Raw genomic sequence first — 72089 nt, forward strand, 5'->3', positions numbered from 1 at the left:
GAGGGAGTGTGTGTGTGAGAGAGAGGGGGGGGAATGGGAATGTGTATAAGAGAGATAGAGTAGGGGATGGGAGAGAGTGTGAGAGTTTGAGAGAGAGTAGGGGGTGGTAGAGAGAGCTTGTACAGGATGGGGGTGAGAGAGAGAGAGAGAGAGAGATAGAGAGAGAGAGAGAGAGAGAGAGAGTAGGGGATGGGAGAGAGTGTGTGAGAGAGTAGGGGATGGAAGAGAGAGAGTGAGAGTAGGGGATGGGAGAGAGAAAGTAAAGAGGGAAAGAGAGTACTTGAGAGAGAGAGAGATAGTAGGTGGTGCAAGAGGGAGTGGGAGAGGGAGAGAGAGGGGGGATGGGAGTGTGTGTGACAAATCTAGAGAGTAGGGGATGGGAGAGGAGAGAGAGAGGGGGGGATGGGAGTGTGTGTCTATGAAAGAGAGAGAGTAGGGGATGGGGGAGAGAAAGTAGGCAGTGGGAGAGGGAGAGAGAGAGAGGGGGAATGGGAATGTGTGTAAGAGAGACAGAGTAGGGGATGGGAGAGAGTGTGAGAGTGTGAGAGAGAGTAGGTGGTGGCAGAGAGAGCTCGTACGGGATGGGAGAGAGAATGAGATTAGCAGATGGGAGTGTGAGAGAGAGTAGGGGATGGGAGAGAGAGAGAGAGAGAGTGAGAGTAAGGGGTGGGATGGGAGAGAGAGAGAGTAGAGAGGGAGAGAGAGAACTAGAGAGAGAGAGAGAGAGATCTAGTAGGTAGTAGGAGAGGGAGAGGGAGAGATATAGGGGGGATGGGAGTGTGCGTGATAGATGTAGAGAGTAGGGGATGGGAGAGAAGAGAGTGGGGGGATAAGAGAGTGTGTCTATGAAAGAGAGAGAGCAGGGGATGGGAGAGAGTGCGAGAGTGTGAGAGAGAGTAGGGGGTGGCAGAGAGAGAGTACGGGATGGGAGAGACAGAGTGAAAGGATGGGAGAGATAGAGTGAAAGGATGGGAGAGAGTGAGAGAGAGAGTAGGGGGTGGCAGAGAGAGAGAGAGAGAGTACGGGATGGGAGAGACAGAGTGAAAGGATGGGAGAGAGTGTGAGAGAGAGTAGGGGATGGGAGAGAGTGTGAGAGAGAGTTGGGAATGGGAGAGAGAGAGAGTAAGAGTAGGGGATGGGAGAGAGAGAGTAGAGAGGGAGAGAGAGAACTTGAGAGAGAGAAATAGTAGGTGACGTGGGAGAGGGAGTGGGAGAGGAGGAGAGAGAGGGATGGGAGTGCATGTGGCAAATCTAGAGAGTAGGGGATGGGAGAGAAGAGAGAGGGGGGATGGGAGTGTGTGTGTGTGTGTGTGTGTGTGTGTGTGTGTGTGTGTGTGTGTCTGTGAAAGAGAGAGAGTAGGGGATAAGAGAGAGTGTGAGAGAGAGTAGGGGGTGGCAAAGAGAGAGTATGAGATGGGAGAGACAGAGTGAAAGGATGGGAAAGAGTGTGAGAGAGAGTAGGAGGTGGCAGAGAGAGAGAGAGTACGAGATGAGAGAGATAGAGTGAAAGGATGAGAGAGAGTGTCAGAGAGAGTAGGGGATGGGAGAGAGTGAGAGAGAGAGTTGGGGATTGGAGAGAGAGAGAGAGTAAGAGTAGGGGATGGGGGGGAGAGAGAGAGAGAGAGAGAGAGAGAGAGAGAGAGAGAGAGAGAGAGAGAGAGAGAGAGAGAGAGTAGAGAGGGAGAGAGAGAACTTGAGAGAGAGAGAGATAGTAGGTGGTGGGAGAGGGAGTGGGAGAGGAGGAGAGATAGGGATGGGAGTGCATGTGAGCGATCTAGAGAGTAAGGGATGGGAGAGGGGAGAGAGAGAGGGGGATGGGAGTGTGTATCTGCAAAAGAGAGAGTTTAGGGGATGGGAGAGGGGAGAGAGAGAGAGTAGCCCAAGAGAGAGAGAGAGAGTAGCGGTTAGGAGAGAGGGGCGGATGGGAGTGTGTGTAAGAGAGAGTAGGGGATGGGAGAGAGTGTGAGAGAGAGTAGGAGGTGGTAGAGAGAGAGAGAGTAAGAAGTGGGAGAGGGTGGATGGGAGTGTGTGTGAGAGATCTAAAGAGTAGGGGATGGGAGAGGAGAGAGGGTGAGAGAGATAGAGAGAGTAGGCGGTGGGAGAGGGAGAGCGAGAGAGAGTAAAGGATGGGAGAGGGGAGAGAGAAAGTGTAGGGGATGGGAGAGGGGAGAGAGAGTAGGAAGAGAGAGAGAGAGTAGGGAGGGTGGAGAGTGATGTGTTCTCATATAGCGCGTACGCACTGTGTGAAATCACGTAAAAATGGTCAAAAAGAAACTTTGGGGCCCGTTTCATTCATTCTCTACTTTTGTTCTATTCTGCACTCTGTTATCCCGACAGAAATTGCGGGTTTCAACATAGCAAACACTCTTTCAAGGTGGAAAACACTATTTCAAGCTAACAAACACTATTTCAAGGTGGCAAACACTTTTGGAAGCTATCAAACACCAAATTCAATCATTGGATACACGATTTGAAGACTTTTTGAATATTCCTTGTATAGAAAAGGTTAGTGCAATCTATTTTAAATATTGTTTGTTGATATATAGATACAAATTTGATTATAATTTGACATGTTGTTTAATATATAGTGAATTCATTGAAATTTGTATGTTTCAATGAAATGTTATTTTGAAATGGTTAGAAATTTGACAAGTCATTTTATATATATATATTGTGTATTTATTCAAATAATTATAATTTTTATATGTATTTGAATAATTTGTAATTTACACATTTTAAGTAATTCAAATGTTTCAATAATTTGACATGTAGAAATCATCATCATGCCAAGGAAGAAACCAAAAAATCAAACAAATGAAGATAGGGAGAGAGATTTGGCAATTAAAAGAGATAAAATGAAATTACTACGTGAGAAAAGAAAATTGCAAAGCAATAATGAAGAATTGACTTTTGAAGAGGATCAAGAACCACCGGTACCAAGAAACAAAGAGGAAGAATTGGAAAGACAAAGAGAACAAATGAGACTGTTATGCTCAAGAAGACAATTGAATTGTGAAGTTACACCATCTTCTAATGTTGGAGTCATATCGTCCGCTACACCATCTTTCAATGTTGAAGTCATATCGTCCTCTCATGTTGAAGAGACACCGATTTGTAGATCCAACAATATACACACTCCATCATGTCATGTTGAAGGCACAACATCAACACATCAAGTAGGTGATATTCCATCTTTTGCATCTTATTGCTAAGGCACATCATCTTTGGTTCAAGGTACGCAATACACTCAACCTTATGTTGATGTTCAAAATGTTGAGAAAATTGAAGAGATTATAACACCTTCTAAAATTCATTTTAGAAGACCAAAATATTTGATTGATATTGGTAGTAACATTTTGAAATCAATGCCTGACAAGATTAGCAAGTGTACTTGTCAAAGAAAAGTTAATCGTATGTGGAGATTATTTTTTGATGAATTAAATATTACAGGTCAATGCCAATTATTTATTGAAATGATGAGGAATTTAAAATTTAGGCGTATCATGAAGATTCTTGGGCTAAGAACGATGGATGATTCAAATGAAAAAAGCATTGTAAAGAATCTAATGAATGCTTATAACAAAGTGGGTTCTAAATCATGCACCAAAGATAGTCAGACCACGAGGCAATACTTGAGACATTAAAATGTCGAGCAAATCCAATTGGCTCATTAGATTGAATATAGAGAGAGGGAGAGAGAGAAAGAGTGATCAACTGGATCCAAATACATTGTTGCAACCTCTTCCCCAAGACTGTCCACATGACTAAGGTGGACCGTATTGTTATGATGCGTAAGTGATGAGATTTAGTTTAAATCATAGATTTTATGTTTTGATTTGTTTAGAATCTAGATTTTATGTTTTGATGTCTCCAATTTTTTTAAAGCTAGAACAATATTTTTCATATTTTCTTATTGTGACGATATTTTTCTTTCATCGCATGTTCTCTTGGATGACAAGAGGGGGAGAAGAAAAATAAGTAGATTTCCAAACAGCCAGCCACCCTTCTTCATGTAATTTATTCATTTAAGGTAAAAGTCCCATTTCCTTTGTTTGGCTTTGGTATTTGGTTATTTAAAGTCATTATTCTAGTTGGACCTTCGTATGTTTGAATTTGGGATTTTTTAGTGTCTATTTGTTATGATTATACTGAATTATTAATTCTACGATGTTTCTATTATTTAATTATTTAAAATAAATTAAAATTTTTTGTATAAAATTATTATTTTTTATTTCTATCTATTTGTTATGATTATTTCTATTATTTAAAATAAATAAATTATATAATATCTCTATGATGAACTATTAATATTTCTAAACTTTACATATTTTACACCATGACCAACAATCAAACTATTATAACAATACAAATACATTTAAATAGTAATGTAAGAATGGTTTAGTTAACATAAAAAATAAGTCTATCTTAGATATTCTAAATACATCACAAAACTTTATCGCTTCAAAAAAATTGGAATTTCTCCCATCTACTTGAGTTCCCATCAATTGTCCATAAAATTGGAAAAGGGAATAGGTGCTATGCTCCCAATCCCAACATCCTCCTGTCCACTACTAGGAGATGTGTGTAATGTAGGATTTAGCTCCATCAACTTAGTCATTTCTTTCACTAGTTGATTGGGACTCTCACCATTTGTTGCTAACTATGGTGACAATGCTTGGGGTTACACTTATTAAGTAAGAATATTTCCTAATCTAGGGATTAGAGCATTGAACATATCAGAATGTGATTTATACTATGGGAGAAGAGTATGTTGGGCATACTAATTGATTCTAGGGCTAGTGCAATTACATCTCCTTCTACTAGTGTTGTAAATATAATTTCTATAGTTGTTGAAGGTGCACCTCCAATATTTGGTCTATATCTCTTTCAAACATTTAGATTATCCTCTCTTTCTTTCCTCTTCTATTCCTTTAGTGCAACCTTCTCCGCAACTCATTTTCCCCTCTCTATAGCATCTAAGATCTCATTTCTTGCAATCTTTTCCTCTCTCCCATCTTTCCTATCCCTGATCTTCTCCTTCATGTAAAGTGAATTAGCCTCAAATAACTTCTTAGTCTCTCTTGTTCCTTAGAATTTTGTATCCTTTTCTTTGGTAGCTATAGGAATCTACTGGGTAAACCACTATGTTGTTTTCTGTCTAGTGGCATGTAACGTATAAAATCAACATCTCCATCATAGTCATTTTGGGCCTGGGTATCAAAAAATTGTTAACTATTTATTTCATCATGGTTGCCACCATTTTCAAAGCATTAGATGATGTCCTTGGGGTCAATATGTTGTGGGGATGGAATTAAAAGGGAAACATTTTCATCCCCACAAGTATTTGGTTACCCAAGGTTTGTGACAACCTCCTACAACCAATCTGGTTGTGAATCTTACATTAGCAAGCTTAATCTAATATCATAATTGAAAATGTAGTTTTTTATATGTCTCTTAGCCTTGAACAAATAAAAATTGGAATTCTCTAACCAACAATAATGTAAGGAGACCCACCCTGCTAGTTTAGGCCACTATGCCCAAACTAACCAATGACTTCTTTTGATGCTATAGGGTTTCTTCTTGACCCTATTCCCAAGAGGATATCTCCCAACTATCCCCTCCCCTAGGATCTATGCACACCAATTGACTATGTGACTAAGAACTCATGGTGGATAAATCTAAAGGAATTTCGTACGAATACCTTTCTTTCCAAAATCACTCTCATCTATCCATGTTACTTCAAATTCTGGTTGATCCTTCCATTTGATAAGATGCTCCATATAGGTGCCATGACAAGTCTTCTTCTTAATTCTTGAATCCATTACCTTTTCAGCTTTTGGCTGAGATTATAATGGGATAGTGACTTCTTCAACCTTTGATTTTGTTTGTCCTTCTATGAATGTAGGCCCTTTATATTGAACTTAGTCCTTGACATTAAAGATAAGGTAAATTTCCAAGTTTGGTGGGAGTTCTATTTTTTTGGCATTAGAACCATAATTTGCAAGTACCTTACAAGGTCCTATCCTATGCATTTGTAGCTTGGTTGGAACACCCTATGCAAGTACCAAAACTCATCCTTGGCATCATATCATGGCCTCAACACCTTGGATCATCTCAAAACATCTCATATAACATGTTCCAACTCCTTGCACACTCTTAGCAACTCATCTCTTACACTTTCTCAATTTTGCCTCTTCTAGGCTTGTTCCAACTAGCCCTTGCCAGTCACTAATTTGTTGTTTTCTCCAAAATTTTCCACAGAACATCCTAAACTATTAGGTGATTAAAATACCCTTTTCCTCACTCTAAAATATACTCCAAAACCAACTACACTTGTTTTGTAAAATATCACTCAAAACTAGCTATTTCAGTCTACCAACTAGGCCTAGTTTGAGGCCATTTACAAAGCAACTCACAATCCCTTGACTTTTGGAACTCCCATGAACCAAAAAATTCTTAAGACATGACTCAAATGCAAGGATTATTCTATTTTTTTGGTCTCATGATCAACTTTACAATGGTTTTTACAAAACCCTCCTTTCTAGCCCCTTTACCCTAGGGCTTTCTAGAACTCTTACTTTGCAACATCTCTAGAACCAAAAAATGGTTCAAACACCTTCAATTTGGTTATATTAGATGACTTCAAACATAAAATGAAACTCTTGTTTGGAGAAAACACTAAATCCACCTTGGGAGCAATCACATACCCCTTTTTATGCACTCAAATTTTAGGGAAAACTATGCAAATACTTCTTAAATGATTTCAACACTCAGATTTTCAGATGGAAATGGTTATTATAGACTCAAAAAAACAAGAAAAATCCCAAACTTGACATTTCTCAACACTCAACAATCAAATTTCAAAACTGTTACCAGCACTTACTACTAGGACAATTTCTAGTTTTAATGGTCAAACTCCCAAACCATACAAAGGACCCCCCACTATTTTTGCATTTTTAAAAACTCTTTTTGGAGACCTACAATAAACTCTCTCACTTTTTGGAGATCACACTCCATTTTAATTTTACGATGCCATCTTGGGTGATGCTGAAACTCGCAATGTCGGCTAGTACAAAGTTGCCAACTGCCAAATCTCTCTCACCTTTCCTCGTGGGATCAAACTGTCTACTTTTTTAGCTCCGTGTGGTCAGGTAAACCCTATCCCCAACCTTTTCCTATCCCCTTCAGTGTTCGAACGTTCTCAGGCACGCCAATCCAGAATGTCCCCAAGGGTCACTAAATGCCATAGGGCTGTGATCTTTTATGGGGCATATCTCGCAGCTCGTGCAAGGTATGGATGCAATTCTAGTTCCTATAGGACTGTGTTGTGGAGATCTACAATAACCTCTCTCACTTTTTGGAGATCACACTCCATTTTTGTTTTACAATGCCATCTCGGGTGATGCTGAAACTTGCAGTGTGGGCCAGTACAAAGTTGCCAACTGCCAAATCTCTCTCACCTTTCGTCGTGGGATCGAACTGTCTAATCTGTTAGCTTTAGGTGGCTAGGTAAACCCTATCCCCAACCTTTTCCTATCCCCTTCAGTGCTTGAACGTTCTCAGGCATGCCAATCCGGAATGTCCCCAAGGATCACTAAATGCCATAGGGCTGCGATCTTTGATGGGGCATATCTCAGAGCTCATGCGAGGTATGGATGTAATTCTAGTTCCTACAGGACCATGTTGCGGAGATCTACAATAACCTCTCTCACTTTTTGGAGATCACATTCCATTTTAATTCTACAATGCCATCTCGGGTGATGCTGAAACTTGTAGTGTTGGCCAGTACAAAGTTGCAAACTGCCAAATCTCTCTCATCTTTCATCGTGGGATCAAATTGTCTGCTCCATTAGCTCCGGGTGGTCAGGTAAACCCTATCCCCAACCTCTTCCTATCCCCTTCAGTGCTTGAACGTTCTCAGGCACACTGAACTAGAATGTTCCTAAGGGTCACTAAATGCCATAGGGCTGCAATCTTTTATGGGGTATATCTCAAAGCTCGTGCAAGGTATGGATGCAATTCTAGTTCCTATAGGACCATGTTGTAGAGACCTACAATAACCTCTCTCACTTTTTGGAGATCACATTCCATTTTCATTTTACAATGCCATCTTGGGTGATGCTAAAACTTGTAGTGTTGGCCAGTACAAAGTTGCCAACTGCCAAATCTCTCTCATCTTTCATCGTGGGATCAAACTGTCTGCTCCATTAGCTCCGGGTGGCTAGGTAAACTCTATCCCCAACCTCTCCCTATCCCCTTCAGTGCTTAAACATTCTCAGGCACGCCGAACCAGAATGTCCCTAAGGGTCACTAAATGCCACAGGGCTACGATCTTTGACGGGGCATATCTCGGAGCTCGTGTGAGATATGGATGAGATTCTAATTCCTACAGGACTGTGTTGTAGAGACATAAAATAAACTCTCACTTTTTGGAGATCACATTTTATTTTCATTCTACAATGCCATCTCAGGTGATGCTGAAGCTTGTAGTGTTGGCCAGTACAAAGTTGTCAACTGCCAAATCTCTTTGATCTTTCATCGTGGGATCAAACTATCTGTTCCATTAGCTTCGAGTGGCTAGGTAAACCCTATCCCCAACCTTGTCTTGTCCCCTTCAGTGCTCAAACGTTCTCAGGCACGCCGAACCAAAATGTCCCTAAGGGTCACTAAATGCCACAGGGCTGCGATCTTTGATGGGGCATATCTCGGAGCTCGTGTGAGATATGGATGAGATTCCAATTCCTATAGGACTGTGTTGTAGAGACCTACAATAACCTCTCTCACTTTTTGGAGATCACATTCTATTTTCATTCTAAAATGCCATCTCGGGTGATGCTAAAACTTGTAGTGTTGGCCAGTACAAAGTTGCCAACTGCCAAATCTCTCTCATCTTTCGTCGTGGGATCAAACTGTCTGCTCCATTAGCTCCAGGTGGCTGGGTAAACCCTATCCCCAACCTTTTCTTGTCCCCTTCAGTTCTCAAACATTCTCAGGCACGCGGAACCAGAATGTCCCTAAGGGTCACTAAATGCCATAGGGCTGCAATCTTTGACGGGGCATATCTCAGAGCTCGTGCGAGATATGGATGAGATTCCAATTCCTACAGGACTGTGTTGTAGAGACCTACAATAACCTCTCTCTCTTTTTGGAGATCACATTCCATTTTCATTCTACAATGCCATCTCGGGTGATGCTGAAACTTGTAGTGTTGGCCAGTACAAAGTTGCCAACTGCCAAATCTCTCTCATCTTTCATCGTGGGATCAAATTGTCTGCTCCACTAGCTCCAATTGGACGGGTAAAATCTATCCCCAATCTCTTCCTATCCCCTTAAGTGTTTGAACGTTCTCAGGCACGCCGAACCAGAATGTCCCTAAGGGTCACTAAATGCCACTGGGCTGTGATCTTTGATGAGGCATATCTCAGAGCTTGTGTGAGATATGGATGAGATTCCAATTCCTACAGGACTGTGTTGTAGAGACCTACAATAAATTCTCTCACTTTTTGGAGATCACATTCCATTTTCATTCTACAATTCCATCTCGGGTGATGCTGAAACTTGTAGTGTTGGCCAGTACAAAGTTGCCAACTACCAAATCTCTCTCATCTTTTATCGTGGGATCAAACTGTCTACTCCATTAGCTCCAGGTGGCCGGGTAAACCCTATCCCCAACCTCTTCTTGTCCCCTTCAGTGCTCAAACGTTCTCAGGCACGGTAAACCAAAATGTCCCTAAGGGTCACTAAATGCCACAGGGCTGCGATCTTTGACGGGGCATATCTATGGGTTGTCAATACTTCAACTATACTTTAAGTCAACGATTATCAATATGTGAAAAAATGGGAATCGTTGTATTTTGAAGTACTAAGAAGATGGCCTTGCCCTTCCCCAGGAGTTTCAAAAATGGGAGACATTAGGTAAGAGAGTGAAAATGTTACTATCGCTTCAACGTACATGACGCAATTGGAAATGCAAATTTTGATGGTAATCATTTTGTGATAAGGGAGAGACTAGGGATGATCATTGTTACTATCTCTTTAGTAGTGGAATTTTGTTTTCTCTTGAATTTGGTGGTGGGGGATCAGTGGTAAGACTCCTTGGATATTCCTTCTTATGATGTTAGTGAAAAGTGTTGCTCTTTGAAAACACTTGTACAATCTTTTTTAAATTATTAGATAAAAACAGAGAATTGTAAGTATTAAACATGATTAGCCTTTAGTTCCTAGAAGATCTTTATTTCCCCATCAATGCATTTAGAAAGTTAAGTTTTAAGAAGATCATAAATAGAAAAAATTAGAGAAGCGATTTAAACATTTATATTGATTGGAAACATGTGAGTCTTGAGTTTCCTCTACCTTTTAAAGAACGTTCCTTAGCTAGTAGACCTAATTCCACATTCCATAAGACTGTCATTGCGCTAAAGATTTAGGAAACCAACTGCTCTAAGATAAAGCTTCCCGGTCAATAATAATCTAGCCTATTGAGGTACATAATACTTCTCAATTAAACTTGTGTTAATTCAGTATTAATTTTGTAATTAACTACAATTTCAGTATCTGTGTATAGGGGGTGACTAAGAAAACTATTTGAGGTCCAATTTGAAAATATATTTGTAAGGATCTCGACCAAGGTTCACAACTTCGATGATTAATACATTCATTCAGGCCAGAACCTCACTACAAAAAAAAATATATATAAAAAAGGTAGTGAATAACATCATCTCTAGACCCAAATCAACCAATGAAAGTCAAATTAGCATAATGTGGAACAACAATATATGCATTGAGTGGGTTTTCATAAAAAAGATTCATAATAAAATTCATGTCTAGAATTAAAAGACCTTAAAGAACATTTATGCTTGTAACACAAATGGCCATTCAAAATTGAATATGATTACAATATGTGAAATAGCATTACAAGAACTTGTAATGCTCTTGTGAACATCGTGTTAATTCTTGTAAGAATCCCTAAGATGCTTGTTATACTCAAAATTTTGTTGAAATTGAATTAATTTTTATCCTGTTGGTTAATTGGCTTAGGGTGATATATGCTTCTTGGATGGAATAATGAGTTCGTGATTAACTCTGTATTAAGATTCATAGCATCTTCTAGTTATTTGCAAAGGAAATTTATAAATTACTTGCTAATGTCATATGGCTTGCTTAAGAAAGATGTTTGTGTTCTTATTGATGGGTACTAATGACTATCCACATTTAGTTCTTCAATATCCTATTTGACAAGCTTTCCATAGACATTTCTTTGCCATACTAAGTATTTTTGAAAACATATTTGAGTAGAAGTACTACAGTAGATACTACATGATGTTTTAACAAATAAAGTAATGGGTTAAAGACTATTATTTCCAAGGTATTATGTCATAGTATTTTAATTGTAATGATCTTAGACTAATGATATTCTTGAAGGTAAATTCGACATGCAGCAAGAAAGACAACCTACAGCCAAGGCTATATTGTGCCTACAACCAAAGCCATAAATGCTCACAGCCAAAGCCACTAGTGCACATAGCCAAAGCCATGGATGCTTATAGCCAAACTTACAAGTGTTCACAGCCAAAGCCATGAGTAGATGAAGTCGATGATCACAATTGTTTACAACTATTCACCAGAGCTTCTTTGCAGTTTTTGAGAAATACTAATAAAGCAAAAAAGAACATCTACTAGTTGGTAGACATAATGGCAACTCTCTAGCAATTGAATTTAATTTCATACATGCACATATCTAATTTAATGTCATACACGAACATATCTAATTTAATGTCATACATGAACAAACATATAATATAAAATGATAACCAATAATGTCATATACATTAACAAACACATAATATATTATGATAACCAATAATGTCGTATATGAACAAAAATATCATATATTAACCAATAATGTCATACATCAAATATAGAATGTCATATGTACATCAAATGTGTATTGAATATGTCTCCCAGATGCCTAAATATATACATGGGGAAGGAAACAAGTCTCTATATATATGTATCAAATATCTCAACTACATCTTTTCCTTCCCACAAGGGGAAGGAAACAAGTCTCTCGACATCCTCTATCGTCATGTGGAGGGAGACAGTAGAGATGACAGGGCCCTCTTGACACGCTCACTTGACCTCTTGTTGAGGCTCTTCTCCAGGTCCAACTAATACAAAGAAAGTAGATATGAATCAATATTTATTATACGTTGAAATCAAATATATGTATTCACAAAATCAATTATTTTCTTAACCCCAACAAATAGTCACTCTGTAAGTCCACCTCAAATGCTCGTAGATGATCAGGCGTGACAAGACCCTACAAAAATTCAATAAATATAATCACTTATAAATAAAATTAGAAATTTTGAGATTAACTATTATAAACAACAACTAAAATGAAGAAAATTCTTTCATACCTCCATCAGTGGTTGTGAGCTAGCCACAACTGCAACCACTCCACTATCAACAGACTGTTGCAGATGAGGAGGTGTGTCCGACATCATGAGCTGCATGTCATACAATAGATGTTATATCTAACATGAAACATGGAATAAATATAATCAAATGAATTAAATTAACATGAAACAACTGTACTTGTGTGAAGCTCGTATGATATCTCTGCTCTGCGTCTGTGGTAAAGGTTGAGGGTCCTGTGGAGAACTGATGCACATGCATATTTTTTTGGTCAATCCTTAATATGATTACATAATAAATATATGTATTAATTAAAATGATTAAATTGATACATACCCCAGGACTCGTCGAAGGGACAAAAAATGGGCCTGGAGGATCGCTGCTAGGCCCAACAAAACTTTGACCCTAAATTTTGAACAATGTCAATAAATCCTAATTAATTAATCATTCACTATATGTATGAAATGTGATCAAATTAGTAATTTACTTGTGTTTCAATTCCAAATGTCTCGTTTAGGAATTGATCGGTGACAAGCCCATCATCTGCACCATCTCTGACATGAGTGCCAAATGTGCATAGGGATCCGCATGAAGTGCACATGTGACCACAATGTATAGAAGGCTCCCCCTCAACTAATTGTCTCGTAGAATGGATGAGGGTCTACGTCAAAGCATTAATGGTCCCTAGAGTGTTGGCCTCTACATGTTCCTTCACAACTGAAGGAATAATCACATGCTCACGCTGTGGATGGACCACGGGTGCCCTAACTACATTAGGGTTACGACGTGCTCTGGGCCTCTCAAATGATGACCCCCCAACTCTACCTTGGGAGTCTAACATATCAAAATAGTTTGGGATCTCCCTAAGGACAAACTCACAATATAATTTCTTCAAAAAATACATGGGGACCTCGTGATTGTTGCAAGGAGGGGCATCAAAAATCATCCACCATCTATCCCAAAAATTATTTCTAATAGCATCATGTATGCACCAATGGATGGGGAATCATTTAGTACCCTCTCTAATAGTATTTTTCTCACTGGGTTTTCTAAATAATGAACATATACTACCTTTTGGTATTTCCTTTTTTCTAACATCTTCATATGACAATTTATTTTCATAAAATCATTTTTGTTCATCCGTCTTAGCCCACCAAATATCTAACTAACCACTAACTAAGGCTATCTGAGTGTTAATGGATTCAAGGGATAATGCCAATTGAGCCCTCATTGGATTGGTTTGTCCGGATTCTTTCAACCGAGCAATGATTCCTTCTAATTGAGTTTTTCCTCTCTCTATTTCATTTCTTATATTTTCTTGTGTGCCTGGTGGAGGTCTTGCAATTGGTTCGGGTTATGGAATTTGTTCTTCTTCTTGAGGAGGGTTTTGGTTTTGGGGTTCTTGAGGGTTTTGATGTTCTTGTGGATTTTCTGGTTGATTATGAACATTTCCTGATAAAAAATCAATTGAAATTCAAATAAATAAACAAATCTAAATGAAATTTGTAAAAACCCTACAAAAGAATATAAAAAACTTACAAAACAATATGAAAAATATATCAAACAATGAAAAGTTAGGTTTATATCACTTATAGCATCGTCATGGCGCGCTTGTGATCTTGGATTTCGTCGACGAGGAGGCATTTTGGCAAATGGTGGTGGAAATGTTGAGTCTTCAACTCACGTACGCGCTACTCGTTGTAGGAGTAGAAGAAAATGCTGATGAAAATGATGGGCAGCGGGTTTGCAGCCCATCATATATACTTTTTATTTTTTTTAAAGCGTGTACGCGCTATAGCATGTACACACTATAGCACGCACGCGCTATGGCTTGGGTTGCCCAAGCCATAGCACGTGCGTTCTATAGCGTGTGCGTGCTATAGCGCTTACGTGCTTTTTAAAATAGGAAAATAAAATTTCCTTGTCACCTTTTTGGCACCACAACTCGGTGCATATGCCCTAGTAGAGGTACATCTGATTAAAAAGGATCAAGTACACATCAATATAGAGATGATCTTACATCAAGCAATAGAGTGCTAATTAAGGGATCATTGCTGATACATTTTAACAAGTGAATCAATTAAATCTCTTAATAGAGTAGTCCTAATAGGCTCTTGTAAATCCTTTAATAGGGTGCTTACTTTATTGTAATTTAAAATCCTCTTATGAAGCACACTTTTAGCAGGGTGTTTTAAATCCTTTAATAGGGTAAGATCTAACAATCTTGTAAACCTTTAATAGGGTAGACCTTTCAAAGGGTAGATCATGTTTCATGGTCAAACATTGTAACCTTCCTTCGATACACTTTATTATTGCAGTAGTGAAGATTTGTGGGTGTCATCTCCACCCTAGTTTTTCCTTCTCCCTGGAGGGGTTTTGGGTAACCAAATATCTTATGTCATACATGTGTTGAGTATTTATTTTTATGCTATGAATGTATAGGTTTCATTTTGTATTTTATTTTATATGCATAGACTATGATATGGGCGCATGGTGAATAGTTTTAGAGGTTGAAATTTTTAAGTGCTGATTCATTCCCCTCTTCTCAGAGTTTACTTTCCTATTGTATTTTCAATAATTAGTATAAGAGCCTAGTTCTCTAAAAGAAGAAATTTACAACTTTGAGTAAAGATCTTGGAGATGAAAGTATAAAAATTGGGAAAGACTATTGAGAACCAGACAATTGAAATACAACTCGCCCTATATTAGCTAAATGAAGCAAGAGATGAGTTAAATAGATCATTGAAGAAAAGGAAGGAAATTTCTATTCAAGAGAATGAAACACAATACCAAAAGATTGACACTATTAAATTATTTGCAAATAGAAACTCCAATAATTTGATGCAATAGTTGCAAATCTGATGGAAAAGAATAGAATTCTTACTAAAGAGATCAAAAATCTAAAGATAGAACAAGAGATCCAATCAGTATTACTATGTGAAGTGATTGAGTAAAAAAAGAAAGCTGAAGAGGACAAATTCATGATTGAAGATGACAAAGGGATTTTGACCAATATATTGGAAGAGAAAACATTAGAGGTGACTAGGATTTCTAACATGCAATTGGAATCCTTGAGTCAAATGATGACTACAAATCATGAACTAAATACAAAGGATATTGAGATCACAACACTAAAGTTGTAGAATGAACAATTGAGAAATGAGCTAAAAAGGGAAAAGGAGTTTGCTAATAGTTTCAACAAACCTAGTAAAGCCATCAAATACTTTGAACAATTAATGAGATCCTCTAGATCTAGCAGTGATACTTTTGGATTGGGATACACTAGTACTAAAGAAGGAGAAACATCCACAAGTGGTGAAGAGAGAAGTAACAAAGGTAAGAAATCCAAATCTACTTGTCATAATTGTGGTAAGATAGGTTATACTGCTAATGTTTGTAGGAGTAAGGCTACAAATCAGAATCCTAAGCAGAAATTCATGGGTAATTTCCATAAATGTAACAAACAAGGACATCAGGCACATGAATGTAGAACCAAGTCCACAAGCTCACAAAGATTTGAAGGATACTACTATAAATATTAGAATTATGGACATAGAGTATATGAGTATAGATTCAAGCCTAAATGGTCATTAAATAAGCAGACAAAGGTAGGACATAATGAAAACTCTTATAATTGGGATTATAATACAAGGTATAGTTGTCATTAGTGTCAAGAATATGGACATCTTATTGAAAATTGCATAAGAACACATTTTAGAAGTGACTATAGTAGATGGTTGAGTCAAACCACATGTTTTAGCTATGTGAAGACTGGTCACATAAGCAAAAAGTGTCCAACAAGATCAAAGGCACCAACAATGAGTTTAACAAAGGAAAAGAAAAGGTAGATGTTGAGAATATCAAAGATGAAATGAACAAGACATGGAAGAGAAAGAAAGATTCCAACACATCAAGTATAGAAGAGATTGCTGCACCCAATGGGTCAAGTGATCACACCTTCTCCAATTAAGCAATTAAGAGGTAAGTGGGACTTATATCTAAAAACATATACTTTACATTAGTTCTAATGATTTAGTGTTGAAAAGATTACATATGCTTGAAGAGAGATGTAAAGTGTCATTAAGAATAAAAAAGAAATCAATTAGTTTTGTTAGTTTTCATGTTGTTGCCAAGCATGAATGGTGCAGGAGCACCCACATAAAGTATTTAGGTCAAGTTTTATGCACGTGCCAACTCAAGAAATTTATTTTGATTTTGTCATTAGGATAAGATCTTTTCTTGGAATTTGTTCAGATCATTGTGGGGTCATTCTTCCCCATTCTATATAAATCTAGAGTACACTATAGACTATTTTTCCTATTTTGTAATAATCTAGAATTTTTCGTAGACCATCTTAGCAAGTATAAATAGAGTTTTAGGTTTAGGTTTAGGTTTAAGGCAAGTCTTTGGAATATGAAATTATGGGAGAAGAAATCTATTGGAGAGCAAATGTATTTACTATTCATTCGAAGAATTAATTAAGAAGAAATTTTAGAATATATTTCTTGCTAGTGTTGGTTCCTTTTTTTTGAGTTTTATCTTTGCATCATTTTTGGTATAAGAGCTTGGGGAAAGCTCTTGAGGCAATTACATTTTATGTCTAGATCAAAGTCAGAAGCTGAAACATCGAACATGGTCACCAATGCTGAATTGGCAAAGAAGATGCAAGAATAGGAGAAAATCAATAAGTGGTCATTAGATGAATTTGAGAAGATGAAGGGCTAGATGGAAAAGAAAGCAAAGGTTTCCTTAGAGAAAGAGGGATAAGGGGAAGAAGAGGATACCCCTAAGTAGGAGCTGGTTAACTTACCTGTAGACCAGAGATACTTTATAGAAGCGCTTGAAAGAGTTGGTAAGAAGGATGCCAAAAGTGACCTACCCATCTTCTTAGGAAAGATGGATGTTGATGTTGTTGTGGATTGGATAGAAGCCTTGAACAACCATTTTGAATGTGAAAATATAGTAGAGAAGGATAAGGTAAAAATTGCCAAGTCAAAGTTGAAGGGACCAACCCTCATTTGGTGGAATTTCATTCAAGGAGAAAAGGTCAAAGAAGGTAACAACATGATAACTTCCTAAGAAAGGATGTGTGTCAAGGTGAGAGAAACATACTTACCTGAGGATTATGAAATCCAACTTCATCAAAGGAGACAAATTTTAAGACAAAAGGAGCTAGATGTCACTGCCTATACAGAAGAATTCTAAAAACTAAGCCTAAGGGCAAAGTAGAGTGAATGTGAAAGTGTAAAAGTTGCTAGACATCTCAATGGATTGAGGTTTAATATTCAAGAAGAACTTAATTTATTATGTCCAAATATAGTACAGAAATGTTATCAACTAGCATTGAAGGTGGAAGCCAAATTGAAAAGAAGGAAATAACAAAATAGCAAAGGAAGAGGAAGAAATCAAAGGGGAAAAGGAAATTTCAAAGGAAGAGGACAAAACCAAGAAGATCATAAGGAGATAAAGCAAGAAACCAATCAAAGAAAAGGAAAATTTAGAGGTAACTTTAGAGGTAGAAGAGGAAATTCAAGAGGTGGATTTGGTGGTAGAAGGGCAAGTCCAATTGTTTGTTTCAATTGTAATAAAGAGGGAAATTATGCATCTAGATGTCCAGATAGAGCTAGTGCAAGTTCACAAGGTGAAAGAAGAACACATTTGGTACAAGATGATGAATACCAAGAGAAGGAGATGGATGACTCAGATAGTGTACCTAAAAGAGGAGAAAGTTTAATGATGAGAAGAACACTTTTGAAAGTGCCTTCTACCATGGAACCACCACAAAGGAAAAGTATCTTTAGGACTGCTTGCAAATTTGGAGGTAAGGTATGTAAAGCCATTATTGATTTAGGATCTACTGAGAATTTAGCTTCTCTTGAGATGGTGGAGAAGTTAAAACTTAGGAGAATACCTCATCCTTTTCCTTATAAGGTTTCATAGCCAACAAAGGGTCAACAAACTCTCATAAATGAGCAAGCATGGGTTGATTTTCAGATTGGAAAATATAAGGATAGAATTTTGTGTGATATAGTTGACATGGATGCATGCCACCTATTATTTGGTAGGCCCTGGCAGTATGATTTGTAGGTGCAACATGATGGAAAACTCAATATATACACCATCAAGAAGGATGGAAAGGTGATTAGATTGATTCCATTTGCTGATCATGAGGAAGTGGAAGAAAATAAAGAGAGGGAAGCCAAAATTATGATGGTTGATAAAAAGGAATTCTTAGGGGACATTAAGGATAAACCTAAGCCTTGTTTTCTTTTGATGCCTAACCCACAACCATAAGAACCTGTTGGAAATGATAGAAAGGAGGCTAAAACAAAGAAGGCAATTCCTAATGAAGTGAAATAACTTTTGGATAAATACGAAGGTTTGATTTCAGAAGGTATACCAAAATATTTACCACCTATATGAGACATTAGTAATTGTATTGATTTCATTCCTAGAGCTACTTTACCTAATAAGGCTATATACAAGATGATACCACAACAAAATGAAGAAATTTCTAGACAAGTAAAGGAGTTACTCAATTCTGGCTTGATTACAAAAAGCTTAAGCCCATGTGTTATACCTGCTATTTTTGCACGCAAGAAGGAAGGAACCTAGAGGTTGTGCATTGATTCTAGAACTATTAATAAGATTACAATAATATATAGGTTTCCAATGCCAAGAATTGAAGATTTTCTTGATTGTTTGGGAGGTGCAAAGTATTTCTCCAAGATTGACTTAAAAAGTGGGTACCATCAAATAAGGATAAGAGCTGGAGATGAGTGGAAGACAACATTCAAAACCAATTATGGATTATATGAATGGAAGGTAATGCCATTTGGACTCTCTAATGCTCCTAGTACCTTCATGAGACTTATGAATGAAATACTCAAAGACATCAATGGAAAGTCCGTCATAGTATATTTGGATGACATATTAATTTTCAACAAGACAAAGGAAGAACACCTAGAGCACAATGACATGGTTTTGAGAAGACGTCACGAGGAGAAATTAGTAATAAATTTGGAAAAGTGTTTGTTTATGCAAGAGGAGCTGACATATCTAGGTTTTATGATCTCCCAAGGTAGCTTGAAGATGGATAAAGAAAAGATAAGTGCTATACTATCTTGGCCACCCCCAAGAACAATTGGAGGTGTTAGAAGCTTTCATGGTCTTGCTACATTTTACAGGAAATTCATAAGAAATTTCAGTCATAGATGTGCTCCTATATTAGAAACTATTAAAGGACAAAGGAAGTGTAAGTTTGCATGGAGTCAATGAACAAATGAGGCTTTTGAATTACTTAAGAAAAAGGTTAGTGAGTAGCCAATTCTTTCTTTACCTAATTTTAACAAAGTTTTCCAAGTAGAATGTGATGCTGTCAAGGTTACTATAGGAGCAGTTCTTAGTCAAGAAGAAAAACCAATGGCTTTCTCAAGTGAAAAACTCAAAAGCAGACATATTCTTCCTATGACCTACAAATGTATACATTGGTTCAAGCTCTCAAAAGGTGGAGACACTACTTGTTGCCAAAGGATTTTGTTGTGTATAATGAAAACCAAGCACTTAGTTTTTTGAATAGCCAAGACAAATTAAGTCATAGGCACATGAAATGGATGGAGTATTTACAGGCATATACCTTCACCATCAAGCATAAGAAGGGCATATCAAACAAGGTTGCTAATGCTCTTAGTAGAGGGAATCTGACTATCTCCCAGATATAGCTAGAAAGTGTTTGAATTGAAGCACTCAAGGACATGTATGTAGTAGATCTAGATTTTGGTGACATCTACATGACATGTATGGAGTTTGGTGAATAGTACCATACCAATTTTTCTAATTTTTTGATACAAGATAGACTTCTTTTCAAAGGAGGACAACTATGTGTACCCAGGTGCTCTATGAGAACAAACATTATCAAAGAGAAGCATAGTGGAACAATGGGTGGACATTTTGGTTTGGATAAAACCTTAGAATTCATTAGAAGGTACTACTATTGGCCTAAACTTCATATTGATGTTAGAAACTTTGTGGAAACATGTATGATTTGTCAAAGGGCCAAAGGAAGGACTACAAATGCAGGGCTTTATCAACCTTTTCCAATACCATCTAGACCTTGGGAAAGCATAACAATGGATTTTGTAATGAGGCTACCACAAACACAAAAGGGGCATGATAGTGTATTTTTTGTAGTAGATAGGTTCAATAAAATGACTCACTTCTTACCATTTAATTCAACCAATGATGCTTCTCATATAATAGATCTCTTTTTCAAGGAAGTCATAAGGATTCATAGGCTACCTCTCAGCATAGTTTTAGATAGGGATGTGAAGTTTGTATGACACTTTTGAAGAACTTTATGGAGGAAACTTGGAACCAATTTATCATTCTCATCAGCCTACCGCCCTCAAACTAATGGCCAAACATAGGTAGTTAATAGAACTTTGGGCAATTTGTTAATAACACTCACAAGACAACATGCAAAAAAATGGGATGTAATCCTTCCCCAAGCTAAATTTTCATATAATGACTCCATCACTATAAGTATAGGAAAACCACCATTTCAAGTGGTAAATGGAATTCATCCTAGAGGGATTTTTGAGTTAAGAGATATGAGTTCACAACAACAAGTTAGTGCTCAAGGAGAAGAATTTGTTATTGCCATAAAAGAAATCCATGATAAAGTCAAAGCACAACTCCAACAAACCTCTAACAAGTATAAGGAGCATGTAGATCAGAAATGGAGACACTTAGAATTTGAAGTGGGAGATTTAGTATGGGAAAATCTCAAGAAGGAGAGGCTACCAAAAGGTAAATCTAGCAAACTTATGTTGAGAAAACTAGGTCCTTGTCAAATATTAAAGAAGTTTGGACCAATTGCTTATGAGATTCAATTTCCACCTGGGATTGTCATTTCTCCTCTTCAACATAATAGACCTCATACCATTCAATGCACTAATTGAAGAAATTGATATAGGACAAATTGCTAATATAGAAGACATTCAACGTCTACCATTTAATTAGACACCACAACTAGAAAGGATACTTGACACCAAAGTCATTAAGCAGAGAAGAGGAAAGGAGTCCAAGCAATATTTGGTAAAAATCATAGGTTATACGGGTGTAGATGTTGTGTGGATGACTGAACAAGATATCAAGAGGCAAGGTACCACTCTACAAGAGCTCATCTCAAGTGGGCTTGAGATCAAATTTCATGGGGAGTATGGTGCAAGAGCATCCACATAAAGTATTTAGGTCAAGTTTTATGCATGTGCCGACTTGAGAAATTTATTCCAATTTTGCCATTAGGATAAGATCTTTTCTTCGAATTTGTTCAAATCATTGTGGGGTCACTATACCCCATTCTATATCAATCTAGAGTACTCTATAGACTATTTTTCCTATTTTGTAATAATCTAGAATTTTCCGTGGACCATCTTAGCAAGTATAAATAGAGTTTTAGGTTTAGGGAAAGTCTTCGGAATATGAAATTATGGGAGAAGAAATATGTTGGAGAGAAAATGTATTTACTATTTATTTGAAGAATTAATTAAGAAGAAATTTCAATATATATTTCTTGTTGGTGTTGGTTCCTATTTTTTGAATTTTATCTTTGCATCAATGAAAAGTTTCACTATGGTTGCCAAGTAAAATATTAGTTGATGCCAAGCTATCACAATTGTTAGTGTTGATTGAGCTTGTAGTGGTAGCCAAGTGGAAAGGAAACCTAATGGAAGTTGAGTGAATTGAAATCTTTATTGAAGCTGAGCTTACAATTGTATAAGCACTAAGCATTAATTGTAAGGTTTTGAGGTCTATATGATCGATTTCTACTCATTTGACATTATTCAAATTTAAAGTAGAGTACAAAGAGCTAAAGATGAACTAGAGAAATTGTTCTAAGCATTTGTAGATGAATTCAACAATCACTTGACACCATCACTACAAAATTGTATATATATATATATATTGAGTGTCAAGTTATGCAGTTTCAAATTTTGCAAAACCTAGTTTTATGAAATAGCGTCTAGTTCTTTATCAACCAAGGTTGTAGAGGGAAACAAAGTTTTGACTATGCAATTGATAAGTAATAAGATTAACCAACCTAATTTTAGAGCTATTCTAGACATACCTTATAAACAAGATCCATCCAGTGCATTGTCAATGATACCACCATAAGTCTTAATGATCAAAGATGTTAGATGTTGTTATACATGTAAGGTTGGAAGCATAGGAGATATAGAAATTAGGGAGACATGTGGGAAATTGTGTAAAAATAGAGAGCTGAAGGAGGAATTCAAAATTATTGAGAGGAAAGGATTAATCCATGCCCTAGATTTTTCCAACATCTTCAAGATAGAATGGATAAAGATAGTTTTGAGTAGGATACATGACAATTCTGTATGGTTAGAGAATGGATAAGTGAAATTCACCAAGAAAATTGTGCACAGAGTTACAGGTTATCCAACCATAGATTAGCTAAACACATTGAGAAGTGAAGCAAATGAAGTAACTGAAAGGAATATAGGGGTTGTATGGAATAAACGAGGGGTGATAATAGATACAATCATAGATCCCTTAATTAGTTTTGCAGTGAGGCTTATAGCACATAAGTTATATCAATCTAGTAGGCCTAATAGTGTTCCATGTATTGCAGTCGATGTGGGATACAAAATAGTGAAGAAAGATCATACATATGATCTTGCCAATTTGCAGTTGCAATAATTGACTAATAATTTTGCAGCCATAAGGAAGACCAAAAGTACTTTGACGACTTCAAGTAGAAAATGAAGAAAAGACTGAGGATACTAGTTTCACTAGTGTAGAAACATTTTGATGATATTTTATTCCTAGTTGACACTAACTATACATAGGTCTAGGCAACAGTTCCTAGAGTTAGATGGTTAAGACAATTGGGATATGAAATCAACATTGGTGAAGCCTCTGCAACAATAACAACATTACTTGTAGAAGAAGTGGACAAGGAGGCTACAAATTTTGGGAACTATGATATGTTCAATTCAAAAATCACAATGGACTTGAAGATTCCTTCAATCATTAGAAAGAAGAATAAGATGGTAAAGATATTGAAAGAGAAATTTGGTGAAGTGGCAGAAGAAGAAGAAGAAGAAGAAGATGATGATGATGATGATGAATAAGAAGAGAATGCACCTATCCAAGAAGCACTTTCCATCACCCGAGTTGAAGGAGAGGACCAACAAGAAGAGAAAGTAGAAATTGTAGAAGGTGCCCAAGGAGAAGAAGCTAGTGAAGCACCTATAGCTACTGAATAGAAGAAAAGAAAAGCTAAAGAACATGTAGTAAACAAACCAAAGAAGGTTACAAAATCTACTTAGTCTACAATACCTACAACTAGGGCTTGCACAAGGGCCACTGCACAAAAGGCTAAGGAAGTAGTCAAGGCAAAGGAGAAAAGAGCCAGTCAAGCTAGAAAGGGTAAAGAATCTCATAAGAGACCAAGGAGAAAATATGTTTCTCTAGTTGAATCTGATGAAGATAAGACTAAATTTGATGAAATAGCCAATTACAAGTGGTAAGTCATAGTTCTTCTTTAGATTTAGATAATCTATGTGAGAATATTAGAAATCATGTTGATTTATCTAGATTTTCTTACATTAAGTTTGAAAATCTTGGGAAGATTCAAAAGAATCAAGTTGAAGAGGCATTATATGCCATGATGGAAATATTTAAAAAGGATCCTCTTGAACTTGCCAACTCCATACCCAAGAGTTTTTCTGATAGAGTTGAGTGGAAGTGGTACTATTGTCTGAATATTGGAGAACAAATAAGAGAAACAACACTTGCCTAGGTAATCCTAGAACTAAGTAAAGGTACAACGGAAAAAGCCATTAAGAAACATACTTAAAAATTTGCATCAAAATATAGGGATTTAGTATATTGCAAAATAACATTGAGGATGTTGTAAAAAATCTACTTTGATATGGAAATCAATATATGGTCTAACAACATCCTATGGAAGATTGTAGGCACCTATTGAGGTAGGTAAAGAAAAAGAAGGAGAAAAAGAAGATGGAATGGAACAAGATATAATTAAGAGAGGCATGGACATGAACATAGACACACAAGCACTAGTTGAGGATGAGTAGCCCATAGAATAGAGTGTACCAGATACACTAGTGTCAAGTGCCAGTCCTTCACATGAGGTGAACAAAGAAGATGACACTATAAAGATAAAGGATTTTTTGATACTACCACTCAGAACATTAATCCCCTCATAGAGGATGATTTGAAAAAGATACTGGTAGAATCCACCACCCAAGCTAAACTTTGTGAGGATCTTGTACTAGTGAGTATTGATGAGATTGAGAAGGTAGATAAGGTATTTATAGGGGAGGTAGTACTAAAAAAATTACACCTTTAGCCCCTCCCCAATCCACTATGATACAACCAACATTACCCCTTGTGATATATCAAAGGGAGGAAACAACAACTACTACCATCAGTACAATGGCACAAAGTACTCCACTCTCAGTCACTATAGAGGAAAGTATACATGAAAAAGGTGAGATAGATGGAGAGTAGAAAGATGAGATAGAAAAGAATAAAGAAACTCAAATTCAAATAGGTTAGGTAGATACTCCTACACCTACAACACATAATCAAGGTGTTACTAATAATAAAGAGGAAGAGAAGGACACATCTAAAGAGTCAAGTTAGAAAACAAAGCCAAAGGATCAAATAGCCATACAAACATTAGGAACGTTACCAAAACCTACCCTAGTCAAACTCTTTATAGGCTGAGCATAGAAGCTACACCATTATAATCCTCAAGGCCAAGTCCAAGTACATCCAAGGGAGCTAAAATTACATCATTTTTTGATGTAAACCTAGATGAAGTAATTGATTTTCTCAATTTGGTTATGTAACTATTACTATTGAGTAGATGGGTATACTCCAGGAAGCTCTAACAAAGAAGAGGCATCAAGAATTTCTCAGATAGAATCATAGGTATAAGAAAGCTTCGATTGATATCAAAGACACTTTTATTGGTGCATTTAGTTTGCTAGCTCTACAGGAAGATAAGCTAATAATTGAACAATTAACTAGCATAGTGGAGAATCTGAATGACATAGACATAGGTTCTAATGTCAAATTACTTGAATGGTTTGAGAGAAAGTTCCAACATAAGGTTGACAAAAAGATATCAAGTTTTATTGCACTAACATAGGTTGAATTAGAAACCAAAATAGAAAGTGTGAAGAAGATACTAGAGAATATTTTCTCTTTGTATACCAAACTGAATAATAATACACTCTTCACAAGGGAAGTTAGGATTCATATCCTAAACTTGAAGAGCATTATGCACACATCTGGTATAACTCTACAAAGGTCTCTAGCCCAAAGTGAGAAACACTTTAGCACCCTCCTACATTCTCAAAGTTAGTTAACAAAATTACATGCAAATGAAGCCAATATCAGGGCTAAACTGATATGCATTCAATCTACATTGACTCCACACATAGAGATTTTGCACAAGGAACTAGCCTACACGAAAAATCTCATGAAGAAAGACTCTCATCTTTCTATGCATGAAGACTTAGTACACCTGGTTGCTGACCTAGCCATCCAAATTAAGTCATCAGAGGTAGCTTGTGATAATTGGGATGTAGCTCTAAAGATTATCCTTGAGATCCACAAACCATTTTTGGACAAGCGCACTAGTAATGTATAACCCATTGACATAAGTGTCAAAAAGGGAGAGTAAGGATAAAGGAGGAGTAAGGAAAAAGGGGGAGTACTAATGAAAAAGAGTATCAGGGAGATAGAGACAAGGCTAAATAGACAAACAATCTACTCAGTAGGAGAAAATTTTTGTATCAGATAATGAGTTTAGCATAGAAAAATCAACTTAGAGGGAGTTATGAAAACTCAAAGGGGGTTATGAAATTTTTATGTATGACTAATAACTCATTTGTTGCCAAATTTTGAATTTTTTTTATAGAAGCTAAATAGATACTAGTTATCTATGTTATGCTCATAAGAATAAGATCATTAATGCATGACCAAGTGTTTTTGACAGTCATGTAAAAGGGGGAGATTATTGATCTTAGATTGGTTTTTACTAATGGGTATCTATACACTTAAGTCATCTACTTAGTTCATACTAAACATGTAACATATGCCCAGCATAACATATAAGATAGTTCTTGCTGAGTAAATAGTGATTGCTGAACCACTCAAGTGTTGAGTCACTCAGATGTCGAGTGGATAGTATTGCCAAGTGATTCAAGTGCCAAGAAAGTAGTACATGCCATGTTATTTATATGCCAAGTGTCAGAATTGAAGTTACAATTAGTGCCAAGCACCAAGGACTTTAGATGTTGAGTAATACAGTTTTGAAATAGTTGTTTATATTAGCACAAACTACTATGTAAATTATTTTTGAGAAAACTAAAGTATTGTTTTGCAATTTTTGTTGATAAGAATGGATATTAATTGTGAATTCCTAGCATTACATTTATCCAATTAGAAAAGGGAAGGTTTAAGTGGCAATATGGGTGAATAACTACTATTGATCCATACCTAACCCTAAATCACCTAGGTCTTCTTAAGGAAGATAAATCCTAAACTTTAAACAGATAGAGAAAGGAATGCTAAGGAGAATTGAAGAGAGTTTGCATGTGCAAATAGAGAATTCGTGGTGATTAATGTGTTATGAATTGAGTTACATTGTAGAATCAATTAGAAGGAGAGTAGAGGAAAGGAAAAATATGACAACAAAGGTATATCTAATAAAAAAGGATCAAGTAAATATCAATATAAAGTTGATCTAACATCAACCAATAGAGTTCTAACCAAAGGATCATTTCTGAGACATTTTAATAGGTGAATCAGTTAAATCTCTTAAAATAGTAGTCCTAACAGGCTCTTGTAAATCCTTTAATAGGGTACTTACTTCATTGTAAGTTAAAGTCCTCTTACTGAGAACACTTTTAGTAGTGTGTTTTAAATCCTTTAATAGGGGAAGGTCTAACAATCTTGTAAGCCTTTAATAGGGCAGACCTTTCATAGGGTAGATCATGTTTCATGGTCAAACATTGTAACCTTCATTGGATACACTTTATTACTGTAGTATTGAAGATTTATGGGTGTAATCCCCATCCTAGTTTTACCTTATCCTTGGAGGGTTTCTAGGTAACCAAATATCTTGTGTCATACATGTGTTGAATATGTATATGATTAATTTGGTATTTTAGTTTATATGCATAGACTATGAGATGGATGTGTGGTGAATAGTTTTAGAGGTTCACCCTCTCCCCTTCCCCCCCCCCCCCCACCCCCCAAAACACAGAGTTTACTTTCCTATTATATTTATAACAAGTATTCTACCCACTTCATATGTTTTATATTTAGCTTATCTTGGGAGTTAAGAAAACTGAGGGCTTGATTATCTGAATATACCACAAACTCCTTTGGAAGAAAATTAGGCTTCCACTTTCTTAGAGCTTGGAATGGATTATATAACTATGAGTCATAGGAAGAGTGCTTCCTCTTTGCATCATTGAGCTTCTCACTATTAAAAACCACTAGCCTCCCTTCTTGACTTAGAACTACCCCAATAGCCAAATTGCTAGCATCACACTCCATTATGAAGAATTTTTCAAAATTCACTAGAATGAAAATGGGATATGTAGCTATCCTCTTCTTGAGTGTTTCAAACTCATTATTTTCCTGAGGAGTCCAATGGAACTTTGTATTCATTCCACTTTTGATAGTGTTTAACATAGTAGCACAAATAACACTAAAATGTTTGATAAACTTCCTACAATACTAGGCCAAGCCATAAAAACTTCTCACCTTTGTTGTAACTTTGGGAGTAAGATAATTTAGTATGGCATCCAGTTTACTTTTATCCATCTTGAGGTTCCCTTGAGACAAAAAAAACCCAAGGTACACTAGTTCCTACTTCATGAAGTCCCACTTATCCAAATTTATCATTAGGTTTTTCTTATGTAATTTCTTGAAAATAATTTGTAAATTTTTAATACATGCTCCTCCTTAGTATTATTGAAAAATCAATATGTCATCTAAATAGACAAAAACAAACTTACCAATGTAGTCTTTCAATACCTCATTCATAAGCCTCATACAAGTAGAGGGATCATTTGATAAGCCAAATGACATCACAAGCCATTCATACAAACCTTATGTGGTATTTAAAGTTGTTTTCCACTTATACCCTTCCCTTACCTTGATTTGCTGATAACCACTTTTGAGATATCTTTTCCTAAATAGTCCATTAGGTCTTTAACCCTAGGTATTGGGAACTTATATCTAATGGTGATCCTATTAATGACTCTTGAATCAGTAAAAATTCTCTATATTCCCCACTTTTTGGGTGCTTAAATATTGGGTACAACACAAGGGCTTATACTTTTCCTAATTAGGCCTTGGTCTAAGAGTTCTTGGATTTTCTTAGCAATTTGCTCATTTTGTTGAGGGGCAATTTTATAGATAGAATTGTTGAGAAGGGTGGCTCCTAGAATAAAATCAATTTGATGGCTAAAAGGTCTATTAGAAGGTAGGGTAGTAGTTTGTCCATCACTAACAATGTCTTTGTAGTCATCAATAAATTTTTGCACTTCTTTAGATAACTCTATTTTATTTCTGCCTTTTCAACAACTTCTTGTTTAGGCTTCAACATTAAGGCAAACCCTACTCCTCCTCCATCCTCTAAGGTCTTTAAGAACTCCTTTTTAAAAACCATAAGGATATTAGGACTTGGGGATTGTATATACAAAAACTTAACCTATCAAGAGCATGCGTAAACAAGCAAATGTTAGTAGCATGTGCATTCAAGATACAAATGAAATTTGAAAGCTACTAATTCTACTTGAGTTTTAAAACATTTATGCAACCAACAATGTAAATTCCTCACATAACCTCAAAGTAGCTCAACAAGGGTGCCCATAAGAGGCCTTTTTGGTGTGCATAAGTGTGAGGGATATAGATATGCTCTCCCAAAACACAATTATTGAATCTCAAGGTAATGAAATGAAACACAAAATGTGATATGAATCTAACTAAGATGAATGACAAATGTTTCAAGGAAAGGCTATGAAGAAGCCATTCTCAAAACATCTTAAGAAGTGGAGATGGATGCAAGGAATTAAACTAGATTAACAATGCAAATGAAATGGATATTTAGCAACTACCAAAGGTTAGTAACAATGCATCACAAAAATCTCTAAAAATCTCTACCACTAAACTAGCATGATAACAATGCAAATGAGGGAGATGGATAATGCTTGAGACAAGAGCTCTATTTATAGGTTTGAGAGAGGCCTTGGGGAAGTGGCATCTATGTGGCATCCACATAGATGCCACAAGGGAGACACATGGGCTAAAATAAAAGTCATGCAAAAGTCAAAAATAGCCTTTAATGTTTGAGAGGCTCAAGGTGTGCTCACACATGTGTGAGCAACCTTGGGGGAAGGAGTGGGGGACAAATGTGTAGGAGGTATAAATGAAGTGGAAGCTTTATTGAATCATGTATTGCTCACACATGTGTGAGAAACCACTTAGTTGCTAAAAGGTGATTAATTGAGGTTTAGGATAATAAAGTGGGATTAAGTAGTGGGTAGGCTTAGAAGGATAAGAGTGATAGGTGTAGACTAAGTTTTAGGATGAGATTAGGATTAAATTAAAAAAGATTTAATTTAATCATAGGATTATAGAATTTAATGGAATGGAGGGAATTAAATAAATATAATTTATATAAAAGGAGATTTATGGGACACTATGCATTAAATAAATTTAATACATTAGGGAAAGTATTCAAATTAAATTTAAATACATTAAGGAAATGAACTTATTTAATTAAATAAATTTATTAAATAATAAAAAGAATATGAAAAACATAATTAATTAATAAATAATCAATTATAATGTCAAGAAAAATATTAAATAAATTAATATAGTGTTTAGGACAATTTTAAGTGTCTACATTTTGCCCCTCTTTGATGTGATGTTGAAATGACATTATATCAAAGAAAAAAAAAAAGGTTGCCCTAGAAAGGATAGGAGTCCTAAGATTGGTGTTGAAGCTATGATAGGGGAGGAGGGTGCCCCCTGGCAAAAATAGCACAAATAATTAATTTTAGGCAATTTTCACAAAAAGGTATTTAGAAGAAGAGAAAAGGGTAGGAAAAAGGAATAGATGAACACTTTGCATGACTTGGGGATAAATAGGGGTCAACATGGCCCAAGAAAGGGTACAAGATTGAAAAGGGGACTTGGAGGGCTTATATAAGCCTCCAAGGGGCCCAAGGAAGAGTCATTTGCACACCTAAAGATTAGAGAATCAAAGCAAAAGATGAATCCAATCAATAGATTGTAGCTTGGAGAGTGCGTTCAAGAGCACCAGAGACCAGCTAAGATGGGCCCATCGGTGAGTCAACTATCCTACCTTGTAAATTTTTTTATTTTTTCTTGTAGATAGAATTTATAACACATTTATGGGGGCAAAAACTCGGTCGGGGTGGAGACAATGGTCTCTACTTTTTCATTTATGCAGACTACAAAATGAAGATTGAGAGGTCTGGGAAAACAACAAGATACATCCTGTTGTTTACACAAATGACAAACGGGTGAAAGAGAGAGCATAACCAAAGCATAGATAATGATCTCTAGGTAGTCGTCTTCATAGATGATAGTTGAGTAGGTGCCAATAGGAAATTTGGTGTCTATGTAGATCATCATCTCCAATGATCCATGTCTATGTGAATTAGCATCTTCATGGATCGACAGCTCTATGGATTGACGTTTGTGCTAATTCACATCTTTGTTGAGGGAGAATAAATGGTAGAAATAGGGGGGAGGAATGGCCAGGGGGATATAGAGTATGATGCCCCATTTTGGGGTAAGTATATAGTAAAAGATAGACTACCCATGTGCATGTCTACGTTGTATATGGAGATAGAGATATTTTGGTTGCAGGAGCACTATCTGGTGACCTTGGTGCTAGGGGATAGATTAATAGAGGCAAAGTGGGGACATGTTAGATTTTGCAAGTCAGAGCATGCCCACGAGTGGCTAGATTTGAGAGGACATTTAGTGCAGCTTTCAAGATTGATTGAGTGGTGGCATACACTGATGTCGAGTTTCCATCTGCCTATTGGAGAGGCAACAATCACCTTACTGGACATGTGATAGATTCTATGAGTGCTGATTTGTGGGATGTACCCCGAGTATGTGCTAGAGGGTGCCAATCCCTATCTATTGATAGTAGAGGTTGTTGATATAGAGTTCATGGCTGACTTGGAGAGAGGCACTAGAGCAAGGACTACCATGACTAGCCTTGTACCTCACCTCACTCATATGGAGGATGGTACTAGACCATGCTGGGCATGGATTTTCTATTGGGTGGACATGGGTGTTGAGCATATTGTTATAGGATGATGGTGCAATCTTTTGCAGAGTTGTACCATGACCTACACATGTGTGCTTATAGGGCACAATGGACCATGGGTTTGGGGCTGACTCTACTCATGGTATGGTCATGGGAGTGTATAGGTGTCACATGGCCCATTACTAGATGGGAGACTTGGTAACTTGGTGAGCCATTTACATGCTGGTATAGGCTACTTATCCAATATACCTACACAAAGTCTATCAATTTCTAGAGGAGGTGCCTTGACGAGATCATTATGTTCAATTGGAAACCATATGATGGTGTGGAGCAATGGGGTAGTGTCCTAGTAGCTGGGGGAGAGGATGATAGAAAGGATTAGAGATATGTCCCATATACATAGATAAACTGTTGGCTGATCGGGTAGACCATGCATGTTGTTATGAGGTATATGTCCTTTAGGGTGTAGTGATAGTTTGGGAGGATGTAGGAAGTAGTCTGAATAGATTTGTATACCCAATGGTATCCTAAGAGTATGACATGCTATGGGGTCATGAGACCAACCTGATGTTGGCTAGGATATCATGGTGGGGGATGTAGCTAGTGCCTTGGGTGCATGGACAAGACTGAGGGGATGTAGGGATGACACTAGCCTATACATAGTGGTGGGTGGCTCATTAGCTAGTATGCTTGATGGTACCTAGAGCACCACCACTAGCTGAGTAGGCACAGGGTGAGGGAGATGGAGTAGGGGATGGTGGATAGGTAGTGGTGGTGCCACTGCTAGTATAAGGGGCACAATAGGATTTGTGGGGGTATAGAGCCCACTAGAGGATGGTACCAGCACTAGTAGTTCCACCATAGGGGCCATAGGTATAGGGGCCATAGGGACAAGGGCCACTAGGGCCACAGGTACAGGGGCCACTAGGGGCACAAGATGTAGATATGGTTAGGGAGGAGTGGGATAGTCTCTGGATAGATGTTGCTCATCTCTAGGGTGAGATACAGGTAGAACAGGTGTGGGCAGATAGTGCCCAGTAAGCCTTGGCAGCACTACAGGCAGAGGTACATGCCTAGTGAGCTAGGGAGGATAGTGCCTAGGAGGCCTTGACAACCCTGCAAGTGAGGATAGATGTTGAAAAGTTTAATAATTTTGGGATGTAGGAGGTGGATGAGTTGGCAGAGATAGAGACTCTATGTCAGAAGGTGGCCACACTAGGGGTAGAGTGGGAGACACACCAAGCACAACTAGATGAGTATTGCTTGGAACAAGATATGGCTCGATAGGAAGTACAACCTAGGGAAGCCATGGCTATGATGTAGGAGGCAATGGCATCCTACCGAGTGGAGACATGGGTTGTGCAAGACGTAACCTACTATAGGTCCCTATATCATGATGTCGTGCCTGTCAATTAGTGGCAAGTAGATTTTCAAGAGGCATCTAGCTTATGGACCATAGGGGGCTACCAATGGTCAGAGTAGTCAATGGGATAGGGGAGGCCTCTACAAGGAGGGGATACAAGAGGGGTTGAGCCCTCACAACTAGCTTCATGATTCTTTATAGTGAACAATTTTGACATAGAGGTGTAGATGCAGTGAGTTTTTGATGATGTATTTGTGCATGACGATACTACATGATTCTTTTGTATACAAACTGTACATAGATACTAATTATTCTTTAATATATATATATATATATATATATATATATATATATATATATATATATATATATATATATATATATATATATATATGACATGATTTGATGGGCCTATGTGTATATGGATGATTATTGCTTATGAATGTGATTTCTATGATGTGGATATTAACATTGTGATGCAGGATGTATGTGATGTTATGTTGTTTATGATTTATATATGATGCCTAATGCGTTAATGATGTAGGTTCTATGGAAAATATGAGATCTATGCATTGTGTTATATGATATGTATGGATGTACTACATGTTTTGTGAGATGTTTTATGATGTATATGCCACTAAATATGATGATTATAATGTATGCACCTAATGAATTAATGTAATGAACTAATGATGAAATCTAAAAATGCCTAATTAACATGACAATGAATGTATCCTAAAATGTTAGTAGAAAAGATACTAATGAATGCAAATTGAAATTATTTAACTTAAAATGTAAATATGAAAATGTAATATGAATGAACCTAATGAATGGACATGTGTCAAAACTCCTCACTCGTAGGAACCAAGTAGTGTAGCATAGGAGGGGGGAAATAAATAGAACTCTTGTCTCAAGTAGGGCACAATGAAATACTATACTACATGAATCCTAACTACATCATATTGAGGGATGTGTTTATATGGGAGAGCACACCATGGTTTGATTTTGCAAAGGAGTGATGCACCAAATGCTATAGAAGCATAGATGAAAAATTTCCTTTGCATAGACTAGACTCTCAACACAATAGATACTTTAGGATGATAGATGTAGTCTACATATCTATGATGGAAAAAATGATATATATGCAATTGGAGAGGGCTAGGCACACCCAAAGCCTTTTTAGGGGTCTTTGGTGGGAAATGTGCTAACCGATTGCCCCCATTGAGTAATGCATAATCATAACTTGAAATTGACATATATGTACTAAAGCATCCAAAATAGATCATACCACAAATGACACATGTAGTCAGTTGAAGCCATTCAAATGATACTAGAATATGGACAATCAAGGAACACCCTAAAGGCTACCACTAACACACAAAATGAAAATCAACCAAAAGAGACCTCATGACCAAGTAGTCAATTAGACCACTATTCTTGCCAAGAACGTTAAGTCTTTGAATGTGAAAATTGTTATAGCTTGCATAGGAAGGATTCATCTTATATGTTTCTCTAATGTCTTCACAAAAGTTGGGCAAGGGCTATGAAAAGAACATTGTCTTGAATCATTAAGTCTCAAATGGTGAATTTTTTTAGGTTCTATTGTAGTCACTATCATGGGAAAAATCCTAGTGTAATGGGATTGGGACAAGCACTTGACGAAAAAATGCCTTGCAGACTAAAGGTCTTTTAAAAAATGGGAGTGAAGTGAAGCCTCACGGACAAGAGGTCTTTTTAGTGGATGTATGAAAAGTGCAAGTCAGATAGGACTTCTACATAGAGGTAGGATGAAATGGTGGAAAAGGGGTGAAGTGTGATGAGCCTTATAGATAATGGACCAAAATACTTTTTTTCAAGAACTTTTTCTTCTTTTTAGTCTTTTCTTTAGGAACATTTAATGAATGTTTTTGGAGTTTTCTCATTTTTTTATTTTTTTTGTATTTTGTTGAACTATAACAATAATATATAGGAACTACAAAACTCAAGCATAGAACCGCTTGAGGCATTAAATATTTACATGTTCAAGAAGTGGATCTCCCTCTGAAGTGGCAATCTAATATGCCTCAGAACCATATTTGGCTATAATGATAAACAAACCAAGCCAATTAGGTTCAAATTTTCCTTTCTTCTCATGGTTCTGAAGGTTCTTCATGTTATGTTGTAAAACTAATTTGTCCACCTCAAATTCTTGAGGCCTGACTTTTTTGTGAAACTAAAGTTGAAGGCAATTTTGATACACATAGAGGTAGTTTAGTGCATTGAGGCATCTTTCATTGAGGAGTTACAACTCTTCCAAGTGAACAACTCAATATTCTTCTTCAGACATCAAATTCTTGAGAGAGATTTTGAGGGAAGGAAGCTCAATTTCGATAGTTAAGAAGCTTTAGAACCATAAACAAGGGAAAATGAAGTGGCTCCTATGGGGGTATGAATGGAGGTGTGGTAGGCCTAAAGGGTGGGAGCAATTTGGAGGTGCCAGTCATGGCCAGCTGCATCGATGGTTTTCTTTAGGATTTTCAAAATGTATTTATTGGTATCTTTAGCTTGGCCATTGCCTTAAGGGTAGTATTTGGTCGAAAAATGCTAGGTGATTCTAAATTTTCTACACAATGTGTCAACTTCTTGATTTTTGAAAGGCATTCTATTATCAGTCATAATGTCTTGAGGTATACCAAAATGAAATATAATGTAGGTCAAGATGAACTTCGATACCTGATTTTTAGTGGTGTAGGTTAATGGGATAGCCTTGACCCACTTTGTAAAGTATTCAATGTCAACAATAATATACTTGTGGCCATTTGCAAAATTTGGGTATACTTGACCAACAAGATCGAATCCCCAGTGGGAAAAGGGCCATGGGGTGATGGTGAACTGAAGGTCTTGGGTGGGGGCATGTATCAAATCATCATGCTACTAATAAGGAACACATCTTTTCACAAAATGGTAAGCATCCACTTCCATAATAGGTAAATAGTAACCTATTCTAAGGAGCTTTTTGGCTAATGTAAGGCCATTGGAATGGGCATCATAAATTTCTTGGTGGACCTCTTCTAATGCCATTCTAGCTTTGTCTAAATTGAGACATAGGAGGAGGGTTCCATCGAAGTGTTTTTAGAAAAGTGTATAACCTAGAATAGTATATCAGCTAGTGTGACAGATGAAGGTTTTTCTTTGATTCAGGGAGAGGGTGATGGGAATTGTTTTTTGATGATGATAGGCAAAAATGTTGGCATACCATGGAGACTTAGGACCAACAATCTCACACAATAGCTCTAAATCAGGTTGCTCATAAGTAGCAAGGAAAAGTTTCTCAACAAGAAACTCACACTTAGGACTATATTCAAGCATGGGAATCATGGAGGCCATGGTAGCCATAGCGTTTGCTACTTTGTTATTAGTCCTTGGTATTTTCTATAACACTATCTCTGTGAAGTGTTGTTTAAGATCTTCAACTATCCGGTGATATGGAAACAACTTTTCATCCTTTGTGTGGTATTCATCTATGACTTGTTTAATAACCAATTGTAATTCTCCAAAGACAAGATGACTTTTGATATTCCATCTGATAGCTTGACACAACCCTGTGACTAATCCTTCATGCTTAGCTATATTGTCTGTGCAAGGGAATGAAATTTTATAAGACTTAGGAATGAGGTCTCCTTGTGGTATAACAAAGAAAATTCCTACCCCTGATCCATTTTGTGTGATAGAACCATCAAAAGATAGCTTCCACTATGTACTAGGGGTAATAGTCATAATTGTGTCATCTGTAAAGTCTACTATAATGGGATGGTCTCCTTGAATAGGAGCTTCAACAAGATGGTCTTCAATTACTTGTCCTTTAATGGCTTTGCGATCCTTATAGGCAATGTCGAATTCACTTAAAATCAAGACCCATTTTGCAGCCTGACCTGTGAGGGAAGCTTTTTACAATAAATACTTAAGTGGATCTATCCTAGCAATGAGATGCATAGTGTGATTAAGCATATAATGGCATAGTTTCTATGTGCAAAAAACTACTACAAAAAAATCTTGCTCAATAGTAGTGTAGTTAAACTCATAGCGAACTAGCATTCGACTGAGATAGTATATAGCTTGCTCCTTACCATTGTCATCTAGTTGTACCAAAACGGCACCTAAGGCAACTGAAGTAGCTAAAATGTATAGAATCAATGGTCATCCTATAATTGGAGGGAATAGAACTAGAGGATTGGCCAAGTATGCCTTAAATTGTTCAAATACTTTCTGACATAGGCAATCCTATTGAAACTTAGTGTCTTTGTGAGTTAAATTTTGAAGTGGATCGACCTTATCTACCAATTGGGACACAAATTGTCTGATGGATTGTAACTTTCCCTAAAAACTATAGAGTTGTTTCAATGTGGTAGATGGAGGCATTTCCATGATGGCTTTCACTTTGGTGGGATCTACCTTAATACTTCTTCTTGACACAATGTAGCCTAACAACTTGCCTGATTCACCCCAAAAACACACTTCTTTGGATTATGGTGCACTTTATATTTCTCCAATCTTTCAGAAATGGTAGTGAGCACATCAATGTGGGAATCACGCGTCTTTGATTTTCCTAGGATTTCATCAACATAGTCCTCCATTATGACATGTAGAAGATCATGGAAGATTGTAGTCATCGTGTGTTGATAGGTGGCACCAACATTCTTCAAGCCAAAAGGAATTACTTGGTAACAAAAGGTCCCCCATGGGGTTTTAAATGTTATTTTATGTTGATCTTCTTTTGCAATTTTGATTTGATTTTTATTGGAGAAACCATCCATTAAAGAGAACATTTCATGTTTGGTAGTCAAATCCACCATGATTTCTATGTTAGAAAGTAGAAAATCATCCTTAGGAAATGTAAGATATAAATCTCAAAAAATTGAACAGATGTGGATGCCCCTAGATGCTTTTCCTACAAAAATAATGTTGGAAACCCACTCGAGATAATCAATAAGGTATATAAACTTTGCCTCTAGCATTTTCTATAGTTCTACTTTAACTAGAAGTTTTACCTTAGGATGCATTTTGTGCAACTTTTTCCTCACAAGTTTAATCTTGTGATCTATTGTTAAGTGATGCATAACCAACTCCGTGTTTAAACTAGGCATGTCTTTGTATGTCCACAAAAAAATTGATTTTTTCCTTTTGTAAGAACTCAATCATTGCCTTTTTTTCTTTGGGACTTAAGGTAGCTACAATGTAGGTAATTTGTGGATTATCCTGCATACCCAAATTGACTGAATTGTGTCTTCATTCAATATAGATGAGTTTTCTGGTGGTAAAGATTTGAATGGCAAGTCAACTTCTCCCTATTCTAGCACCTCTAGGAGATTTTCACTAGAAAATGTGTCGTTTATTTTATCTTTTTCTTCATCTAGAAATGCTCTAAAAGAGTTTTCACTAGAGGATGTTTCTTCTATTTTTTTATTTTTCTTTTCTTTTTCACTTTTGTGACGAAGAGAGTTGACTTGGCTACTAAATTAGGCTTCTTTATTTTATTGGATCTCATGTACATAATCTTGGAGATTCTTAACGCTAAAGAGTGTCATCACCACTTCCTCAGAGTTATAGGTAGCGAGAACCAGTGGTTTGTCCTGAAGGTCCTAGTCTATCATGTTAGGATTGGTGAGAGGTAGGTTGGTGGACAAAAGGTCAGCTATGGTAATGGCATGGACATGGTTATCTAGGTCATCCTCAATGTATTGGAAGGTTACTTTAAAGAATTCCTCCTCTTCTATCTCAAAATCAGGTTCAACCATACAATAGTTGCCAACAAAGGACACCTTGGGCTACTGGAGCCCAAACCATGCCCTTTAGGATAGCTATTAGCCTCAACGGGCTGTCTAATTCCATCTTCTTTAGGTCCAAGGTTGGTACCATGATATCCCACATTTTTACTGATGGGAGGGGCCTTAACATATTTATCTTTTGGGAATTCCATAGGTTCATCTTTTCCATCAAAATATAGCCAATCTAGGATATTAGATTCCATGTGTTCATCACTTTCAAATGTTGTTTTTTTAACATGCATAATATCCTTATTTGTAGAAGGTGGTAGTTTTGAAGGTTTTCCAAAGGAATGGGGGGTGAGTGGTAGTTGTCCAACACACAAAGCATTATTGAACATATACTCTCCCATTCCTAGGTCAGCAAAAGTAACCTTCTTCCCTATAGTATTGACCTTATTATCTTTGACCTTCTCTTTTCCTTTATGGGAACTAGAATCATTATTGGATAACTCGAGCAATATAGTGGAAGGTGATTCTATTATGGTGATAGCTCTAGGTATAACCTTAGCAAACTCACCGATTGGACAAAATTTTTTTGATGCACCTTCTAATCTTTTACAAAAGGCAAAAGCAAAAGGATGGCCTGGAATTGTGACCTATCTTCCTTGGTAGGGAAATTTCTAATCTGGTGGATAATTTCAGTGAAAATTGAAGTGTCTTCAAATCTCTAGATTTTTGCACCATCAAAAAGATCTCAGCATCCTGATTCCAACACAACTTGAATGGAGCAAAAAGGAGTTTGTTTGTGCAAGTTACGCTCGGTCAAAGTTTTGGTCAACAGGTAGACCAGAGGGCTAGATAAGGGGAAAATTCAAACCATCTCAAAAGTGGTCAACAATGGATTTCAAAATGAAGAGCCTGATGAGAGCTTTCCAACAGAGTTTGTTTCGTCAAAAACGGACTTCATATGTGAAAGTTATGGCCGTTTGAATTTTGAAGGAAAAATGTAATAGTGATGATGTCATCATGATATCAGCAGCTCAAGTGATGACACATGTCAAAAATATGAGAAAATAAAATAGTGCCACATGGCACCTGAAGCTCGAATTTGGTGGTTTAAAAATTTGTTGAGGAGGTTTGAACCCTCAACCTCTCATTCCCTACTTTCCCTCCTTGCCACTAGACCACATGGAGCATTTAGCAACTTTGTAACATATTTTCTATTTAAACTATGAATGCCACCAAAGCTGCTTGAAAAGATGCATAGGTGGGAGTTGAACCCTCGACCTAGCCACCCCTAAAATAGCTATGTGCCAATACACCACTGATGTGGGTTGTTAAATGAATGGCAGATGTGTTATTTAACCTGTATCAAACAACGAAGCCCCCTTAAAATAGATTTATTTGTTATTTTTAACAACATTAACCCCTAAAATTATATAAATGCCAAAATGTAAAAATAGCAAAGGAGATTTTTGAGGGGGGGTGTTTTTTTCTATTCCCTATTATTAAATTAATTAGTTTTGAGCCAATTTAAGCAAATTGTTTTGTATAAAAGTGGGGTAGGATGTCATTTGGAGGCAACGGAAATTAAGGGGAGACTTGAGAGAAATTTCTCTTGGTGAAGTTTTTTTAAAAGAATAGGGAGATTTTTCTAGGAGATTTTTTGGAGCCATTTTCATACTTCAGAGTATTGTTATGCTATCAAAGTGCTAGAAGAAATGGTCTTCTTTGGTGCATATTTGTAACTGATTTCTAGAGATTAATCGGATTGGTCGTACTCTATTGGAGCCGACTGGAAGACGTAGTCACGTTTGTGGTGAACTACAAAATCAAACTTTGTTTGCACTTTCTATCCTCTTCTCTCTCTCAATTCTGTTTATTTCTCCTCAAGTTTCTTTTTTTTTGAGTTTTGATGCTTAATTTATGTATAAATGTATTAAGACTTCTGCTAATTTGATTTTATTTAAGCATTCAATACTGCAATTAGTCTAGATTCGTCTATTAGATCAAGTGGTATCCGAGCTTAGTTGACTATTATTGCAGTTATTTTTTTGAATGCTAACAAGATCCATAATTCAGAAGGGGGAAGGCAAGCTTGAAAAATTTAATCTTGAGATCGAGAAGCAAAGAAATTTTTCAAAATGTCTATTTCTGGAATGGAGGTTCCTAATGAGATCAGTGAGCAAGAATTTCGAAGAGCGTTCCTTGAGATGAAGGCTAAGGTGGACATTCTTCTCCAAGAGAGACACGAACAAGAAGTGAGAAAGGCAAATAAGGGTAAGATGAAGGAGGAAGAAAAATCCTCATTAAAGGATGAGAAAGCCAAAGGAGTAGGAGGTGGTAGTGACCCTCCTGAACCTCTATCCCCATCTTCATCATCTTCTTCATCTTCTCCTTCTTCCCCATCTTCTCCTCATTCTACTTCTTTTAATCCTTTCAAGAATGGGTATAAGCCTAAGATCAAACTGGATGTAAAATTTGACTTGCCTAAGTATTGTGGTGAACTTGATGCTGAAAAATTGGATGATTGGATTCAGCAAGTACAAGTCTACTGTAGAGTCCAGAACCTATTAGATGATGTTGATAGGATTTAATTAGCTACTCTTCGGTTAGGAGGTATAGCTTTAACCTGGTGGGAGAGTAAGACTAAAGCAGAAGTTTCACAACATGGTAGAGTCAATTTAAGTTGGGAAGAGTTTGTTAATGCTCTTAAGAAGTAGTTTTATCCCCTAGGACATATGCAACAGTTAATGATGGACTAGAAAAGGGATATTTCTTTGAATTTTGCTTTGTACACCCATGATACTTTGTTGAAGTACATAGGAGGTCTTGATTCCTACCTTAGGCATTCTATTTTGGTATTGAACCCTTGTAATTTGGATGAAGTGTCTGTTCAAGCTACACACTTAGAGTCAAGGGGTAAGGGATCTTTTATTGATAACTTTCATAATGATGTAAAGAAATCTTTTAAGAATGCAGAGATAGAGAAAGCAATGAAGGAAACTACAGTCAAGAAGGATGAGAAACTTTCTTGCACTCATTGTGACAAGAAGGGTCATGATGAAGAACATTGTTGGAAGTTACATCCCGAATTGAAGCCTAAGTGGGCTCAGAAATTTGATTAGAAACAGAAAGGTAAGGAGAAAGCATCAAATGTTGTTTTGGATCTTGGTTCAGATTTAGATGATAAGACTAAGATAACAACTATGGGTTTGAAAGGTAAAGCTCCTATTTCTAGTGTTTCTGTTGCTAGTTGTGCTTCTACTTCTACAACAAATGATTTTTCTGAAGATAAGAAAAGGAATGAGCTTTTTCATTTAAGGGTTGTTGCTAAGAACACTAAAATTGATGCACTCATAGATAGTGGTTCTCAAGTGAACTTGATTTCTGAGAGTATTGTGAGAAACTTGGGATTGAAAACTACATTACATAAGAAACCTTATCCACTAGGCTGGATTTGTGAAAATGATAAGTTGCAAGTAACAAGACAATGCACCCTAAGATTCGCAATCACTAGTAAGTGTGTGGATGAAGTACAGTTTGATGTGGTTCCACTAAATATCTATGGGATAGTGCTTGGTAGCTATTATCTTTATGATAGAAAAGCAATTTTCTATAGGGAGAAGAATCATTATCACTTGTTTAAAGATGACATTCAGTATATTGTACATTCTCACAAGATTAAGACTGATTATTCTTTTGCAAACACAAGGCAGTTAAAGAGGATAATTAATGCAAGTAAAGAGTTAACTCTTATGTCTGTCAGTATAGGTGGTTCTACAGTTGAACTTGGAGTAGCTAACCAGGGTCAGATGTTGCAAGATGCACCCGTAGTACAGCATGAGGGAATGATGATTGAAAGCATTGATGGTTCCTTGGGTAAAAATGTTCCTAGTGCTAAGGATTGAGATGTTGTTGATTTATTCTCTTTCATTTCTACATTATTGGGGTAAAAGCACAGATCTGTGCACCATTTGTGATATCAAAAATTGTTTTGGTCAAATTTCATTTCTCTATCAAAACTCAATTTTATTCAAAAAACTAAAAAATACCCTTTTATAGATCTTAGATTAAATATCATCATTATATAAATTTTTGAGTGTTTTAATTAGTTATAATATGCTAGAATTTCAAAATATTATAAGTCGATATTTCAACATTTCAAAAGATGCTCACTTAAAAAAGGGAAAAAAATAGTAAATCATACAAAAAAAACAAAAAAATTATATTTATCTCTAGAGGAGAGAGTCCTCTTCATGAATATGTAATTTTTTCTTAAGAAGGTGTACATTTGATAGGGAAGTTTTGACGGGAGGAAAAAACTGTTGGCTTCTGAGAAGGTTGAGCTTGAGTACTTATAGCAAAGAAAATATAGATCAAAATATTTTTATTTTTTTTGTGCACTAGATATACATGTCATCTATGAGATATTTTCAAATCAAAACAAAAAAGATGATTTGCATTTTATTTTTTGACATGAACTACACCCTATATTTTTTATAGTTAAAAAAGGGACTTCAAAATAAAAGAAATGAATAAATTCTTACTCAATTTTTTTTAAAAAAATGATAGGCATAAATTTCATCCAATTCTACACATTTCATCAGTTTACATCATTTTCAAATTCTAAACACAAATACCATTTTTTATGTCATTAATGTTGAACTATCGCATTCTGATATCACGTTTCTTCATAAAAGGTGACACAGGTTTGTGCTTTTACCCATTGTTCAGCTTGATGCTAGTCAATGTTTGTTGGTTAGTGGCTACGACAGTTGATGTAGAAGCTTATGGAAGTGATAGAATAATGTTTATGATCAACAATGTTGTTGTAGTCTTCATTGTGCTTGTGAGCCAAGTATTCAGATGTACAGATGATACAGGACAAGTGGGGAGGCCAAGTCCTCACTTAATGTCAGAGTAAATGTCACTTTTGGAGGTCCAAAAGGTCTTTAGTGGGGAGGCCTGATCCGGTGGATAATTTTAGTGAAAATTGAAGTGTCTTCAAATCTCTAGATTTTTGCACCATCAAAAAGATCTCAGCATCCTGATTCCAACACAACTTGAATGGAGCAAAAAGGAGTCCGTTTGTGCAAGTTACGCTCGGTCAAAGTTTTGGTCAACAGGTAGACCAGAGGGCTAGATAAGGGGCAAAATCAAACCATCTCAAAAGTGGTCAAAAATGGATTTCAAAATGAAGAGCCTAATGAGAGCTTTCCAATAGAATTTGTTTCATCAAAAACGGACTTCATATGTGAAAGTTATGGCCGTTTGAATTTTGGAGGCAAAATGTAATAGTGATGATGTCATATGATATTAGCAGCTCAAGTGATGACACATGTCAAAAATATGAGAAAATAAAATAGTGCCACATGGCACCTGAAGCTCGAATTTGGTGGTTTAAAAATTTGTTGAGGAGGTTTGAACCCTCAACCTCTCATTCCCTACTTTCCCTCCTTGCCACTAGACCATGTGGAGCATTTAGCAACTTTGTAATAGATTTTCTATTTAAATTAGGAATGCTGCCAAAGCCATTTGAAAATATGCATAGGTGGGAGTTGAACCCTCGACTTGGCTGCCCCTAAAATAGTTATGTGCCAATACACCACTAATGTGGCTTATTAAATGCATGGCAGATGTGTTATTTAACCTGTATCAAATAGCGGAGCCCCCTTAAAATAGATCTATTTGTTATTTTTAACAACATTAACCCCTAAAATTATATAAATGCCAAAATGTAAAAATGGCAAAGAAGATTTTCAATGGGGGGTGTTTTGTTTTATTTCCTATTGTTAAATTAATTAGTTTTGAGCCAATTTAAGAAAATTATTTTGTATAAAAATGGGGTTAGGATGTCATTTGGAGGCAATGGAAATTAAGGGGAGACTTGAGAGAAATTGCTCTTGGTGAAGTTTTTAAAAAAGAATAGGGAGATTTTTCTAGGAGATTTTTTGGAGCCATTTTCGTACTTCAGAGTATTGTTATGCTATTGAAGTGCTAGAAGAAATGGTCTTCTTTGGTGCATATTTGTAATTTATTTCTGGGGATTAATTGGATTGGTCATACTCTATTGGAGCCGACCCAAAGACGTAGTCACGTTTGTGGCGAACTCTAAAATCAAACTTTGTTTGCACTTTCTATCTTCTTCTCTCTCTCAATTCTGTTAATTTCTCCTCAAGTTTTTTTTTTTGAGTTTTGATGCTTAATTTATGTATAAATATATTAAGACTTTTGGTAATTTGATTTTACTTAAGCATTCAATACTGCAATTAGTCTAGATCCATCCATCAGATCAATTTCAAGTATTGATGATATGTAGATGGGACCGCCTTGAGTATGTGTATCCAAGGTTGACCAAGCAAGATATTATGTGGCAAATCCAAGTCTAGGACATGGCGTTTAGTGTTTATGATAGTTGGCCCAACCTTTATCGGTGACATGATAACTTCTTTTGATTCTCTTTCTCTTTCATCATATTCTTTGATTGTTATCCTTTTATTGATTTCTAGGAGGTCCTTTGGAAGCCCCAAAAAATGAATCATCTTCATGTACAAAGGTTCAAACCAAATCCATTATCTATAAGGAATCTTTTTATTTTATGTCACTGTATAAGGACTTCAATGTGGCATGAAAAATTGTGTTGTTGGTTTGGACCTTGGAAATCTTTGTCTTTGAAGACAAGGTGTTGTTTTGTGGCAAGGTTTCCAATCATGGCAATGAATTGGGATGCATTAATGTTTTCAGGGATATGAGACTCTAAAAGAGCGATCTCCAAAATCTCTTTTTGGATGGGTGAGGAGGTGAGAAGTTCTAGAATGGATATTTGAGTAGGAGTCTTCCCTAACTGGGATAATACATCATAGTGAGAATCAAGTCTTTGTGAGGTGGATGGCACAATAGATGCATGTGGAATTGATGGATTAGTGGGGTTGAGAGTGGTAGCTTGTAAAGTGATTCTTCCCTATTCAATGGTTGCATTGCAATCTACTAATTGTAGGACAAGGGTATTCACATGCGTGTCTACTTCTTCAATGTAAACACACATGAAGTCAAAACCACATATATCATTTGTCTCTATTTTACCACACAAGGAGTCAAACCCCAATATGTGGTTAGTAGAATGGTCATAGTGTAATGCATTTGATGTGGAAGCTTGATTTACATTGTTCATATTGTTGTTTCCATTGTTGTTATTGTCATTGTTGTGATCAAGAAATGGCTTTTGAAATATCTTTAGTTTAGAATTTTTAGAGCGTGGTCCTCCTTCTATCTCAATTTCTCCATCGTCAACAAGATTTTGACTGAAGACCTTGAGTTTGATACACTTGTTGGTGTCATGTCCTTTGATGCAATGGTATTTTTAATTTTCATTTTCCCTATACCATTTTGATTTGGGCTGATTTTCATTAAAGAGTCGTGCATTGGGAAACACCATCAAATTTTGATCCACTAGTTTTTGGAATATGGCATCCAAAGGTTCATAAAAGTTAGTGAACTTTCAATTTCAATCATAATCATAGTTGTAATTTTTGTTAGTATTATTTTTGTTGCAAGGAATAAAATTGTATTTGATTATGAGATTGCTAATTGTTTTGATTATGAATGTCATGGTTTGAATTGTTGTTTTTTCGGTTATGATAGTTGTTGTTGTTGTTACCACTTTGGAGGTTTGTACACTTTTAACATTAGTGACACCACATGGGTAATACCTTTGGTTTTGGACCAAAATTTAGATTTTCTATTGTTGTTTGTGTCATTTTTCAAAGATGAAGAGCTATAATGTTTAATGGAAACCTTGTCTAGGAGTCCATTTTCAATGTTCTTTCCTGTCGTGAGTAAGGTGGAAAAGTCCTTAGGACTAGCCATCTTCATGTGGAAAGACATCTCTGGTATCAAGTTTTTGATAAATATATCCACAAGGTGGGAATCTTTAATTTTATATGGCATGCAATTAGCAAGATGCCTCCATTGTTGTAGAAAGATGGCAAATGTTTCACCATTTTATTGTTTTGTGTTGACAAATCACTTAATGAGGCACGATGTTCACTGTTGTAAGAGTATTGTGCTACAAAATTCCTCGTTAAATCATTAAAGGAAGTAATGTAACCCTTGGGTAAGTTTATTAGCCACTCTAGTGTGGGGCCTCCAAGACTTCATGTGAAGAGCCCCTTAAGATAATCCTCGCTATAGGCTACTTCTTGACACAAAATGGAGAATTTGTTGAGATGTGTTACATGACATGTTTCTCTTGTGTATTTGTCAAATTTAGGAATCTCAAAGTTTGGTGGAAATGTAATCATGTTAATAGATCTATCGAATGAAAATGGGCAAATTTCCTCAAAAGAGAAATCCTTCACCCCTTTGTTGCTCATGATATGGACCAAGTTTTGAAGTTCATGCAATTTCTGGGCTAGATCTTGGTTTGATTGCATTTGTGGTTGTTGGGAATTGATAAACCCACATCACACGTTGTAAGGAGTCCCAAATATATTGTGAGGTGGTGGAAGTACTCCACTTTGGCCAATGTATTGATATGTAGTTGTTGCAATTGGAACAGATGTTTACCCCATGCTTGTTGACATTTCCAAATAAGAGGAATACAATGGTTGTGTTTGAATTGCCATCTATTGAGTAGGCACTTGCCCAATGTTTAAGCATCCTTCAGTTGGACTTGTCAAGTTTGACTATGGAATACTAGCATTAGTAGTGTTGGCAATATCACTAATGATTTGTTGGATATGTTTTGCACTTAACTGGAATGTTGGTTGTGTTGAGACACTTGATGTAGGTATCGAACTAGTTCTCATGGTGGGCTCCTTGTTGCCAAATGTTTGGGTTGTGTTTGAAGTTGGTAACACTAGAGCACCACCCTTTGTAATCTATCTAAACAAGGTGCTCTCATAAAAACTTGTAGGGACATTAACACCATATTTAATCAAGTTTAGGAAGATCTCAGTCTTTTTTTCCCTAATAGACTTTTTCATCATTTCCAAATTGTATGGATCTACATGAAATGTTCAAACATCACTATGGGTATTTTTGTTGTCAATAGGATCTTCCTCTTGGTATACTTCTTCATCATCATGTGAATTACTTCCCAAAGTTGTGTTGTAGAAAGGATCTTCTAGTTCTTGTGTAGATGTTAAGCTAGGCATGCCAAAGTTTGAACTTGGGGTATTGTGCTCTCCAATGAGGTTGTTCATGGAGGAAAAGGATTCTCCATCTCTTGTTGCCTTAATGACTCTAACAAACAAGGCATGGGATTAAATGTGAATCTACAAAATTGTGTGTGTACCATACAATAGTGACCAAACCAATGAGTGGAAGATTATGGAAGAAGGAGAAGAATGTGTGGGAGAGCCACTAAACATTATGTGATAAAAGAGCCAACAATCTAAATGTAAACAAAAGACCTTGATTTAGCAAACGAAGTGTGCTTATAGGATAAAAGTATGTTTCTTCTACCAAAGATGGTCAAGTGATCTTTAGGAAAGATAGGACACCAAATTGATTATCAACTATTTGGAGATGGACTTGTGATTCCAAATGAGTGAGTTTAATTATGATAAATTTTTTCTTATAGATAAAGGTCTAGTGTTGTAATCTTGGAAGTTTTGTAACTAAGATGTCCCTATGCCCAAAAGATTAAGGTTCAAATGATCAGGCTCTCTAGAGGAAATTTTGCAAATGGAAGACTAGAAATTTGGGAAATGGGGTTGTTGTGGAAAATGAAATGGTTATGGTCACTATGCAATTAAATCAATCTTCTCTCACTAGGAAAAAAAATCTTGGGTTCACTCTAGGAAAAGCGGACCAATTTTTAAGCTTAGCATTGTATTCAATTCTATCATAATGGTCTTGTCTGACTTCTTCTTTCTTGATGTCTTTGATAGCATATCAAAATTGCTTATCACTGTGTGCTAAGTTCTTCCTTTCCTTGTAGGAAAATGGTTTGACAATTTCACCTTCTTAGGTTTGACTTTTTTGATCATGGTAGGAACAAAATAAACCTAGTTTCAAAAAATAAGATTGTGACCAAAAGACCCAATGAATTTCAAATGGTGGACCCAATACAAGAATTCTTGAAAAATAACCTTAGGTCAAGAGGACCTTCTTACAACTATTTCACTCACTAAAATTTTAGCTCACTATTTCAATCACTAAAAGTTTAGCTCACTATTTCACTCATTTTTTGAACTTGTTTGATGTTTGGTATTGGTTTTAGATGTTTAAACAATCAAGGATGCTGAACACATCAACAATCCTAATAAGGTTACCACTAGGATGTACAAAGATTATCTAAAGGGAGTCCTCAATATATGCAAGGTATGTGAGGCCCAAATATGTAAATAAAATAAAATAGTGCAACACAACTAGGGGGAGGCAGTAACTCAAATCCCTGCCTTCAATTCATGAAAGTATAAAGTTCTTTGGGGCTTAGCCAAGAGTGACAAAATTTTTCTTCCAAGAGAGGTGTTTTTCAACTTACCCCTCAATTCTTATACTCCACTAGAAAACTAGAGTTGAGGTCATCCCAAGGGGTGATGAAATCCCCAAGCAGGTCTCCTAACAAAAAAAAATAAGACCACTTATTTCTTGTGCACTCAAGATCACCTGGAGGCATGAGAGGAGAGAATACATAAGTGGCCTCGGGGTTAAGACACTTGTTCTTTTCCAATAGAGCTTTAGGTTTTGTAATCTACTCTTGAAGATACTCGTGTTTAAGTATGCATTGTTCTTTCCAACTTGACAATGTCATCAACATAATAAAAAGTGAGGATTTGTAAACAAAAGTAAATAAATCATGAGCATAAGAAAATTTCTGAAAATGAAATCACTTTTATTAAGTCATTCAAGATTTAGTGAATTCATTTTAAGCACCAAATCCAAATGTTTCATAGCAAGCTTCATTGAAATAGGAATTCAAGAGTGTATTTTCTGTCTACACATTCATTCCAATGAAACCATGTCAATTTTCCTTAAGGCACTCAAGATTGTGTTTGACTAGTATAAACATTCATTCCAATGAAATGTGTTTAAATTTCTTTTAATTCATTCAAGAGTGTGTGTAGTATTTTTATCTTTAATGCATTCAAGAATTTGTTTGGTCTTTAGGAATTTGTTTGCAACACACATTATAAAGAGCAGTGATTATCTCATACAAGTTCATTCATCATCTACTCCTACAAGTGATCACAATCACTACAAATTTCCATAGTGATCACAATCACTATAAACCTTTAAGTGATTAAAATCACTAATTTTTTTTAAATGATTAAAGTCCTTAAAGAAAGTCCTCCAAAGTTTGTTTCTTGCAACAAAAAATTGGTTAGAAATCCCTGCCAATCAGTCAATCAATGCTTTAAGTGTTAAAAAATATTTTAATTTGCCAAAAAGCAAAGACAATAGACACTAGGGATGGATGAAAAAACTACATAGACATTAGAACTCACATATGCAAGAAAATAGGGGTGTACGATTAGCCATTCAATGGTAAGTTTTCAATCACAGATGACATATTATATTTTCATATGCTAAAACTCAAGGACAACAAACTACTTGGCACACAATGTAGACAACGAACTAAGGATCGCAAATGACAATTCTCTATGAAAATCACAAATGACAATTTGGTTTCATAGTAAGTTTTAAGTATCCACCCACCATGCAGACGACACTACAAATATTAGAGATGCTAAAGCTTGGGTATAATGTAGTGACTGGTGGACTTAAAATAGCAATGGTAGAGACACCAATCTGCACAAATGATGGTATGTGTAGATGTTGGTATGCATAGATGCTATATCAAAGATGACAAATCTTCACAGATGACACAATGTCCTAGTGTAGATAACAATGTGCAGGTTTTAACAATGAATTATGATTTTTTGATGATTTCTTTAAGACAAACTAGGGACATGGGTCTCACCAAGCATGCAAAAATGTATATGCAAAAAATTAACTTGTCAGGAGCATTCAAGATACAAATGAAATTTGAAAGCTACTAATTCTACATGAATTTTAAAACAACTATGCAACCAACAACTTAAAGTCCATACACAACCTCAAAGAAGCTCAATAAGGGCACCCATTAGAGGCCTTGTTGGTGTGCATAAGTGTGAGGGATGTAGATGTGCTCTCCCAAAACACAACTATTGAATCCCAAGATAATGAAATGAAGTGCAAAATGTGATATGAATCTAACTAAGATGAATGAAGAATGTTTCAAGGAAAGGCTATGAAGAAGCCATTCTCAAAACATCCTAAGAAGTGGAGATGGATGCAAGGAAGTAAACTAGATTAACAATGCAAATGAAATCGATATCTAGCAACTACCAAAGATTAGTAACAATACAAATCAAAAAAAGCTCTAAAAAGGTCTAACACTAAACTAGCATGATAACAATGCAAATGATGGAAATGGAAAATACTTGAGACAAGGACTCTATTTATAGGTTTGAGAGAGGCCTTGGAGGGGTGGCATCTATGTGGCATCCACATAGGTACCACAAGGGAGACACGTGGGCTAAAGGACAAGCCATGAAAAGTTAAAAAGAGCCTTTAGTGTTTGAGAGACTCAAGGTGTGTGAGCAACCTTGGGGGGAGCATTGGGGGACAAATGTGTAAGAGGTGTAAGAGGTCTAAATGAAGTGGAAGCTTTATGGGATCATGTGTTTCTCACACATGTGTGAGCAACCACTTGTTTGCTAAAAAGGTGATTAAGAGAGGTTTATGATAATAAAGTGAGATTAAGTAGTGGGTAGGCTTAGAAGGATGAGAGTGATAGGTGTAGACTAGGTTTTAGGATGGGATTAGGATTAAATTAAATAGGATTTAATTTAATCATAGGATTATATAATTTAATGGAATGGAGGGAATTAAATAAATAGAATTTATTTAAAAGGGGGTTTATGGGGCACTATGCATTAAATAAATTTAATACATTAGTGGAAGTATTCAAATTAAATTTAAATAAATTAAAGAAATGAACTTATTTAATTAAATAAATTTAATTAAATAAGTAGAAGAATATGACAAAAACAATTAATTAATAAATAATCAATTATAATGTCAAGAGAAATATTAAATAAATTAATATAGTGTTTAGGACAATTTTAAGTGTCTACAAGAATTTCACTTCTCACTCTTCAATTATGGATTGAAGCTTGAATGAACACCATCATTTTTGAAGGAGTATACACTTTTTTTTTACATCATGCATTTGTTGTCTATCAAACTGGCATGGTGTTCCTAGTAGAAGGTGACATGCATCCATAGGTAGAATTTCACATAAAACTTTGTCCTTATACCTTTCTATTGAAAATTCCACCCATTCTTGTTCACTTACAAGAACATGTTGCCCCTTGTTTAGCAATGTAACTTTATAAGGACCATTATGTGGAAGTATTGTCATATTAAGTTTGCTAGCCACCTCCTCTAATACAATATTACCTATGGAACCTGAGTCTATGATGACCTTACCCACTTTTCCTGTCATCTTTCACTTCACCCTAAATAATTCTCTTCTTTGGCTTGGATTTTCTTTTATGGGTTCTTTAATCAATGGCCTCCTTATCATCAAAATTTTTCCTTCTTTTGATTCTAAGGGCACTTCAGGTGGTTTGCTAATGTTACTAGACTCTTCTTGTACATAATTGACCCTTTTTACAATCCCCTGGGAAGTAGGACTTTTCTTAGGGAACCTATATGTAGGTTGACCCATATAGTTGCAATGATAACATTTCATAGTGGCAAAGTAGGATCCTCTACCTTGACTGTTGCTTCTTTCTCTCCCACTACTATTAGATCTTCTCCCCCTAATGAAACTTCCCCTCTTTGAACTCCTTTCTTGTTGTTTAGTCAACTTGGTTTCCTCTTGGGTCCTTCAATATGAACCTCCACCACCATAACCTCTTTGATTCCTACCATCTCTGCCTCTAAAGTTGGTGTCTAGTTTCTTTCTATCTTGTCTTCCACCTTTAGCACCAATTGGAAATGTTTAGGGATTGATGTAGGTGTCCATAGATTGACTTATTCTTGTATGTTCCACTTCAACCCACCTAGACACTTCTTGGATCCTTGATCTTGAACAAAACTTCTAGAATTCTTTAGTATAAGTTTCCACATCCATATCTTTTTGTTTTAAGCTTTTCCTTCTTTTGTACAATTGAATTTCATAATCTTTGGGTAGGTATTTTTCATCTACCTTAGTCACCATGGATTTCCAATTTGCAATGAGTTTCTTTCCCATCTTCTCCCTCTCTTTTTGGAGGTACTTCGACCATGTTAGTGCTAGTCATCTTAGCCTAGATTTGGGTACCTTAACAATTTTCACTTTAGCAACACCTTCACACTTAAAGTGGTTTTCCATCCCCTCAATCCATTCTATCACAAGTTTAGTTACCATCTTTCCACTAAACAAAGGGATTCCTTCTAAGGCTTTTCCACCCAATGCCTTGATGGCTTTTAGGAATGATTCCTTAGTCAATGGAGGGTTTGGTTCAAGAATGATTTCTTCCTCATCAATCTTTCCCTTACATTTTATCACTAGTTTCTCCATCTTGATCATTCCTCTTAGCTACCTTAGCAACTTCCTCCAATTTTGTTTTCATATCCTCTAGTGTCTCCTCTAGGAGCCTATTCATCTCATTTTTCTCCTCATTTCCTTGGAAAGTTTTGCATTGGTCACCATGTTGGTATGCCCTACTGACTCCTCATTATACAAAGACATGCCACTAGGCCCAAATCTTTGGTGGCCCTGATACCAATATGATGTAACTAGATTGCTTTAATCCCTTTTCATCACTAAGGACTCACCTAGGCTTCTCTCCTAGCCTAATAGGGTTCCCCTTTATTCAACCTAACCTAAAGAGGATTGCTATCTTATCCTCCACACTTCACTATCTAGTTACACCAATATTTCCACAACTTGCATCCATCATAGAGACTTATCAAGTTGTTCTCCAAATTTTGAATTTGAATGGACATGATCATTCTACCTTCAACATAGAGTGAGGGATTTTAGAATTCCCCTATACTCCTATTCTCAAAGTCCATCAGTTTCTCTATTGATTCCATCAAACTTGGCAAAACTACCCTAATTAGGCCTAGTTGAATCAAGCCTGCAAACTTCATTTTTTGACTATAACTCCAAATTTCCCTTAACAAGGTGGAAAACTAATTACCAATATTTTGATATTAATTCAAGATTTCATAGGTCTTTGGTTCTGAACTTTGGTGTACATCACTTTGCTACATCTATACCTACGAGTAAGGGTTTCAAGAATTTCTTGTCAGCACCTACTAGGTTCTAATAAGTTTTTAAGAAACTATTGTCTTGGTAACTTCTCCTCTCACACATAGCTTCTTCATCCATACCTCCTCATTTTTTAACTCTTGTATTAGACTTCCTAGCACAATCAATCTACCAAAAATCAACTTGCAAGCATTATGATCACCTAGCCATGCACCAAAGGCTTTCCTAGGGCATCACTTGAAAAATAGTAAACAAGCTTGTCTAGAATTTTCCTTCTCTATGTACAATATTCAACAGCTCCACTTCCACATCCCTCAAGACCATGATGATTCTATGGTGGGGATTCATGGGGGAGCCATGTTTCACAAGAATTATAAAAATAGGAACAACAAACTAGCTATATAGAAATAATTTTTAAACTAGAAACAAGTGAAATCCTATAAACTTGAAATATAAACCAAAATGCATGGTACTAACATGAACTATAGGAATCCAACACAAATAGAAATCCTTCAATCCATTAAATCCCTTATGCAATCAAAAACACAAAAACTATCAATTTTGAAACAACTTTGTTTTGACTTTCAATTTCAAAATTTACTTATTACAACATATAGCCCTTGAAATGGGTCTCCTTCATGATCTTACAAGTTTCTCCAAAGGTTTCAGATAGTTATCATAACCATCAACCCCATTTGTCAAATATTGTCATTCAACTTTTGAAAGTTGCTGACAACATTTTGCATTTCACTTCAACATTTATCTCTTAGAATCTTCCAAATAGGTCTATTATGATATCTTTATCATGTAATTAGATCATCAACTCACATGTATTTCTTATTTTTGACAACTTTTGCAACAAATTGATAACTTTTCCAACATTATACCAAGTTATAACATATGACTTCCAACATTTTCTCCAGACTTCTAGGGTATGAAATCCATAACCCTAATATTGCTTCCTAAAACCCCAAACACAAGGTAAGAAAAAACATTTAGAATGGATTGAACCTAGTCAAATCTACCTAGGAGAAAACCCACATGACCAATTAAGGTCCAAACACACCCAACTGACTTGGCTAAGGTCAGTACAAGCAAAAAAATAAAAAATGTGGAACTAGGACTAGGAGTTAGCATAGGTGCTCTTGCACCAATTTTTCATGTGGATTCAAACATTAGGCTTATCTTTGGTAGCCCCAAAATGAGATCACTTGGAGAGCTCATCCTAATAGACTCTAATATTGCCACTGTTTTGTTCTAAAATTTGATGTAATTAGAAAGTTTTGATGAATACAGAGAAGTCTTTATTAAGGAAATCATTCATAATTAGAGTTGTCTTTTGTTCTAAGTTAAATTTTGGACATATCATTTTTACATTTGATCAGTAAGTTCATTAAAACTAGTTTTCCTAATTCTAATATTTTTATAGATCTGATAGAGTAGGACATTGTAGGGTTTGACAATCAATTATTAGGGAAATGTTATTATTCCAAGATTGTTGGATTTGACAATCAATTATAGGTCAAGTGTTAAAAGATTTGAAAATCAATCAATTGTCAAATGTTAAAGAGGCAATGTTGTCAAATAGTCTATGGAGCAAGGGACAAAGAATATGCACATGAAGAAAATTCTCTTATAGGTTAATACATAAATTATTGATGTTGGGGTTGCCTTTAGAATTTTATTATGTAGGTTCTCTTCCTTTTTCCTAAATTCAAGTTCAAACATAAATAATTATATCACAACCTTTATATTATTCTCAAACAAATTGTATGATTACTTATATTTAAGAAATGTCTTATATTTATTAAGTGCATTAATGTGCATCTCACAATCTAACAATTATATAAAGTATTGAGAAAGTACTATATGTTGTTTCCTTTTATAAATATGAACATTGAATGTATCATGCACTACTTCAACACTTCATGCATATTCAAGGAACTTCTCTTTAACTTTAGATTGAGATTTTTTTTTAAAAATTTTTTGGCATAACATAAACATTAACAAGAACAACAATGTTTGATTAGGCATTTCTTCACACTAATAAAACATAAAATGCACCATAGCTTATAAATCAACCAAGAATTCTTTGATGTACCTATTGCACCCTCAAGGTTCAATTTCTAGTTTTATTTATTATAAAAGGTATAAAATCTCTTGTAAGATGAAAAATGTAAGTATGTGATCTTTTTAGAATAAAGCCATAGAAATAATTGCACACTGACCTTTGTGGAAACAAACTCTCCAAACATTTCCTGCAATAATACAAACTGTAATTATCAAAATTCAAGAGATTTTTTAGCTAAATCTAATCAATCTAAAAATGAATGTGTAAAGATGAACATTTCATCCATTTAAATGCATTAATACGAATGGAATGTAATTATCTTATACACAATTTAGGCAAACTAATAGTTAGAAATCTCTAACTGATTATGTGAGTCAAAACTAGACATTGAATTAAATTAAAGTTAATGTCATCTTGAAAACCATGCAAAATCAGTCACTCAAATGTTTTTGTTATCTCACACTTTTAAGGTTCAATTGCAATATGACCTTCATACAAAAATATGTCTTAAAACAAAAAAAATAGTAACTTCAATCATTTACATTGGTACCCTACAAATTTGTACTGCAAATAAAGCATATGTATTTTAGTTCTACTAGTTTAATTGGATTTTGTAGAATAATTCCTTCTCTCACAAAATAGTGCATAGCTTATTCTTTTCTAGCTTACCATTTTCTTCATTCAATCGATGCAAGAAAACCCAATTTTCATACCACTTGTTCACATATTCTCAAAGTGCTTGTTTAGCATTGTGAATACCTCTGGAATAGGCATCTATGTATCCTTATTCTTTCTTTGGGTGAAAAAATTTTAAATTGTGAATAGGAATTAACAATAGGAATAAGTATTCCAATTTTGACCAAAAAATGGGCTTATACAATTCCACCTAAATAGGTGAAATTGGAATACTTATTCTTATTCCATTTATTACTTTATAGAATAAATTAAACTTCAAGTCTATGCCCTAAAGTTTATATTTTCCTCATGTATACATGGCTCATTCTTAGCTCATGTCCATCTAGTAGCAGTTGAAGGAAATTTTACTAGGTGTAGAGGGATTGCAAGGTTTTGTTTTTCTTTTTTGGTGTAGGATTTTCATTCCAAACAATGTTATGATTATTGGAATTACAATAGATAAACCAAAATAACATGTAAAGCACATACATCTAAATCATGCAAACATAGAAGCAATCACACATTTGACCCCAAATATGATTACTCAAAAACCCTCCAAAGAGAAGGTAAAACATGGGTGGGGATGATACTCACAATTCTTCACTACCGCAATAATAAAGTCTAGCCAATTAAGGTTAAAATGGTTTGACCATGCCAATAGTGGCATGTTGTGATGGTTAAGTTGTTGTGTTGTTATCCTTACCATCAAGGTTCAAATCTCATGGGGATGTGGTCCCCCATTTGTGGCCTCACTGGTTCATAGCTCTAGGTCAAAGCATTTACCCCTCTTTAAAAAAAAAAAAAAAAATGGTTTGACCATGAATCATGATCTGCCCTATGAAAGGCCTACCTTGTTAAAGGCTTACAAGGACTTTTAAGTCCCACTTTCTTAGAGGATTTCAAAACCATATTAGAAGTGTTCCTAGCTAAAGGACTTCTGAACATCTACTTGGAATGTTACCCTATTAAAAGATTTACAATAGCCTACTAGGACTACTCCACCTAGGAGATTTAACTAAAATCACCTCTTAGAATGTTTCAACATAGATCTTGTGATTAGCTCTAGTTGCTTGATTAAAGATCAAATCCATACAATGTTCTTCTTGATCCTTCTTGATCTGATGTGACAATTGTTGTATCCTTCTCTTCTTGTTCTCCTCCAACTGATTCTATAATTCACTCTCTATAACTTCTAAGTCTCCATGAATGCTCTGTTTTTGCATGCAAACTTCTCTATTCTTCTCCTTCAATTCCTTACACACTCATATGAAGTTTAGGTTTCATCCTCATTAAGAAGACTAGAAGGCTTGGGTTTAGGTATGAATCTAAGACAAAGATTCATCCATTTTGTCGCTTAATCCTTCCTATTTTCTGATTGGCTACATGTAATTGCACAGGGAATCTGCATATAGATTCATCCTTGTGTAAAAAAAGATCATTTTCTTTCATTTGGTCAGCTGAAAAATGGTTTACATAGTTGTTTGTGCAATCACAAATAAGTATGTCCAATCTGTGTTACTTGGCACTTGAAGTTACTGATGCTAGACATATACTGTAATTTTTTTTCTAACTCAGCACCTAAACTACTTGGCATATATTGTTTACTCATTACTTGAATCACTCAATATAGTCTATCTACTTGGCACTTGAGTGACTCAGCACACATTGCAACTTGGCATGGTCTTGTATTTACATATTATACTTAGCATGTATTACTAGTTCAACATGAACTTAGTAAATGACTTAAATGTGTTGACACTCAATTGTCAAAACCAATTTGAGATCAACAATCTCCCCCTTTGACATGAGTGTCAAAAACACTTAACTGTACATAATTATCTAAAATTTTTGAGTATAATATATTCACAACTTGGCTTATGTACAAAACTTCAAAATTGTAAATTTTTTTAATAGACTATATACCTCAAAATTTTTGTAACTCTGCCTAAGTTAGTATGCCTATACTGTATCACAAATCTATTCTCTTTTCTAAGTAGATTTTTCTCTTGCTGATACTATTTGACTTCAAATGTGTTGATACTATTGATCTAATGTGCTCTATTTCTATTATTTCTTTGTTTATTTTTTTTGCTTCCCCTTTCATTACTCTACTTATTCTCAAAAAAATCCCCTTCTTTCTTATTTTATCTCCCCCTTGCTTATTTATCTCCCCCTTTTTGACACTTATGTCAAAGGGTTTATACACTTACGATGTATTTGTCCAAAAAGGATTTATGGACTTCCATAATTATTTTTCAGAGTAGAATCCCAATTGTCACATGCAAAATCCAATGACTTTATTTGGATTGCGATCTCTGTTACAAGGTGAACTAGTCCATATGATGTAGAAATATTAGGATCTTTCTTCAACAAAGTTTCTGCATATCCTAGTTCTTTATGGAGTATCTCCATATGGGGGGTGAGGGAGGCTTAGATATTAATCAACTTAGCTCTTATATTAGCTTCTTCTACTATTAACATAGCTAATTGACTTTGTGATTTAAGCAATGAGTGAAAATGCTTCTCACTCTAACTTGGGTTCTAAGGTAATTTCATACCTAAGGCTTTTAAATTTCTCTCTAGACTCAGAATTCTATTGCTTGTTTCTTCAGTAAAGAGTGTGGGATCACATAGTTTGGTGTACAATGAGAATACTTTCTTGAGTACCTTCTTCACTTTCTCAATTTTTGTCACCAGTTCAACTTGTGTTAGTGCTATGTCACCAGATATATTTTCATTTACTTTACCTTGAAATTTCCTTTCAAACCATTCCAAAAGTTTGGCATTAGTGTCTTGGTCTTCATTGTTCACCTGTTCTACAATTTCTAATAACTATTCTAATAGTGGCTTTGATTCTTTAGGTGTTGACAAGCTGAATGCATATAAGAACATGTCTTTGATTTCTTGTAATGCTTACTTCTATCTATACTCCTTTCTGAGTATTTCCTATTTTTTCTTCTTTTCTAAGGATTGTTGCATTATGCCTATCCGTTCTAATGTTATGGTTGCATAAACATACTTAGGTATCACTATTTCTTCATCTAGAGTTACATCTCCATAGTGAATTACCTTAGCAACCTTGGAGGAACTTGAGCTTCGTGCTAAGGTCTATAGTGGTACAACTTTAGTGCTAAGCTGGTGTAGGACTTTTATAGGAGTGCCACATGTTGGTAATGTTACCAATACTTGAATGGCCTTTTGTTCCTTCTCCTTTGGTATGTCCTTACTTTCTTTAGATCTGCATCCATCAATCATAATGATTTGAGTTACACCTTGTGGTTGTGTTGTAGGTATAGATGTGTCTTTCTATCCTATTTGCTTTGTGGTGGTTTCCTTTTCCTCTTCTTTTGCGATCTGTTGTTATTGAACCAAATCAACTTTAATAGTTGTGTCAACCTTTGTGGATGTGTCTACTAATGTTTGTACTAAAGGTTGAGCACTAGTAGCTAAAGGGATGGCAGAAGGTTGTTCTTGTGTATTCACTTTATCCCTTGTAATGTTAGCTACTACCTTATGAAGTTCATCAACACTGACCAATACTGGATTTTCACACAATCTAGCTTGCAGTGTGGATTGGTCAAGAATCTTCTTTAGGTTTTCTATAATTAAAGGATTTATTTTTTTAGTAGAGACATTAGAGGCATCCTTAATAGTTATAGTTTATGTAGGCATGCTTGTGTCATGTGGAGGGCTCATACTAGAATTTGTGTGTCTTGCACACTTTGTTCTTGCTATTTCTTTTCAGCTGTAGCCATGTCATATTTTTCCTTTTGTGTCTCCTCCACAATAGTATTATCTTTTTCAATTTCTTCCTCCTTTTCCTCATCTTCATCTTTATTGTTTCTACCTTCAAACAAATCTTCTTCTCCTTCTTTAATAGTTATCAACCCATAAAGGAATTTCCACATTTGATTGGATTTCTTGACAAGATCTTCAATATTGTTCTAAAGGATTCTAAATGACCTATATTTTGGTGCAAATTTTCCACCATATTGCTTATTTACTTTGAAAATTTTTCCTTTTGTCAATTCTGGCATCATCTGGGCTAGTGTGGATTCTCTAATTTGTTTCTCCAGGTTTAAACAATAATGCCACTTATTTTTAACAATAGTATACAAATCCTTAGGCATTGTATTATCTAATTCAAGTGGAGTGTTCTTGAATTTAGACATCATTGCATATGTTGATTCCTCAATCAAATTTTGATCTTCTCTACCACATTTCCCAAAATCAATATTTTTCAAACCTGTCAAATCTACATTATTTTAATATTCTCATAGATATTTTCAATATCAGATTTTAGTGTATGATTTACCACTCTAAACTGGCTTATATCTTTAGATTCTATTCTTTCATCATTAGTCTTTGGCTATGCAATGTATTTCCTTCATTGTTTCTTTTGTACTAGGCCCTTTTGTTTAGTAGGCTTTGTCTTTTCTTTGGCTTTCTCTTTGGCCTTTTATGTAGTGGCCCTTGTGCTTGCCTAGGTTGTTGGTGCTATCAGATTTGTTGGGTTGGGCTTAGCAATTTTCTTTTCCTTTATTTTTGCCACAAGCTATGCCTTGGCCTTTCTTTTCTTAGGTTTTGTTTGTATTGGTGCTTCTTTGGTTTTCTCTTCCTTAGCACCTTCCTCTTCAATGTCCTCACCACTTCCTTGGGTCAAAGCATGTGGTTATGGGGCTTGTTCCTATTCTTCCTCTTCACCTGTACCTTCTCCAAATTTGGACTTTAATTTTCTCACCAATTTGTCTTTCTTCTTCATTATGGAGGCTATCTTTAACTCCATTTCAACTTTGGATTTCATAACATCATAGTTACCAAATATCTTGGCACTTTTATCAATCTCCTCTACTAGGAGTGCAGTGATGGCAACTAAGGCTTCATCCACATTGATCTCATATCCTAAGGGTCTTAGCCATCTACAAGAAAAAATATGTCATTGTAGTATTGTTCAATTAAAGAGATAGGTATCCTCATCCTCTACTTCATAGACTTCTCGAAGTCTTCAAAATGTCTTTTCATAATTGTTTCAAAGTTCTCACCCATCTACTTAATATATTCATTGATCTATACAGCCACTGATTTGTCTGTCTTACAACCTATTTTACCAAAAGATGGGAATTCATTCTGTATATAGAAAAATATGCACACAAGTATTGATCCAAATTTACATTATGCACTTTTTTTCTTCCTAACTGCTCGAAGATTTTCCATTATTTTCTGTAATTTAAGCTCTGCAAGATCATAACTATGATCTTTCTTGACAATTTTGTAGCCAACATTGACTACAATGTGGGGTACACTATTTAACTTGCTTGACTAATAAAATTTATGAGAAATAACCCTAGTTGCAAAGTCAAGTAGTGGGTCTATGATGGTATCTATTGTCATTCCATGCTTATTCCATTTTGCACCTATGTTCTTCTCAATTACTTTTTTTGAGTCACTTTGTAAGGTCTTTGGCCGATCTAGGGTTCGAAAACTAGTCACCCTATGAACACTTCCTTTTGAAATATTAATTGGTCCTCCTTCCAATCATAGACATCCATCGTGTATCCCACTTAACATTATCTTGATCCATTTTATTTTGAACACTGTGGGGAAGTCTGGGGCATGACTCAAATCCTTTCTCTCAACAATCTTAAATTCTTCCTTCAAAATTCCATTTTCGCACAACTTATGATATGCTTGCCTTATTTCCATATCACCTATACCTCCTACTTTTCATTTGTAACATTTTCTTACATCTTGAACAATTATGACCTTAGGTGGAATCATGGATAATGTGGGTCTTGTTTATAAGAAATGTCTAGGATGACATTAAAATTTGGTTGTTTAACTTCATTACTGACTAATTGGACATCAAAAACTTCTTTCTCCTTTAGATTCTTTGAACTAGAAGCCATTTTGTCAAACTAGGGTTTAACAAATTTTAAACTACGTAACTCAGCTTATGAAGAATACCTTGAAAATTTGACGAATTGGAGTTGGATCATTACTAGAATCAGTGCAGTCACTTTGAACTTAGTTTTTTGACTCGAATTCTACTTTGCTTGCTCTAACTTGAATTCATAATGACGAAAAATAGGTAAGAATTGACCATATACCCTTCAAAACATTGCATTTAATTCTTGGTGCTTGTACAACTATAAACTCAACATCAACATGATTTCTATTCCACTCGACATCTGTATAGATTTCCCTCACATGGTAGCTACTATGAACTCAACTCTAACTATCTTTGACTAGCAACTTGGCACTCACTAGTATTTTACTCAGCATCCACAAGAAACTTTTCATGCTTGGCAATAACATGAAAACTTTAAGATTTAATCCTAAACTTTTCAAAACATCTTTGCATATTTATTCATGCTAATGTAATTTTTTCAATGTTGTTTTATTTTTGGAACTAATGTATAATATGGTACTTAAATATCAGTCCCACATACCTCTTGTTTGCTTAGTTTGATGAGGTGTGACCACTTGACCCTTCGGGTGAAGTGATCCCTTCTCCATTTGATGTACTTCCACCATCTTTCTTCTTCAATGTCTTATTCATCTTATTCCTAATGTGTTCTACATCTACCTTGCCTTTACCTTTATCAATTCACAACTTGGTGGCTTGGACCTAGTTGGACAATGTTTATTGATGTAACCAGTCTTCAAATAGCTGAAACATGTAGTTTGACTTGACCACCTCTTTTAATTACCATTGAAGTGAGTCCTAATGAAATTTTTAGGTACATGTCCATATTCTTAACAATAGTGATAGCTATATCTTGTATTGTAATCCCAATTATAAGATTTTTCATAGCTTCTTACCTTTGCTATCTTGTTTGATGACCATGTGGACTTGGATCTATATTCAAGTGCTCTATGTCCATATTTTTGAAAATTGTAACAGAATCCTTCAAATCTTGGTGCATGCATGGTTCTAATTCTGCATTCATGTGCTTGATGACCTTATTTGTTGCACTTATGACAATGAGTTATGTTCTCAGGGCTAGCATTCTGATTTGCATTCTCGCTCCTGCACACATTAGCAGTATGTCCTTTCTTACCACAACTATGACAAATAGGTTTGGAGTTCTTACCTCTTTTGTTCCTTTCTTCAACAACTTTGGATGATTCTCCTTCTTCAGTGCTTGTGTAGCCTAATCCTATTGCATCATTGTTGGATCTAGGGGATTTTAGCAATTGTTCAAAGTACTTGATGGCTTCATTTAGCTTGTTGAAACTTTCAAAAAAATCTCTTTCTCTCTTTAGATCATTCTATAGTTTTTCATTCTACAACTTTAATGTAGTTATCTCAATGTCCTTGACATTCAACTCATGATGAGCATTCATCATTTAACTTAAGGTATCCAATTGTATGTTTGAGATCCTAGATAGCTCTATTGATATTTCTTCCAATCTGTTTGCCAAAATTCTTTTATCTTCTCCAATAATGACCTTGTATTCTATAGCTTTCTTCTTTTGTTTAGTCACCTTCACATAGTAGTATAGCTTGTGACTCCTTCTCCAACTTGAGATATGCAATTTCTATATCAAATTCATTAGAGTTACCATCTACAAATAGCTTTGTGGTGTCAATCTCTTTGTATTGTGTGTCATTTTTTGCTATAGCAATCTCTTTCCTTCTCTTCAAGGAACTCGTATAAGAATCTCTCACTTCATTCAATTGATGTAGTATGAAATTTATTTCAATCTCCTAGTTCTCAATGGTCTTTCCCAACTTGTAGATTTCCATTTTAAGATCTTTCGTCTAAGCTGCAAAGCTTCTCCTTCTGAAAACTAGGCTCTGATACCAATTATTGGAATTACAAGTAGGAAAGGTAAACTTCTTTGGGGGGACAGGGGTGGTGAATCAGCAGTTAAAACATGAACCCATAAAACTTTTCATCACTCATCCATCTCATGCATTCAATAGATAAACTAAAATAACATGTAAAGAACATACATCTAAATCATGTAAACATATAAATAATCACACATTTGACACTAGTTATGATTACCCAGAAACCCTCCAAAGAGAAGGTAAAACTGGGGTGGGGATGACACCCACAATTCTTCACTCCTGCAACAATAAGGTGTAGCATTATAATGTTATAATGGTTTGACCATGAATCATGATCTACCCTATGAAAGGCCTACCCTATTAAAGGCTTACAAGGACTATTAAGTCCCACCTTGTTAGAGGATTTCAACACCATGTTAGTTCTATGCCTGGCTAAAGGAGTTCTAAACATCCACTTGGAATATTAACCTATTAAAGGATTTACAATAGTCCATTAGGACTACTTGACCTAAGAGATTTAACTAAAATCACCTATTAGGATGTTTCAGCATAGATCTTGTGATTGGCTCTGGTTGCCTAATTAAAGGTCAAATCCATGTAGTGTTCTTCTTGATCCTTCTTGATCTGATCTGATAATTGTTATATCCTTCTATTCTTTTTCTCCTCTAACTTATGTTGTAATTCACTCTCTATAACTTCTAATTCTCTGTGAATTCTTTATTTTTGCATGCAAATTTCTCTATTCTTCTCCTTCAACTCCTTACACACTCATATGAAGTTTAGGGTTTCGTCCTCATTAAGAAGACTATAAGACTTAGGGTTAGGTATGAATCTATGACTGCGATTCATCCATTTTACTGCTTAATCCTTCCTATTTTCTAATTGGCTACATGTAATTGCATAGGGAATCCATATACATATTCATCCTTATCTTAAAAAGATTATTTTGTTTCCTTTGGTTGGCTAAAAAATGGTTTACATAGTTGTTTGTGCAATCACAAACAAGTATGTCCAATCTATGTTACTTAGCACTTGAAGTTACTAATGCTCAGCACATAGTGTAATTCTATTTCTGACTCAACACCTAAAATGCTTGGCATGTACTATTTACTTGGCACTTGAGTCACTCAACATGGTCTATCTACTTGGCACTTGAGTGACTTAGCACACATTGCAACTCAGCATGGTCTTGTATTTAAATATTATACTTGGCATGTAATACTAGTTCGGCATGAACTTAGTAAATGAATTAAGTGTGTTGACACCTAATTGTCAAAACCAATCTGAGATCAACACTGATATGTTGTGTCCATCCTATTTTTTTGGTGTAGGGTTTGGATTTCAGTGTAGTGTTAAAGCACATGAAAGGATTAAAAGGTGGGGCAGAGTATTGTCGTTTCCAACCAATATGGGGTAAATTATCTTAGAACATTTTTTTGCATTGTTCTTACTATCACAAATTTTATAACTTTGTGATATTTATGCATAGGCATGGTTTCACTCTCTTCAAGGATTTATTTAACTTGGTTGGATTGCAATATGCATAGCCTATAAATTTCAAATATGATTTCTTTATTGGCTAGTGTTATCTTACTGTTCTAAAACTTATCAGTGATTCAAAATGAGGCTTAGATGTCTAGTTTAATAAAAATTCCAATTGCTTAGGGTTTTGATGGAGTTAGACCCATGAAAGTGTTCTAAGTTGTATGGATCCACATTCAAAAAATTTAGCATTAAAGTTTTTATATTTAGCATTAACTTGTGGATAAGTTTTATTTGATTATACTTTTGTCAATCTTCTGGATAAGATTATTTGTTGCTCATCAATGATTTGCCTACAATGCTACTTTAACCTTTAGAAGATGCAATGTATATCCACATAGGAAATGGCTCATTTTATTATATATGAAAATAGTATTTACATATGAATCCATTTGAATATTGAGACAAAATTGATTTGAAAAACAATCTTCCATTACCATAACAAGAAATCTCACTTCCAAAGAGTCTCAAGTACATTATGAATACATGATCTTTGATCACTTCTAAAAGAACTTTATATGATTATTGATCATTTTTAAAATATTTTTTCTCATGCTACAATAGTGTGGATTATTAGACATCATCTATTTCAATAATTTTCCCAATACGCCAATAGTTTTCATGTTCAGCTACTTAAAATGTTTAGTCTGTATTCCACTAAACTACAACTTGAGAATTCCATTGTTTCTTCTCTCTCTTCTCATGTATTTTTGGTAGCAGTTTATGTGTGTAAGGAATTTTTCCATTTTAGAATAGTTTTAAATAAGAATAGAATTGTTCTAGGAATTTAGGTTGTATGACCAACTGAAACATACAATTAATTCTTTACCAATGAAGAGTTAACCCAATTATTGAGACAAATATAGGCTACCTTTTCTATCTATGCTTGTCTTAGTTTTGGGCATTGTTATTTGAGATATAACATAATTTATTAAGAAATTATATTCTTTCTTTCTTACTTTACTATTTTGACTAGATTACTGTTAGAATTGGCCCAGATTCATTACAAAACTATTTGATTAGATTGATTGGACTGAAAGTGATTGTGAAGCTATTTCATTAGGACTGAGATTTAAAGTAGAAAAAAGAGCTAAAATTCTTTAGAGTAAAATAGGACCATCTCATCAATTAAGTATGGAAAGAGTGTTTAATTTTGTCACTATCTATAGGTGCTCTTGCAAGAGTACACAATTCATACCTAAATCCTCAATGACTACATTTAACCAAGATAGGGAAATCATGGAAATCAATGCTTCAATTTATTACCTAACATTGGTATTAATGCTACACTAGACCATTCAAATAATTAATTATGATAAAATAAAATAACAATGAAAAGTAAGTACAAACAAATATATTAAATTGAAAAGAATGATCATAGCTAGTGATCATTCCTTCCAATTTCAAGAAGGGGGAAAATTCAACCCCTCCCAAATTAAATAAGTTTTTATTGTACAATAAATCCATTTAAACTATCACTCATATAAACAAAATGAATGCTAGGAGTGAATCAGCTTTGGGCTCATGCAAACCCAAGAAAGTGTTCTTAGGGGTAATATTCAACAGGATTAAATCACAAGGGAAGATACAAAATAAAAACACTACAATAGTATCCAATGGACACCTAGTCCTCAAAGATGACACTAGATCAAGGACTTAAACTACAACATATATAACCTCTAAGCTAATGAAATTATGCAAGACATGACTACTTACAAAGATAAAATTCTAAGGTTCACTAGAGATATCCCTTTGGGAATAATACTCTATAATGAAATATATGCATGTATGCTTACTAAATATAGTAAAGAAAGCTATTATCAATAGGCTAAGCTTATTACATCCACTTTCCTTTTTCCTTATTCTCCTTGCTGATGGTCCCTACTAGAGGATTTTTTTTTTGACTCTTATATCTCTCAAGTTAAAAGGTGACCAACCATTGAACTTGATATGTCATGTCTTTCCATCCCTTTACTTAGAAGAGGGAGGGCGGGTGCGAATTGGTAGTAACCAACTGTTATCCTTTCAAACTCCTAATAAAATATAACTAAAATTAACATGTATCAAAGTAAACAAGCATCAAATGAGAGCATGCATCAACACATAACACAAGATATTTTGGGGACCCAAAAACCCTCCAGGAATAAGAAGGTAAAATTGGGGTGGGGATGACACCCACAACAATTACTGTAGCAATGAATTCAACCACTTCTAATGGTTTTCCTTGTTAAAGGCTTGCCCTATTAAAGGCTACAACACATTGTTAAATGTGACCTATTGAAAGGATTTACAAACACTTTACATGAAGTGTCACCCTATTAAAGGATTTACATGAAGGCTATTAAACCTACCTAGTACATAGGATTTTCTTGTCCTTCTCCAAAGGCTCTCCTACCTATCTCTTAAGCTAACCTATCACCATAGGATTTCAACATCTACTACAATTGTGAGAGAGTATTAGAACACTTGACCTGATTGAATGTAATCTCAAATTGTTGGGTTTAGGCACTTGATCTACTCTTTCTCTTCTAATCCTTTCTTGATATGATCTTCTAAATATGTCTTCTATTTTATTCTGATCAACTAGATAAATGCTATCCCTTCCACTAAGTCTTTTTCTCTTCACACAGAAATTTCACTATATTTTCCCCTTTTGCTATCTTTCTTCCATATTTAGAATGGTGCATTCATCCTCCTTATATAGAATGTGAAGACTTAGGGTTAGGTATGGATCTATGATCCAAATTGAATCTCAAATTCCTTCTCATACTTTGCATCTTTCTTATTGGTTGCATGCCTTCACCATTTTTCTAATTGGTTGCATGCAAATTTCATAGGGAATGCAAATGACTCATCCTTATCCTTTTTCTCCTTCAAAATTTCTCTAAGTTGGCTCCAAAAATAGTTTACATCTTGGTTTGTGCAAGTACAAACTCTTATGTTGATTTTGCATTTCTCGACACATGAAGTATTACTGATACTCAGCACATACTATTTTTGGATTGCTCAACATCAACTACATTTCTTGGTTTGCTCGACACCTATTATAACTTGCATTACTCAGCATATGTTGTTTTGAGTTTCTTAGCATCCGAATGATTCTATTATTTGACACATGAATAGTTCCTGGATCACTCAACACATACTATACTATAATCTTCTCGACACAAACTATGACTCGACACCTATTAAAATTCTAGCTTAGCGTCTATTGTGTACTTGACATACATAGTGAAAATGGTTAAGTGTGTTGAAACTCATTTGTCAATACTATTTATTTGACTAAAAATCCCCCCCTTTGATATGAGTGTCAAAAACACTTAACTAGGCATTGATGATCCTGACCTTATTGAGTACACTCTTTACTCACTCAACTTACATGCAAAATTTCAAAAATTTGTGAGTAGAATTATTTATGACTCCCCTTGAGTTGATTGTTACTTTGAATTTGAAATTCTGTGCCAATATGCCTGATCTGTTTTGTCCTTTGATTGTTTTTGCATTCTGAACCTGAGTATTGTATCTGATCTATGTGATGTCCCTATATTCCATATGAATACCAAAATTTTACGTCTCTCCTTCACTTCTTTATTCTTTGTCTCCCCCTTTTTGGCTATCTTTATTTTCAAAATGAATGAATGATCAAAATTTGTCAAAATTTGTAATTACCCATGATTTCTTCCCCTATAATATATTTCTCCCCCTTTTTGACACTAATGTCAAAGGGTTCTATGGAGTAATTCCATGTTTAGCTAAAAATGAGCTATTAACCTCGAGGAGTATCTTTAGAGCTACATCCTAATTGTTTAATGCAGTATCCAATGACTTATGTTGGATTGCAAGCTCTGCTACTAGGTCTACAAGTCCTTCATGTGTAGAAAGATTTGGATCTTTCTTCAGGATTGTCTCTATATACATTCCCTCCTTGTGAAGTATCTCCAAGTGAGGGATGATGGATGATTGAATTTGCATTAACTTAGCTTTTATATTAGCCTCCTCTACTAATAATACAACTAGTTCTCTTTGAGTGTGAAGCATCTGAGAAAAATGCTTCTCACTTTGAGCTAGATTGGTTGGGAGTTACATAATAGAAATCTTGAGATTTTTCTCCAAGCTCATTATTTTCTGGCTAGTCTCATGTGTGAAGTTTGAAAAATCACACAGTTTATTGTAAAGGGAGAATATATTCACTAGTACAATTTTGACTCTATCTATTTTTGTAGTTAGGTCAACTTGTCCCAAAATGATAGTATTTGCTATCTTCTTATTGACCTTACCTTGGAATTTGTGCTCTAACCATTCCATTAGTTTGGCATTACTGTCATGGTCCTCATTTGTTACCTGATCAACTATATCTGATAGTTACTCTATAATTGGTCTTGATTCATCTAGATATTGTAGGTTGAAGGCATCCATGAATATGTCCTTGATTTCATTCAATGCTTGCCTATATTTGTAGTCCTTTCTAAGTGCTTCTTGTCTCCTTATTCTATCCAATGCACTCTGAATTTCATTCATCTTCTCGTTAGTGAGAGTACTAGATTCATAATAGGGTATCTTTATTTCTTCATCAAGCTCAGCAATTCCATAATGAATTGTCCTAGCTATCCTAGTTGACCTCAAGCCTAGTGTTGTAATTTGCAATTCTAGTGTTCCAGTGCTTGATTGCTAAAGAGTTTTTGTAGGAGTACCTATTTTGGGTAGTTCAATCAAATTTTGTATTACAGATTCCTCCTTATCTTTTGTCTCTTCTTTCTCTTCAATTTGTTTCTCTTTTTCTATCATTCTGGTTGGGGGTGTAACTAATGACTGTACTAATTTGACTTTATCATTCCCTGTTGCTGGACTCAGCTCATGATGTGCAACTATGACTACTTTTGGTGGATATGGTGATGGAAGAAGTAACAGTCTAGTAGATTGTGTGATCATAGGTGGTTCTTGTGTTTGCTACTACCTTTTGGGGTTCATCAATGCTGACCATTATTGGGCTTGAACATAGCCTAGCTACTTGTGTTGATTGGTCAAGGATCTTTTCTAGATCCTTTGTAGTTAATGGATTGATGTTTTGACCAAAAGTGTCAATGACATCCTTTATCTTAATTGTCTCTACAGGTGTGATGGTAGAACGAGGAGGGCTAGGAGGTGGTAGTTGTGTGTCCTATACACTCTTTTCTTGTTTCTCACCTATCCCTTTTTCTTCTTCATTACTAATTTCCTCCCCCTTTTCTTCTTCATCCTTATTTTCTTCCTCCACTTTCTTCTCTTCTACTTTCTTCTCCTCTACCTTCTTTCTTCTTTTTTCTTTTATTTCCTTTTCTTTGGCACTTTCTTCTGCCTTGTATTCTTCATCAAATACATCATCAATTTTCTTGTAAATAAATTTCCATACTTTTGTGGTTTTTCTCACAACCTCTTCAATTCTATTTTGTAGAATACTATGTGCCCTATATTTGGGAGTAAATCTACTATTGTGCATTTTGATTGCATTTTTTATTTGAATTTTAGTCAAATTAGGCAACATCCTTGCTAAGGTAGACTCCCTTATTTCTTCCTCATTTTGTAGACAAAAATGCCATTTCTCCTCTACAATCTTATATAATTCCTTTGGCAATGAACTATCTAGTTCAAGAGGTGTATGTTTATATTCTACCATCATATTATAGATAGATATCTCTATTTTATTTTGCTCATCTTTTGTGAGCTTATTAAAATTTGCATTCTTCAAATCATTTAAGTCTCCATTCCTAATCTTAGCACATAATTTATCAATAAAAGACTTTGGTGGATGACTTACCACTTTAAACTAACTGTGGTCTTCTAATTTTGTCCT

This window comes from Cupressus sempervirens, chromosome 11, assembly GCF_028749045.1.
Source record: "Cupressus sempervirens isolate cs-2001-9-10 chromosome 11, ASM2874904v1, whole genome shotgun sequence".
Taxonomy (NCBI): domain Eukaryota; kingdom Viridiplantae; phylum Streptophyta; class Pinopsida; order Cupressales; family Cupressaceae; genus Cupressus; species Cupressus sempervirens.